Genomic DNA, 72,089 nt, shown 5'->3' on the forward strand with positions numbered 1-72,089 from the left:
AACTCCTAGATACCCCCTCCCCCCCACTGATCCACAAATGAGATTGGACCAACTGCTCTGAGCTTGCTATAAGCATGAAAGTAGCGCTATATAAAAAGCTATAATATATATATCTATAATATGTTTTATTTTTACAGTGGAATAAAAATTGAAATATATTTTATATTTTATAAACTCTACATCTGTATTAAATTATTAAATATTTCATTTTCTCTAATAAAATGTCATTTTATTTTTTTAAGTATATTAAAACTATTAGGCGATAATTAAAGATGAATTATATACCTGAAACCCATATCGCTATACAGTGAATCTTTAATGTTAGCATCTCCACATCAATTAGAATATAATCTAATACATATGTTTTAATACTATTAGAAATTTAATAAATGCCTGTCTGTAGGCCTACTTCAATGTACTATATTATGACTTATCTCAAGGGGAAGAACTCCGTCCTTAGGAAAATATCTACGTATAATATACAAACAAAATTATTAATTGACTTTTTTTTTTTTTAAATTGACTAATATTGAGTATTTTTTGTGTATTGATTCATGTATTGCTAGGTATTGCTAGGTACAATAAACAATACTTAAAAGTATCAACTTGTTTCTAGAATGCGTGTTGGAGAAATAGCTTTAACAATTATTTAAAGGGACTAAACTCAACAAATTTAGCCATATATGTGAATACTGGAGTATTAGTTTCCTTTGTTACTTTTAAACAAAATAATGATTATCAGTAACTAATTGTCTGATTGGTTACTTTTTTTTTATTGATTCATGTCTTGTCTATGTCAATGAATAAATGTACGAAAATTCAGTTTCATCTGTGAATGGGTGTGAGAGACATTATGTGTACACACTGTGTACCAGACAGACAAATTAAACTAAATTAAATACTAAACTCCTTAATTTTTGTTGAGCCTCCTATTTGGATATAGTTCACATTAGAAATCGACGTGTTGGGATTTGAAGTGTACAAGTAGACCCCATTCAGATAGGTTTTTATACCATTTGCTGTGACCAGTATGTGGACAACAAATTTAGTGTCCAGCTGTAGTGTGTAGGCGGTGAAGTTCTCATACGATATTGGGCTCCATGCGTTCATAAACTTGCTTTTTATCAGCACCCATTTCTTGTAGCACTTTAGGTCGTAACAACCAGCTCTGAAGTGGACTGCTTCGTTCTGAAGGTCTTTGTTCTGGTAGAGGATAACTCTGACATCGTCATGTGCTAACAGGACTCCTTGTAAACATAGCTTGGGAATGGAAAGATATATATATATTAAAACTTTTGTAAAAAAAAAAGTATGTTTAAGTCATTTAGTTAAGTCAAATTGAATGTTGATAGTGTTTTACAAGGGATTTGTCTGCTTGAAGATGAGCAAAATAATTAGGTCTCGGTTGGGTCGTAAGCAAGGACGATGTTTAAAAATATATAAGTTCGATTTGCTTCGTCTCGAACACATGGGCATCGAACGATCCCAAGACCTGGAAGAATGTTATGAAATGCGTACGTGTGTGTGTATGTTTCTATGGTGATGGTTAGAAGAAGTTTGCGATAGGTTGGTGGTTATGCACTATGACTCATGTGTTTTTGTAGTGAGTTTGTGTTCAAAGCCCCTTTTTTAGCTGCCCCCGAATAGGGAATAGACGCTATTAGTTTGTGTGGTCTGTCTGTCCGTCTGTCCTATTTAGATCTCACCTCATGAGAAATCTAGCCAAATGATACCCTCGAAAACCTTGGACCTCAGAAATAGATACATTTTACATTATTTGCACCTTACATCGCAAGAGGAACTTAACTTTATAGATAGACCACTTAATAGTGCATAGACTAAAACTCTAAATCTATATCACAAGGTTGCCATGGCTAGCAAAGACCTTCCTTAAGGGAACAGTACCATTAAAAAAGAAGAAGAGGCAGAGAAAGCGATAAGAATAAAATATAAAAGAATGGACTGGCCTGATATTGAAAGAGACAAATGACAGAAAGGAATGGAGAAAGTCGGTAGACAGATCACATGTGCTCCACCAACGGTTTAACACACTAAAGAATAGTGGAAGGAGAAGGTGAATAATACATAAAATGGCAATGTCAGTGTTTCACGTGACTTTGCAGACCCAGTTGCAACCTGCATGTTTTCCCGCATCTCGTGCGGACAAAGCCGTTGTCCACTAGCGGTCTATCTAAATTTTCTTTCTCTTTTCTGTCTTCAATAATGGCTTTTGCTTGGGTCTCAAATATTTGTCCCGAAGCCTTTGTGACAGCTCTCCAACTCTCTTATTCAGAGACCATCTCTTTCAGAGGCCATCTCTTTCAGAGGCCAGCTCTTTCAGAGGCCAGCTCTTTCAGAAGCCAGCTTTTCCTCTGTCAAAATATATAAGAGTACATCAACGAGAAAGAGTACTTACTATATCACCAATCTGTATTCTTGACACCAATGCCACAACGTAATAGGTTGACAGCGAGATGGGATCAACATCTAAGTTTTCCAACACAATTGGCCTTCTCACTAAAACGTTGTTTCCGGGTCGAGGGTTAAAGTCTAAGTTCGTGACCAGACGTCTATTCAAGTGGTAACACGCCGGGTCTAAGATCACGCCTGCGCAGTCGGCGCTGGAGTTACACAAAAGCGCGCAATGTAGTGGAGACTTTGAAGAAGTAATAGAATAGTCTTCGAAAGAAAAGTAAGAGTATCTTCTGAAATGCGTTAAAGTAAGTTCTGCTGAATCGCAGAGATGTGTCATAGTTAGATACTCCAGTGCCCATGCGATTGATATTAGTGATATGACTATCTTAAACATTTTCAAAGAAAATAAATAATAAAGTTAGTAAAAGAATTACTAAAAAATTGTCCATTAATTAGAAACATTTAACTTTTCCTAATTTCAAAGAAAATGTACAATAAAATACTCGTTTTTTAAATGACTTTCACAAGCGTCGAATAGTGTTTATTGCCATTATAGATTTATTTGTATATTTCACATTTAAAAGCTTATGTGTAAATAGAAATATAAACCCTTGACTAAACCTCAGGAATTACCCCACAAATCTAGATCCTTGACAGCGCCTCAGGTTTTACCCGAGACGTAATTACGATGTTGCAAATCCATTAATTGATTTGAAAATAAATAAAGACAGTTTAGCGCCAGAGAATTGACGAGAGTAGAAAGAACGCCAGTCGATGAAAGAATTTCCTAGTAGACAGTCACGTTTTCTAAGAGCTCTGATTTAAAGCCTTTGTAATATTACTTGTGCTTGTTGATCTGTAACTTGTACATAAGCTGTACTTACGTTTTATATTTAAATAAAGTTCTAGAGTTGTGTTTTAAAAAAGAATATTTTATTGTGAATCCTAGATCGTCATTTATTCAACTATTTTAATTCAAGTGAAATCCCCGGCACCACAACACACGTTGTGACATTTAGATACTACACCTAACCACAACTTTATTGTCTGTGTATCTTACATTTTTTCCAACATTCCTTTGAATAAATATCCAAAATGTATGTAACAAGGTAACTTTCGATCAGAATGCATATGAGAATAATACATGTAATTGATTTGACGTTGACAGTAGAATGACATAAATGTCATAGAACCCTGATAGCAGACGACATCTTTTAAATATTTATGATTATATGTTGGAGTCTGGGAATGATATTAATAATTTAACCTTTTTTTTCCTTATTGTTTGAGAATAACTGAAATTAGAAAATGTATGTTAATGTTTTTTATTGTAAGGACAGGGGAGAGAACGAGAGGGAGAAAAAGAGGGGGGGACAGCGGGAAACATATTGGCTTAAAGAGTGTGTGGAGTCACTGGAGTGGGGGAAGCTATTGTAATTTAATTAAAGAAAGATATGAAAAGAGATTGACAGAAAGTCATTTAAAGTGGAGGAGAAAGACACATATATATATAAAGAGACAGACAGACAGAAATGGTAGATTAGAGAATTGGATAAAAATGGCGCTAGACGAAGATGAAAAGAGTAAAAGTTGTAACAGCGACAGACAGAAAGACAATGAGAAAGAGAGAAAGATTGAGCCAGAAAGAGAAATATAGGGAGACAGAAATACGAAACTAAAAGAAAGAGAAAAAAAAAAGAGACAGAGATTTCGAGAGAGCAAAGAGAGAAAGAAGGGAGAGTGCACCAAGCATACAGAGATAGGAGTGAAGAGACAGAGAAAGAGACAGAGAGACAGAATGACAGAACCAGTGACCCACAGAGAGATCAAGATACATAATATTGAAAGGTAAGGTCGCTCTAACCTAGCGGGTTGAGCTGTGCAAAGCTTCCCCAGTGATGAGCTATTGCCTTACAAAAGCAGATCAATATTGATAAAAATCTATTACACATACCAAGAACAAACTGTGCATTTATGTGTCTAATAGAATAGCCTCATATACATTTGTGATATTGTCACAATGTTTTTTTAAATGTTTTGTTGTTAGTTTGTAGATTTACACAATACAAACGTAAATATTCCGTTTTTCCGCTTTTGTCTCTTGCAAACCCTGCCATCAATGATGCGGGTGAAGAAAGACTCAGCTGCAGAGGCGTAATGAGCGGGGGGGGGGGGGAGCAAAGGGGAACGATGCTTGGGGGGCACCACATACAGATTGAATTTTGATCTATGTCAATCTTAAAGAATGTTCCGTTCACATTTTTTTATTTAGCCACAAAAATAAAAGTAGAGTGTTAAAATGGGTTTACCCGTTTAGCCAACATATTCATATCCAATATAAAATACTGTTAAAGCGGGTTTACCCTATTTATTAAAAGGTTTCGTTCTTTAATTGAGCTACAATAAAGTACTTTTTGTCTACTTTCAGGACACCCCGGTTGTGGGAGAGGCATTAAACGTATACTATGGCACCCGTTGGCCCAGGTTCAAGAATATTTTGTAAAGCCCCCTCCTCTATAAGATGAATGTAAAGTGAGACAAAACAATTGAGTAATTTGAATGTATGTGTACGTTTACCAAAAGACATTCCCATGCAAGTATTGTACCTTTTTATAAGTAATTAGTAACAGTGTCATCACGTTTGATTCAGTTAGGACTCTGACAAGTAACAGCGTCTTAAAAGTCAATGTTTGTACAATTTCGTAACTAAATAAAACGACTTAAAGATGTTTCAAATGAATAAAGAAATGTTTTATGAATTCTACATTCTACACTTTTTGAATGGTTTCTCCGCCATGCAGTGTAGAACTTTTAGATACTGATATAAACAATGATCTAAGTCTACTTCTATCATTTAACAGTAAATAGTACAAATACTCCTTCTTCCCTTTTGATATTAGAACATGGAATGGGTTGCCTGAGCCAACAAGGGAAACCAGTGACTTGGCAGAATTTAAGTCATTGGTTAAGATGCATGACGTAAAGTCTGTATTATATAAGATAAGAAAATGTCTGGCTTTTTAAGTAGCAAAGTCAGTAACCAGTGCATCTACGTCAAATTTTTAGACTGTTTCTCGCTTAAAGGAAAAGAATACCAAGTGAAGCCAACCTGCTCAGCGTCACAGAAATTATTAAATAATTTTTTATCAATCGAAATTTTTAAAATGACCGCTATGCTGATACAGACAATGTGAGAGATAAAATGCATGCTGGGATATTGTTTGGAAAACATGATGATAAAATGAAGTTGTTTATGATAAGCCAAATCTCATGTAAAGTAAAGTGAAGTTCCCCTTTCAGACCTTGTGGTCTATAGGGGAGATGATGCAAAGGTCATCTGTTTCTGTGGCACACGGTTAACAAGGGTGTCATGTGGCTAGCACAACGACCAACAGCCTTTACTTAACTAATGTCAGGTACCCATTAGAGCTGGGTAGACTCAGAGGTGCCCGAAGATCCCGAAATAAAAAATCCCAGTCTTCACCAGGATTCGAACCCCAGTCCCCAGTTCGAAAGCCAAGCGCTTTACCGCTCAGCCACCGCGCCTCATGTAGCTGTTTAAAAAAAAAGAAAATAAACAGCGAAATCTCGTACACAGACTTGATATGTCGTTATGAAAGGTTTCTTTAAAGGATTGCATCCCTGAACAATATTGCAAGTTAATATCATCTAGGTCAGAAGCGACTGAAGAATGGAGGCATTATATTGCTCTTTACTTCTGAAATGAAACTGGGCATTATCGACTCAAACATTATGACAATGCCCATGAAATCTGTCAAGTAATAATGAAACCATGACAGTAATAGTTCAGTGAAATACGTTGAATTTGAAAGTCTTCACTTAAATCTTGAATTTTAATTATTTGTTCACAGCAATTAGTGATGAGCCCACCTAATTCCCTATTAATTTTTAGCAATGGTGTAATACTATTTTTAGAGCAACATTTTATAAATGTCTTATGATTCTATTGGACTCAAGATCCGCCCATCTTGAGATTCTGTGAACAAAAAAAAAAACAACATACTAAGTCATAGAAATCTGCAATTTTTTTTTTGAGACAGCTGACAGAATCATTTAAGACCAAGTTAAGTTTTGATTAGAACAGTGAACAATAATGCGCGAGCAGTTTATTATATAAGGCTAAAGGGGGATTATTCATTACTTGTTCTCTAAATTCTGCAGACGTCTGGTTCTCACTTAAGAAAAAAAAAAGATAATTTGATCAAATTTTTGATATGTTTTGAGTGCAATAAATGAGAAAAATGACGCAGATTAGACTTACTATAGTACCCGTATTTGTATCAACTTCATCGCCCAACATGTCTATTATCACGTTTTGAATTTGTGCGGATTTATTTTCCTGTCAGATTTCAATATTCATTTCAATTTTAAATAAAGCCTAATTGGATGTTTTTGTAATATATATGGTATTATCTTTCTTTTAGAGCTATGAACCATATAAATACTAATCATTGGTCAGGGGATGACACTATTCCATGATCAATTTTTACATTTCTCTTCTGAAACATTGTTATAAACCTGCTCTCCAATTCGGTTTCACCATTCATTGTAATAGCGCAAGCACGAGACCTATGTAACATACTCTGATGTTTCTTTTGATTGCTTAATATTTAATGATACTTTTTGTTTTGTTTATTCTGTTGTAAACACTTTTTAACACAATACAGAAGACAACAAAACAATGCACTCAGTATCTATTATGTCGGATCGGATATATTGTTTTATAACTTTTTTTAGCCAGTTACATCCAGAACAGATGTCCCAACAGCATATGAAATAAAACTAAATACTCATTTAAATATTTCCAATACAGAAAATGAAAGAAACAGAGTGTGCTTTGAAAAAAATGAATAATTAGTAGATGTGTCGAAATAATTAATTCGTCACCTTTAGGACTATCCCTATAGACCTTATTGGTATTGTTGTTTTTTTTCTGTACAGCACATCATTATTTTCTAAACCAACCCCCACGCCCTCCCCATTTGATACTAATACTATCAATGGTTTATGAACATACAGGGATAGAATGGGACGAACAGTCCCCTCAAACGTACAATTAGGGCTCGCCAATATGACAATAAACTTTATGGAGAACAGTTCTTTACATTTAAGTAATCCAAGCCCGCTTGTATAATAACTTTAGCTTTAAAACAAATGGTTAATGTTTTAAAACTAATATAAAGTTTTGTGCAAAGATTATAATGTTTTGTGGGACTTTTGTGGGACATTTTCAGATTCAATGTTGCACTACTTTCTACAATAGTGTTTTTTTTTTCCTTTATTGTTATCCCTATGTTCTGATGTAAGTCATAACTGATCAAGAGTTATGGGCCCAAGCGCAATCAACCCCTTTGCGCTATTGTTGCTAGGCCACAGGCTGTCAGCCCCTAATGGTCGTGGGCCCAGGTTCACTGAGTCCCTTAACACTATGGATGCTATGCCACAGCCGCCATGCTCTAGTAAAGTTCCCCTTTTAGACCTTGTGGTCTATAGGGCAGATGGTGTAAAGGTCATCTGTTTCTGTGGCCTACGGTTAACAAGGGTGTCATGTGGCCAGCACAACGATCAACCGCCTTTACTTTTCCCTAACTAATGTCAGGTACCCATTAGAGCTGGGTGGACTCAGAGGTGCCCGAAGATCCCGAAATTAAAAATCCCAGTTTTCACCAAGATTCGAACCCCGGTCCCCGCTCAGCCACCGCGCCTCTTCGCCATGCTCTAAGAAACATTTATGCCTCGTTTTATCAAGACTGGTCATACGGATTTTCATTAATAACATACATAATAAGGCTTGTCTTCGAGTCCGAAGATAAGTGAGGAATGCAGTATTTCCCGTGGCAGTGCAGACCCATCTGTGACCTACATATTTTGCCATAACCATTGTCTGCAGGTGGTCCATTAAGATTTTCTTTTCGCCGTCTGCGTCTGTCCTCGACAGCGGATTTTCTTTTGGTCTCAATTGTTTATCGCACGGTCTTTGTGAGTGACCTCTAGATGTCTCGTTCTGAGGCCGCATGTAACCAGGTGCTCTCTTCTATGTCAGCTAAGGCACGTTGGCGTCTAAGCTGGTCTTTGAAGCGTTTCCGTGGGGCGCCTGTGTAACATCGACCACCTTTTAGCTCAACAAAATAGACTGCCTTTGGCATACGTTCGTCTCCAACGCGGGATGCGTGCCCTGCCCAGCGCAACTGTCGGACCAAAAGAAGTCACTCTATACTGTCCGTGCCGGCTTTCGCACGGACATCACTATTTGTAGTGCGGTCTTGCCACCTTATGTCCATGATGGAGCGCAAAAGCATCTTTGGTGGAAATGCTCAAGTAGTCTTACTTGCATTCTGTATAGTATCAATATCTCAGATCAATATAGAAGTGTTGAGAGAACCACCTCCTCACATATCTGGGTAGTATAGTATCAAATGACGCCTCACTTTCAAGGGAAGTTGATAACCGTCTGGCCAGGGCCTGTAGCGCTTTTGGACGTCATAATGCGAGAGTTTGGCGGAATAAATCGCTCCGCCTGCCTACAAAAATCAATGTCTATCATAACATACATACATACATACATACTGTTGTAACCCTGTTCCTCCCTGACTAACCATTATTTGTTTCCACGTGCAAAGTAGGTTGATTTATGTTTATGCTGTTGGGCGTAAATGACCTTGACTAAGGTAAAATGTGTTAAGAGACTTTAGTTATGATCGCGGATTTTTTCAACGTAGGATTGTTTTTCTTAAATCGGTTTTCGTGGATAGTTGGATGTACATTTGATTAGGAGAACTGTGAAATTATTTCGATTACTTGGATTATTGACTGTTCGTAGTGGGTTGTGCTTCTGCAGCCAGAAAGATGTAGGCGACCTGACAATCGGTGAGTTAACTTTCTTTAGTCTACTTCAAAGTCGTAACAATACATACATAAATACATACATACACATACATACACACATACCTACACACAGATACATACATACATACGTACATACACATACATACATACACATACATACATACATACATACATACATACATACATACATACATACATACATACATACATACATGCATACATACATACATACATACATACATTCATACATACATACATACATACATACATACATACATACATACATACATACATACATACATGCATACATACATGCATACATACATACACACATACACACATACATACATGCATACATATATACACTCATATATACATGCATACATTACATACACACATACACACATACATACATACACACATACATACATACATACATACATACATACATACATACATACATACATACATACATGCTTTCATACATACATACATACATACATATATACATACATGCAAGCATACATACATACATACTCACATACATACACACATTCACACATACACACATAAACACATAAATACATACATACATACATACATACATACACATACATACATACATACACATACATACATACATACATACATGCATACATACATACATACATACATACATACATACATATTTACATACATACACACATACATACATACATACATACATACACATACATACATACATACATACACATACATACATACATACACATACATACATACATACTTACATACACATACATACATACATACACATACATACATACATACACATACATACATACACATACATACATACATACATACATACACTCATATATACATGCATACATTACATACACACATACACACATACATACATACACACATACATACATACATACATACATACATACATACATACATACATACATACATACATGCTTTCATACATACATACATACATACATATATACATACATGCATGCATACATACATACATACTCACATACATACACACATTCACACATACACACATAAACACATAAATACATACATACATACATACATACATACACATACATACATACATACACATACATACATACATACATACATGCATACATACATACATACATACATACATACATACATATTTACATACATACACACATACATACATACATACATACATACACATACATACATACATACATACACATACATACATACATACACATACATACATACATACTTACATACACATACATACATACATACACATACATACATACATACACATACATACATACACATACATACATACATACATACATACACATACATACATACATACATACACATACATACATACACATACATACATACATACATACATACATACATACATACATACATACACATACATACATACATACATACATACACATACATACATACATACATACATACATACATACATACACACACACATACATACATACATACATACAGTCATAAGGCTTTGTCCTGTTCCAAGACTTAGATCTAGCTTAACCTCTAACTATGCATACTTACATCCGAATTGAACAGTTCATTCCCGGTCACTTCAACCCCGGTCACTTATACCCCGGTCATTTCATCCTCGGTCACTTCATTCCCGGTCACTTCATCCCCGGTCACTTCATCCTCGTTCACTTCATCCCCAATTAAATATTTTTAAATTATTCATTGTTTAATTGTCCTTAATGGGCTTTGATTTTAAGCTCTTATTTTATCATATATATAAATATGATTGTGTAGAATGCTTTTTTTTTTACACTGTAACTTTACTTACTTTACATTACAGTACAGCTCCCCTTGGTGACCAGTCATTTCATCCCGGTCACTTCATCCCCGATCACTTCAACCCCGGTCACTTCATCCTCGGTCACTTCATCCCCGATCACTTCATCCCCGATCATTTCATCCTCGGTCACTTCATCCCCGGTCACTTCATCCCCGGTCACTTCATCCCCGGTCACTTCATACCCTGGTTATTTCATCCCCAATTAAAAATTTTTTAATTATTCATTGTTTAATTGTGCTGAATAGGGTTTGATTTTAAGCTCTTATTTTATCATATATATAAATATGATTGTGTAGAATGCTTTTTGATATTTTTTTGACATGTTAATAATGCGTTTATAGTGTTTCCCTTTTATTTTACATTCTTGATGAGAGATCTTATAATATATTGTAAATCTGAGTGTGTACTTAGCTATAGCGCTTCTATTAAATGGGGGGGGGGGGGAATGTAATATTATAATATTATCCTGCGCTTGACAGGGGATGAAATGACCGGGAACCGCTCTCCTTACAGACAATAAGATCTATAGGGCAGATAAAATAAAGGTCATCTGTTTCTGTGGCCCACGGTGTACGAGGGTGTCATGTGGCCAGCATACGACCAACGTCTTCTACTCAGGTACTTGGTGGACGCTAAAGGGAAGGCACTAAGATGTCCTGAAATTAAAAATCCCAAAGCTTTACCCAATTCAAACCCAGAACCCCCCATTTTGAAAGTCAAGTGCTTTACCACTCAACCACTCCTTACTTTTATGGACATATAGTACGTATCATATAATCTTTTTCATGGCATACAATTAAACATACACATTAGAACTAGTAATTAATCACACACACACACACAAAATTAATAACATATTATATAATATTATATACCAAATATTTTTTACTATTAGGCAATTTTTAAAACATATTTATATTTAATCATAGATTAAATCCAGAGAAATTTTAAATGCAATTTAACTGACTTAAATTAGTCTAATTGTATAAATCCCACTTCTAAAAAATTGCTTTCATCGATATAATATGAATGGTATTTATTGGTCACGTGTGGTTTATTTGTTGGTGAATAGTTACTTTCTATTATAATTTATAAAAATGTAACACTTTAAATGCTTACAACTATCGAATTCATGAGCATTATCATATTAAATTTCTAACACCATTTGAAATCACTGGTTTTCCACGTGCAGTTATATTCATGTTTGTAGATTTATAAAATTATTTTTGCATTTGTTCTTTTATATTTTATATTCTAAAATATGTTTACAGAAACAAATGGTGTTATCGCTACCATAAACAAAGGTCAAACCGTTGTAACAGCCATTCAAGAAGTTGGTTCTAATAGTGTTAAAGGTGAACTCTCTGACGAAAAATTACAAGAGTCATATCTTCATGTCACATGTAGAAATTTGAGATCCTCAGATTCCGGGAAGTACTTCTGTGGAGCTCATGTCATTGGTTCTGACGGAAGAGTTGAGAGACTGAACGAGATGGTAACAGTTAAAGTTAAACTCCCAACGTTTGAGGATTTGGTGAACGTGATACAAAAATTATTAATACAGGCTAATGATGACAGAGAAATTCAACAAGATAATACACAAAATATAAAGAGCATTCAAAATGAATTGAGAAATAATCAAGACAATGTTATAAAAATGTACAAAGATTTGGATAATCATGAACAAAACTTTATAAGAATAAAAAAAGATTTGGATTCAAATCAACAAAACATTAAAATCATTAACCAAGACTTGGATAATCAAAAACAAAATATCATCAGAATTAATACAAATATGGATAGCAAAGAGCAAGAATTTACAAAATTTAACAAAGATTTAGATTCTAAACAACAAAATATAAGAATTGACAAAGATTTGAATGCTACAAAACACAATATTACAAGAATTAATAAGGATATAGATTCTAAACAACAAGATATTATCAGCATAAAACAAGACTTGGAGAGCAGTAAAAAAGACTTCAATGAGCATAGACAAAATATAAGCATCTTCAAAGACATGCTGGATACAGTCATCTATAATTTATCATCTTCATTGACAGACGTCAAACAAGAGCTAACCAATGGTAACGCAAACAAAATTAGAAGTTTTTATATATTCTATTCTTCATACATATTTTAAACATATAGAGATTCACAGACAAGTCGACATGATATACAGATAATGCCAGAGAAAAGCTGACCAAACCAACCTCTCTCTTGATACTCTGCTAAGAACAGCTGCTAACTAGAAAAGTTGAGGGATTTGGTTACAGATAACCCCCTCCTCCCTTGCTACGAACCTCATGGGATAAATATGAATTTTTAATGGGGGGGGGGAGGCAAAGTAAAAAAATGGCTTGGCTTCTTATACTAGAGGTCCGGGTTCGAATCTCGGTAAAAGGCTGGGATTTTTTATTTCTGGATTTCATTTCTACTTAGCTCTAATTGGTACCTGACCTTTACATCATCTGCACTATAAATAGCAAGATTTGAAAAAGGAGCTTTACTACGTATGTAAATGACCTGTAAATGACGGATGGCTGCCTGGTCGTGCTGTTTGCGCGCTGGGCTGTCATTCAGATTTATCGATGTTCCCGAGTTCAAACCCTGCCCGCTCCCATCCCCCGTCGTCCTGCGGGAGGTTTTGACTTGGAAGTAGCTATCTTCAACTCTGAAAGAAAAATCCGAAACATGTAAAACATTAGACAAACAAACCTGCAACACACTGAGGAATGTGTGTTTTATACAGAATTTCAATTTGAATTTGGAGAAAATTGCGGATAAGGCATTGACGAACTGGGTGTCATAATCGGCCAGGGCATTTCTTTACAATCCGGCCCATAAATTGCATATCATCATAGTATAAGGTAAGATAAAACATACAATAACGAAAGTTGATTTTTAATTTTTGAAAGGATAAAACCTACAAGTATGTATGTAAGTAAATTGAGATCTATGGGGTTTGGGATGTCAAGCGTCCAGCAACGACCGACTTTAACTTCATCCCGAAATTGAAAACAACAATCTTGAACAGGATTTGGAAGCCAGGCGCTTAACCACTCAGCCACCGCAAATCTTGTCTACGGACGAAGGCTCTTACATTATGTCGGGAAAAATGTGTTCGATTACATTAGTATTAGACTATACATTTGTTTTTAAAACGACGCTCAAAAGAGTCAAAAGTCAATTTTATAAGATTATACCATGTAGAATATTCATGTTACACAATTAACAAAATATATAATACCAATATGTTACATCTATCCTCTTTAATATAGGAAATATATTTATCAGAATAACTAACAAACTACTCAAACATTAAAGTCAATTCAGGTAAGCAAAAATCAGGTCCTGTAGGTCTGTTAAAAAACAATTACTGCAAAAAAAGCTGATTATATCAACTAAAAAACAGGTAGCAAAGATTACGACTACTGAGAAAAATATTCTCGTTTAATGTTAGGGAAAAGATTTTGGCTGTTTTATCACGCTCACATTTGCATTATTTTAAGTTTTAACATGGCTGCTTGGTATGGCAATCTGAACTTTAAAAATAAATATAAACTTCACAAAATCATAAATGCGTCTGGTAAAGTCAGTGGGCAAAAAAAAAAAAAAAAACACCCTTTTGGGCATCTGTTTGAGACAAACATCCATAAAAAAGCTAAAAAGATTCTAGAAATAAAAAAGTCAACAGTTGGGTAAGGATTTTGTGATTGTAATAATACAAAAGAGTTACAGGACACCGATAGCAAAGACAAACAGAAATAAGAACTCTTTTATGATGCTGCTAATAAAATCATTAAATAGAAACATTCTGATATAAACTTTTCGCATGTAAATTATGAGTGAGTCATATGTGTATAAACTTGTTAGTTTTCTATAGTTATGATGTTTTGTTTGATGTAATGAACAAATTGTAAGAAAAATGTCCTTAATGAAAATAACGATTATTATTATTATTATAAAACCTTAATTTAGGTTACCCTAGCGTTTAATTTGAGTACCGGCCCCTCGGGCATTTTCCCAAATCCCAACTAGCCAGTCCGCCCCTGTAAAAGGACAAAATCAATAAAATATATGAGCTTAAACGTTTTTTAAGGGCACCATTCTTTTATATAGTGTATTTGAAAAAACAAAAATCAAACAAAGAAACAAAAAAATACAACCACCTGATTTACGTCTGTGTTGTTTAATGCAGATACGTAATCAGTAGAGATCAACATAACAGAAAATGTTTCAGCTGTCTTTTTGTTTAGTTTTAATAGTTATCTATGACACTTTCCCTTGCTTCTCATGTTGCAATCCTCATTATTGACAAATACATTACAAGGACTTAATAGAATAGGGTTAGGAACTTTATGCTGTCTCTAGACGCTAAACCAAAGCAAGTTACTTAAAGAGATGCAGACACAAATAATCCATCGCACATGAAATGTACGCAACTTTCATCGTATACAAAACTTTTTTTTTTCTCTGAATGTTAGTTTCATTCTTATAAACTATTGTTACATCATATTTTTATTTTATTTTTTTTTCCTAGAATTATCAGATGGTATTTAATGTATTTCAGCTCATATACACGCAGCGTCTTGCCGTAACGTGAGAAGCAGTGACACCTACGTGTTTGTGTTGTTACCTTCCGGGTTAAAGGTCATGTGTGACACCAAGACAGACGGCGGCGGATGGATCATCTTTCAAAGAAGAATCAACGGAAAAGTAGATTTCTATAGAGGCTGGAAGGAGTATCGTGACGGCTTTGGAGATTACGACATTCGGGAATTTTATCTGGGAAATGAAAATATTTTTAAGCTAACTTCTACTGGACGATACGATTTGAGAATAGACTTAGAATTTAACAACACAAAATATTTTGCGCAATACGAAAACTTTAAAGTATTGAGTGAGACTGAGAAATATAAACTAGAGATAGGGGAATATTCAGGAAATGCTGGAAATAGTTTATTAAATCATAACAACAAGTTTTTTACGACTTATGATAGTGATAATGACGACAAAAGTAGCTTTAACTGTGCAGTAGACAGATCAGGCGCCTGGTGGTACAATTTTTGTCATAACTCTAATCTTAACGGTAAATGGGGAAGTAAATTAGGCAATAAGGGAATGAACTGGTATGGTGTAACTGAATATTCTAACAGTGTCTCCTTTACAGAAATGAAGATAAGAGAAAGAGAATAAACGGCCATCTTATACAAATAAATAACTTTAAGCCTGGATTATTAAGGAGCATCCAGTGCATATATCGTTCTTCAGCAAAGAAAATGTAATTTTATATCTACAATTGTTACAGAAACTATACTGTTGTGTGTGTTGTGTGCATTATAGAATTATATATTTCAACATTGTCTCCCCCAGCTACCTAAATTCAATTCTCATCTCAAAGAATAAATAAAACCAATACTTTATTATTGTGTTTCTTATGAGCGTAGTTTTTGTTTGTTAATTTTTAAATATAGCAAGGAATTAGCAAAAAAAAAAAAAGGTAAAGAACATATTAACTCTTTCCAAGTTAGATTGTTGACTAGGCTAACTCGGGTCTTCCTTAAAAGAACCAGCGCAAATAGATCGAAGATAGATCTAGATCTAGAATCTAGATTAAATCAATATTAGATTTACGAAAAAAATTAAGCAGAACTTAGATAATTTTTCCATAAACCTGAAGAAAAACTTCAAAATTACTTAGTTATGGCATAATACGTCATGTTTTTTAGCGTTCCACGAAAGGAAAATAGACGCTATTAGTTTTGTGTGGTCTGTCTGTCTGTCCATCCGTCCGTCCGCCCCTCCGTCCCGTTTTGATATCGTAAACTAGAAAAGATATTAAAGATCTGACATCATAATATTTTAGACCATTTAATGCTCTGATGCAAAGGCTAATTTTTCTCTTTTCTAAAAGACAAAAATTTAATTTGTGAATCAAATATGCAAGCAGTTTTTTCATAAAAATACACCTTTTTACAAGTATTCACTGTTAATACTAACAAACACGGAATGCTATTTAATAAGGAAGATATCCATTTACCATATTTGTAACAAATTTAGGCAAAAATTTTTAGATTCTTTGTCACTTTTTTTTACAATTGCATTGCTAGTTATGTCATAGCCTACTAATTACTACATTTACACAAAACAACATTTACTTTTATTTTTAAATAGAACAAATCTATTTAGTATGCATATAAGTGGAATATAATATAGTTTCTAATATTCTTTCTGAAAATATTGAAACATCAGAGGCCAATTTCGAGCTTGTGTTTCTACACAAACTGTCTTTGTAACCTTGTTTATTTAGAAATTTGATTTCCACCCAACTCTAATTAGTGCCTGACTTTAGATGGGGAGAGTAAAAGCGGTTGCTTGCTTGCTGGCCACATGACAACCTTGCTAACTGTCATTGCTAGGAAAAAAAAAGACCTTAACATCATCTGCCTTATAACTCGAAAGATCTGAAAAGGGAACTTTACTACGTATGTAAATAACTGTATAACACACTGAGGCAACATGTGTTCGAAATAGAATTTCAATTTTATTATAACAAGACACTAAAACTTAGTTCATTAATTAGATGATTAGTTAAATAGATGATTAATAATTGTTTTACATAGAGACAATTAACAGGATTAAAGCACTGTGTAGATAATTAGTTCGTTCGCTAACATTTACGAACGACAATCGACTAATTAACCTTGTTTTAACTGGACAGATGGGCGGGGCGGCTAAAGAGTCAGCATTTCCTTGCTGGATGCTTCAGTTTGAATGCAGACTGAAACATCTGAAAAAATACATTTTAAAAGGACTGCATACATTCTTCAAGATACACCTACCCATCCCCACTTATCCGCCAAAGTGATTGTATCATGGGGATCTTAGCAATATGTAGCAATGAAAGTTGCGTCCAACGAAAATAATACCAATATTTCTAATCTCACAAATTCATTATTACTAGCTTAGAACTTTAGATCCACCAAAATTAAATTAATGATTGATTCAAAATATGTAATGCTATTTCACTGAATATAAGAATTGAAATGATATGTTAATATAAAGTAAATTTCCCCTTTTACACTTTGTCATCTATGGGGAAGATGATGTCATAGTATTGTGGCCCATTTATAACGAGGGTGTCATGTGACTTGCACAACGACAAACCGCCTTTACTTTATCCCAACGTATGCCAGGTACCCGAGAGTAAAACTCCCAGTTTTCACCAGGATTTGCATCCTGTGAGTACTGAAAGACTAATTTCTCTTGTTAGTATGAAATAAAGTAATTAATTGCCTTAATTGATTTTTCGTTATTAAATTGATTCACGTCTTGTCTATGCCGATGAATAATAGTGCCAAGCTTTTAACTTATTCAGAGAAATATCCTGTACAAACAGATAAACCGACAGAGTGAGCTGATATAAGCTTTGTAAAAAATGAACCTACAGTTCACCTACACCATGGCTGAATTGGTGACATGTAGTTCCACATGCGTTCCAGTATATCTCTAATCTTATATATCTTGTGGGGCTGGTCATACGTCAGGGGGTACTGATCGCTACACTACTGGATGTAAAGTCTCTAAAAGTGTTTTTATTAAAGTTACCTTGAGGGCTAATTATGTTGAAGCGTAAAAAAAACTTGTATCAGAGAATATTGTTATAATTGTAGTGGAACGCGGGTAGCTGTAGCTGTGAGTGTGACAAGTCGACATATGTAACACAGGTCAGCGTGCTGCTTAGCGGTCATCTGTGTCAAAGGACGAAGGACATCGTATGAGCTCTCCACAATCCTATGATCAGAATTGGCGTTTTCTGAGATTATTCTAGAAACCATTGATGGCCGAAATACAACGGTAGTTTGTAAGAGCCAAGACGATTCGATCCTGCCTACAGTGAAGTCAGTCGAGGCCAATCGTTATATTAAGTCTGAACACGGAACTGCGAACACGCCAACCAACGGTCAGGGGAGACCAATAGTTTGTTGCCACGTAACAGGTCTCTGACGTTGGGTCTTGTGTAGGTAAACCCTAAGGTCTAAACCAGGGCCGGATTTTAGTACGTGGAGGCCTCAGAGAAGGATTATTGTGGAGGTCCCTATAATTTTTCGAAATCATTAGTAATCATTCACTTATGAATTAAAATAGTTAAATCTATGTATGTTATCATCTTTTGCTCATTTTTTGATTTTTTAAAAAATATTTAATATCCATATTTTACTTTTAAAATAGGTGACAATTTTAATTTTGTTGAAGGAAAAGCCCTTGTTAGACGCACTGTGTAAATCTGGAGCATGCTAAAAACGGAGACAACATTGCGATAGTGCTGGCAGCATACGTAAGATTTGAAGTGTTAGCTTAAATATGCGAAAAAAATTGCTTAGAAGTTTTTGACACGTCAAAATGCCAATAAATAATAATTCCAAAATAGTTTATTCCGTTAACTGCAGAACTAAACTACCGCTTACTAAAGCCGTCAAATGCATTCTGTATTTCCTTTGGTTACACCGGAAATTCTTAAAATGTTTTCACAAAGCTTATACGTCTGTCTGTTTACTACACATGAAAATATCCTAGTTTGACAGTTCTATTTTTGTTATTAAAAAAAGAAGTTCGTTTAGATTTGATTAGAGAACGATAAAATATTTCGAAGCAGGACGTTTTGGCGCAAATGTCGTTTTGGCGCCACCGTTTTGGCGCGAATGTCGTTTTGGCGCCGCCTTTTTGACGCAAGGGACGCTTTGGCGCGAAATACATTATGTACGTTTATTGTATTATTTCGTTAAAAAGAATTATGCATATCTATGTTTTGCATGAGTGTTTGTGTTAAGACATATTTTTCACGTACAGAAAAAGAAATATTTCCCTTTGATGTGCACCCGCATTTCTTAAAGAGTTTAATAAATAAATGTTCAGAGAATTTGTGAGCGTCGTGTTCTAAGTCTAGATCTAAAGACCTATCACTGGAATATATTAACGTGTACTAGATCTATACATTCGCTTCATCAGAATTCTTTCTCGGATGGAAAGGCTGTTGGGGTAAAAAATTGTTCCGTTGTTTCTTTATCTAATTGTAAAAAAAGTTTTGTTTTTTATTTTTCTATTGTTTATTTTTTTTTAAACTCAGTGGATTCAGTCTCTTGCAAGTGTCTACCAAAACAGACGTCCTTTCGCGATGTCGTCAGTACAAAAGACCGCCTTGTCGTGACATTAGCTTCCGGGTTAAAAGTCATGTGTGACACAAAGCAGTACACATTTGTTTGATTCAGCAATGTTTTATATTTTAAGCAAAGCGGACAAAATGTGTTTTTATCCCCCGATGGCTGATTTGTCATTTACTGGCTTCGTCACCATCGTCTCGGATATAAAAGCAAACTTCTGCTGTCCTGTAGAGTTAGGGCCAGTGAATGTATCAATTAGTTTGGATCAGCCTCGTAATTATACATATAAATGACTTAGAAATAATAAACCTTTGCGATCGCAAAATATTCTTACCAATTGTTTTTTGTTTAGCTTTTAGCTTTCTCAGTTCGCTATGATCCAATCACATGTCTGGACCAGTTACGCCCAGGTACGCTATTCTGCCTCAAAGTGGCACTCGGGTGGAAACTATCATTTGAGGAAGTGATTAGGCTAAATGAATAGCAAAACAAAACTCCTGTGGGAGTGTCCAAGGGAATGCGAGAGCTTTCCCATTGCACGGTGTGGAGTTGAAAGAGAGCTTCCACGTCCCTGTCGATAATCCATGCGCCGTTCCTCAAGGGACCGTTACACTAGTAGGGTTCCACCTGCATGCTTAGCTTGGTACAACATAGGGAAATGGCGGAGGTTCCCGGTGTACTCGGCCTTCTGCCATGCATTCTAGTCCATGCGCCCGGAGTGCCCGATACATCGGAAATAGCAATGCTTTACATAGGCATGGACTTGGACCTCTTCCAGACAGAACGGTTTGTTCAGGCAGGCTTACATGCCTAGAGCTCGAAGAGCCTTCGGCTCAACTCTTTTGACAATCAAACGGACCAGTTACGAAAGGGGAGAGAAGAAAGTGTTTTTTTTTTTTAAGTCTACATGATCGTTTTTGTTTTAATACATAAGAAAAAAATGTTCACTCAGGGTTCGAGTCTTCAAGGTGACTAATTCAATTCATACCACCACATCTATCAAGTAGGATTTCTTTCCGTGGTTCAAGAAACCAAACAAAATATATTATTTACCATTAGTTAATTAACTAATTGATATTTTTATTTGTATTGGTTCTCGTGTTGTCAAGTAAAAGAAATAATTGGCGAAAATTTCAGCTTGATCTGATAATGACAAATATCGTATACAAAATTTTTACCATACAGGCAGATGGACTTATATTTTAAGAAACATGTGAACAATTAAAAACAAAATACAAGCAAACAAAGAGGTTAGGTAGTTCGTGTATATTATTTTTTTAACAATACCTCTATAGTAGTTAAATATTCAATTCTTTCCTTCGTGGAGCGCGGCCGCTGATCTCGAATGCTGCTCTAACGATTTCCCTATGAATTTAGCAGTTGATGCATATCGCTGAGAAAAACATTAGTGGCACGTTGGTCACAGAGAGAAAACTCTAGTTTGACAGTTATTTTTTTTCACATTAAAAAGAAAAAAAAAATTTGTCTAGAATCTTACAAATCTAGATCTAGAGCAAACATTGCGTAGTTAGCTGTATTTCCGTAATTATGCGATAACTGTATATTTAAAAGTTATTCCATTTTATTGACGTTTATAAACGTTGTTTATATTTTTTAAAGACCAGCTTGACCTAGCTGTCATAGTAGAGAGCACCCAGCTGCATGCGGCCTTAGATCGAGACAGCTGGATGTTACTCACCAAGGTCGCGAGATACGCACTTGAGACCAAAAGAACATCCGCTGTCAAGGACAGACGCAGTCGGCAAAATGAAAATCTTAATCGACCACCGGCAGACAATGGCTATGCTTGCGCTTGTTGTGGCTAAATATGTAGGGACAGCCGGGGCTTCATAGCCACGGAAAATACTGCATTCCTCATTAATTTTCGGACTTAAAGATAAGCCTTATTGTTGTGAAAGGATCTTGGTGTGTGTGTGTGCGTGTATGTCGTGGAGCATGAGTGTCACCCTTAAGTTACGCCCCTGTTCTGTACCTGTCCAGCGGTTAAATGGGTCAGCCAAGCGGGGTAACGAGAGGTCAGGAATGCAGAAGCTCATTGGAAGCGGCTAGGCCTGTGGGTGTTGTGAGATAGAAACTAGAGAGGAAAAAAAGTGATGTATCCATAGACAAGAAAGCGAGGCGAGTTTGTTACTTCCATGTTTTGTGGTTCATTTAAATTAGGAAGTCGTCACACTTATCATGTTCTAATTTGTTAATATTTAAATAAAGCCACAACTTTGTGAAAAAAAAAACTGGAAACCTATTTGCTGTGTCCTGTGTTGACAAGGCTGACGTTAATACAACTTCAACCAATGTGAGTAAGATAGAACACAAGTGAAATCCAACAGCATGGGTTAATAAAATATTTAGATAATTCAGAACATTTATTGTAGTACTAAACGGAATTCGTGCACTTTTGTTGATTTCAATATGCACAAATAAATAACTCGAAAAGAACTTGATGGAAAAAGTATCTGTATTCTTTTCATTCGATTCGTTTATGATAGGAGATCTGTATATGTTATTACACATTCAAGCCCTTTAAAAAAAGCTATTCCAAAATTGTTTGTATTAGCAAAATATATTCTGTAACATAATAAAACAAAAAAATTAATTTAAAATATACAAAATGCTTAAAAAATAGCTTAATCGAAGTGTCATTGTTTCAATTAGTTTTGTCAATCATGTAACTAGAATTTTAGTAAATCTAGACCAAAAACTAATAAATGTGTGGAATTAAGAATATTTTTTAACAGTTGTTTTTGCTTATTTCATGCTTTTTTTTTAATTTTTTTAAATACGCTATGATCTTATCACTTATCTGGACAAGTTTGGAAAATTGGGGGGGGGGGGAGGGGGGGGGAATGAAAGAAAGGGATATCTGGATGGATTCTGCATAATTTGTTTTTAACAGCATTAAAAGAAATTTTTTAAAAAATTGTTCATTTTAGAACTACACAGAAAGTTATCGTGGAAACACAAACTCAAAAAAGTTTTCCACTCAGGCTGGTAAAAAGGCAGGTTTCAATATTTTGAACATAAATACCGGAAACTATTAACTACAAACTACCAACAACAACAACACCAACTCTCAACTTCAAAGATTAGACTCCAAGATGACCTGCGTACTATCGTTAAAAAACGCAAGCTAAAAATCTATGGCCACAAAGTTTGTATCTATAGAAAGTAATGAATATGACTAAAGAAAATGGCCTACTGCAGTGGTTCTCAAACTTTTTTGACCCGGGGACACCTTTATATTTTTAAAACTTGGCAAGGACACCTAAGTGAAAAGGTTATATGATTGATATCCGGTCGGAAAACTGGCTTTGAGAAATGAAGTTATTTTAATAGTATATAATTTTCATCTTTCTGCATATCACCGACGGTCATCTCACGGACTCTGAGAATCCGCGGACTACAGTTTGAAAACCATTGTTCTACTGGAATAAGGATTCGTGCCACGCTTTATGCGTGTAGGTGGAAAACAAGTTCAAGGTTTGTCGCAAAAATGTGACGTCGCATGATCACCTGACCGTGAGTGCAATGTCAATGTGCGTGAGTTAGGTGAGGTCACAAAAAGGAGGAAAAAGAATATTGAAGGCCAAGATAGAGTCAGCTTAAAAGGAAGGTATCAGAGGAACTGTAGCGGTTACATTATAGAAATATAAGACAAGCTGCCTATGGTTACGCTGCCCTCGGCCATTTGTAGCGAGTGGGTCCAGGACCGGGAACAATGCGCTGTGTACGTGGTACGGTCTACTTTCTAGCCCAGCCTATGGCTGCTACTACTGGGAGCCCTCAGATAGGACAGGGGTGAAGAGCCTCATGTCCGGGGATGTTCGTTGGATAAAAGCATTTCTAACGCCATCAGCGCCGATTCCAACAGGACTTCATTGAAGGCTTTAGAGGAACGAGATTATAAAGGATATTTTTTTTCTTTTTAGTTGGAGTCAGCAGAGTTAGTTAGAGTTAGTTAGAGTCAGAGTCAGAGTCTTTTAAAGTCAGTTAGAGTAAGTCATAGTCAGTTAGAGTTAGCTATAGCCAGTTAGTCAGTTAGAGTTAGAGTTAGTTAGAGTCAGTTAGAGTCTGTTAGAGCCAGTTAAAATCAGAGTTAGAGACATTTAGAGACAGTTAGAGTCAGAGTCAGTTAGAGTCAGAGTTAGGACTGATAAAGTGAGAGATAGATGTCACTAGTTACGTACTAAACTGGTTTGTACTTTCAGGATGATTATTAACATTCGAATATCCTGTATTTGTGTATATATTTTGTGTTTTAAATTCGAGTTTGAAAGAATTTAACTCAAGAAAATTCTCTAATAAACTGTGTCATTTATTGCATCTCAGTAGCATTTGTTTTACATCAGCGGCACCTTCTAATCCTTATGTCCGATAATTTAAACAAGATAGGGCCTACACTAAATACATGATGAGAAAAACTGAACCGTAAGATCTATATGTGTACTATATACAGCACAGAATCAGAAAAGAATGGAAAAATCAACCGAGAAATAGGATATATTAACAAGTATTTTATACATGACAAGAGTACAATGTAAAAGAGTTGTGTAAAGCAAAATAACTCGAAAATCAAACAAATTTTAAAAAATCTGTTTTATTCTTTTTTTTTTTTTTTCCTTTTTTTTTTTTTTTTATTTTTTTTTTTTTTCATACTTTTTTTTTTTTTTTTTTTTAAATTCTTTTATTTATTTATTTAATTTAATTTTTTTTTATTATTATTATTATTTTTTTTTTCAAAAACAACATATGATGAATAACAAAATGAAATAGTAGGCATATTCACATGACTAGGAATAATGATAAATTACAACAATAAAATATGGCAGGGCTTTTTATACAAAGGTATATTTACATTACTAGAAATAAAAATATGGTGATTAAGGAAAAAAATGAAATAATAGTGCTGCTTACACAAACTCATCCGGGAGTCTTCCTTCTTGCAGTATGGTCAGAAATAGAAGTCCTGATGCGCCCCGTTTGGTCGTCACATTAGCTAGTTGTGCTCTTCTTGGACACCAGCGAATTTCAATTCTTCCAGTCCTGTGCGTCTCATTGATGGAAGCAATGTCAATACTCTGCCTTTTGTCTTCCACTAGCTTGGTGATCTGAAGCGCTTCAATGAAAACTGTGATAGGCAACGACTGTTTTCTCAACACCACAGAGTTCTTCTATTACAGCTCTGTAAAAGATGACAGATTCTAGGCCTTCTTGCAAGCCTAATTCCTCAGAAGCTATGGTAGATCTCACTACCCTTTTGATCTTCAAGGCTAGCCAAAAAATTGGACAATAATGCCCGTCTTTGTCTTTAATCCATACAATATGTGCACTTGTACTTCCTGTACCACCACTAAGATTACCCAAAGCGGCATCGAAGAACAGAAGCAGCTCCCAGTCTTCTTCAGGTTTTCCATTTAGACCTCTATACAATTGTATGGGTCTTAAGTCCTTTAGCTTTCCGATGACTTTTATTAATCGCATTAGGTCTCTAACCTCGGTTTTGTTTAACTTTGTGCTGAGATCAACTAACTTAAAAGTCATATCAGGTCTGGGGCCTTGAACGACCCAATTTAACTGGCCAATGAGTTTTCTATACAAGGACTGTTCTGTATCATTCAACTGCAACTCCTTTAGCAAACATCTTGCTGGGTCTAACTTTGGGCGATCAAGTTTTTCGATGTACGCTGTGTGGTCCAGCATGATCCCATCTGTGTCTGATGTCGAATCCGATGTAATAAAAAATTCGCTCTTCTGTCTTTCCTGTCACAAATCGGTGACACACAAAGTCTTCTCAAAAACGCCATTGCCAGCACGAAAAAAATCGTCGACGTGGCAACAAATGATGCCATATACAACTCCATCAGTCATTAATGTGAACAGTGCTGGATCAAGGCTTGACTGTTTGCAACCAAGTTCAATAAGCTCTTCTTTGACACTTAAATAAAACTGTCTTGCACCATCCTTGAGTCCATACTTAAGTTTCCAAATAACATTACTTGGAGTATTACTCTCTTTTGGAAGTATAATATGTACCTCTCTATCCATGGGCTTTCCATGTAAAAATGCAGATTTGATGTCTGTTGTTTTAATCAGCCACTGTTTACTAGACACAATTGACAAAAAAATTCTCATGGAACTCTTAGCAACAGTTGGACTATCTTTTGGTATTAAGTCTTGCTCTTCAAATCCTCTTACAACTAGACATGCTTTTGGTGAACCATTTTTCTTTGTTATAATCCAACGTGTAGAACTAGCATTTTGTCCACAGTCTTCAACCTCTTCATATGTTTCAAACTGTTTTAATTTTAATAACTCCAATTGTTTGGCTTCATCTATCTCTTTGCTTGATTCAACCATTGATAAACATACATTGTCGCTGTTGCCTCCCTTGAATATTTCCACTCAATTCGTTCAAGGTCAACACTTTTTCTTTCTTTGTCCACATGATTGTCTATGTTATACCAATACTTATACTTTCCTGTGGCTTTGCCTGCTCTTTCGAGAATGGTCCATTGTTCTGATTCGTCCATTCTGTATTCTATTTGTTCATTTGGTTTCAAACAAGTTACAGAATGAATGTCTGTCCTTGTGTTACTTTCATCTCTAATAAGTTCACGATCTCCATCAAAAATTTCGCTTACACCACTCTTGACGACGTCATGAATCATTTTTGTGTCCTCATTATCTTCTGTACTCTCTTCCTCATCCACGCTCGCTTTATAAAGCCTGTTAGGTGCCACTCTGACAAATACACCGCCATGTCTCACAAAAACAACTTTTCCATCTTAAAATATCACCTTTCCGGGTCCTAACCATCTCTCTTTGCCTTCCCGCTTGTAAAAAACTTTGTCACCATTTTGAAACACCTGCTTTGATGCTCGAACTTTAGAACGCAGGGCTCGTATTCTTTCACTTGACTCTAATTGGATGTAAGCTTTACGTGCCTCGCGGAGAGTGGGCAGTTGCTTATAAAAGGCTTCACTTGTTGTGCTACTCTCTAAAGCTGGTAGTTTTGCGTGAAGAATGCTTGGTAAATTAGGGTTTCTACCAAACACAAGCTGATGGCTACTATAACCATTTCTCATTTGCAAAGAGTTTTTAGCAATATTTGCCCAGAATAGAGTTTCCAGATCTACGTCTGAAATTTCAGTCTCAAGTTTCATTAGCAAGTGCAGTATCCATTGACCTTTGTATTGTTTGAGATCCATTGCAACTTTTTTATTAAAGTCTCTGGCCATAGGGAAAGCCACTACAGATTGAGATGGTGTCTTAGCAATTACTTTGCATAGTTCACAGCTTCTTTCTATATCTGTTAATTCCTCTTCAAAACCCTCACCCCGAATGTTAGCATCTTGAAGTGAAGTTATAAATCTATCCCTTGGATGGTAAGCTAACTGCCTATGTAGTTTTCTAATAGTAACCTTGCGTTTTTCTGGGGATTCGTCGAATGCTTTTACTGTGTTGACCTTTTCAATATGAATTGTTTCTGTCTTGTCAATGGGAATACAATAATGGCCAGATGATGTTAAGTTTAAGGCAACCTCTCTCCTAAATATAACAGCTGTATCATTTTCTAAATCCATTTTTACTCCTGCTGACTTCATAGCAGATCTGGAGAGTAATAATGGTATGTCTGTTTCTACAGCATCAGTCACAAGCTTAACCTTCTTTCCAGCCACTGTGACAGGTAACACATATTCACCTTTTGATTTTATTATTGTCCCACCACCAAACTTAAACATTCTGTGACCTTCTCTTAACTTCACTTTGTTGCGGTCCTCTTCATCTAAAGAGCTCAAAAATGCCTCCAACCATGTCATTCCACACACTGTACTACTGCATGCGCTGTCCAATACGGCACAGTTAAAAGCTTCGACACCTAATTGGGAAGTTTCATCTTTGTGATTTCCTGTGAACAAACAGGCTTCTTCTTCCTGGTCAACGATATTGACCCTCTTAGACATGTTTTCCCAACTGTCAGGGCATTGGGACAAAAGATGTCTGTATGATCCACATGATTTACATGTTAAGACATTTCCGTCGGGACCAACTGGGTTTATATTTTTCAAACTTCGTTGAGCTTTTGGGAATCCAAAACCTCGGGTGCCGCCCCTTCCTTGTCCTCCACCTCTTACTTGATGTCCGACTTTAGGCTTATAGTTACATTTTGTCTGATTTTCTCGTCTTCCAAAGCTACTGAAGTTCTCACGTCTTTGGTATCCCGCTGCCCATAAAGCTTCTTCATTATCAGCCAAAAACTTTGGCTCAAGTTTGATACATGCTTCTTGGTCCTTCAGCTTACTTTCTTCTCCCTTAAACTTTTTCAAAGATGACTTAGCTTCCTCATACAAGGTCTCTCGTTCGGCGAAATTCATTCCAGTCAAAACAAGCAACTTTTCGTTTCGAGTTATTCTTGCATTCCTTAGTAACTTGAAGGCCAGAATCTCAGGTGGCAGTTTCATCTTTTTCTTCTCTATTCTACTATATTTTGTATCAAATTCTGCTATGAAATCATGTATTGTCTGGTTTTCCCCCTGTTTCAAATCTTCAAACTCGTCAAATTTGTGAATACTATCTGCGAGGTCGTCTTTGGCCAAGTTCTTGTCAAGAAACTGCAAAAGTCTCTCAAAGCCTTCCCGACACTTGAGCTCTGATAGGTCTAATTGTTCGAACACTTTGTCTCTTATCCCAGGTGCACTGCTTTGTGGTAGTGAAAGGGCTATGGCTATAGCTCTTTTTTCTTCTTTCAGGTCAGTTATTTCATTCCATGCGAGTAACTCTTGTTTATACAATTCGTATGGCTTTTCTTTAATAAATGATGGAATCTCTATCCTAGTAGCCATTATTACTCCAAATTGGATCAATAAAGTAAATAATTTTACTTACAGCTCTGCTACCATTTGTTAAACTAGGAACGCTACACTTAATAAACAACGCCAACACTCTAGTACCAGATTCATGAGTGAATTTATTTACACACTATGATAACACACATGACACATAACATTCCAACATTCAGTCCCTTAGTCAAGGGGAATCATTCAAGCTACTCATATAAACAATGTCAACATAACTAGTTCAGGGGTCTCAAACTCATATCAGCACGTGGGCCACAGTGGAAAGTAATAACCATTCAGTGGGCCGCACCACAAAAAGATAATGTTTTTTCATTAAATTTTACGAACACTACTGTCACTGCAGTTAAATGCTAAAATAAGGATATTATAATTATTAATTAGATTTAGTGTAGTTTAGTACATGCACAGGCAGTTTAGTTTACTAAAATAAGTTGGCGTTGTCTCTGTCACTAATAAAAAAGCAGAAACCGTGGTTCCAAAAACTAAAATTGCTAGGCCTACTGCAGAAGGTTCGTTACTCATGTTTCTGTCCACTCAACTGAGAGCGTTTGGCAGAGACCAGACCATCGACGTTAGGCCTGAAGTCGCGTGTAGTGGCAACCCGCAAGGTTGCTCTCAGATGCTTATCAGTCAGTCTTGATCGTAATGCTGGTTTGTTGATCTTTATTCTGGAAAAAAACTGTTCGCAATCGTACGTGCGCTGAATAAGTTTGGAAACTTCTCTCTGGGAAGAAACTGGTAGAAATCTGGAACACCAACATCAGCGTATTTTTGCTTCAGAACAGTGTCACACTGAAAGGTCCAGTAGTTCCATCTCGACTTCCTCTGGAACGTTTTTCACGTCAACTGCGGAGTGGCAACAAGGAAAAACTGTGGTTCGAGAGCAGTGAATTGCTGAAAGCGGTGTTCAAAATCTTCCAATAGTCTGGAGAGGATGTCTACGTAGGCGCTGTACTTCAACTGTAATGCTCTGTATAAAAGAGAAATGAGTCAGGTTTCCATCTGCCAGCTGAGTGGCCCACAAAATAAGCTTGTATCTGAATGATTTGATGTGGTCAAACATCACTGTAATCAGCTGCTTTGTGCCCTGTAGTTGTGAATTGAGTGCATTAAGATGTTGCGTAATGTCAGTAAGAAAAGCAAGATCCGACAAAAACATTGGATCACTGAGCTATGTCTCTGTCTTTCATTGCCATGAGCAATGCTATTTCCCGTCTCAGCTCAAAAAATCTCTGCAGCACTTTTCCTCGACTCAACCATCTGACTTTCGTTAGATACAGCAACTCTCCGTATTCCGTTTCTAAATCAGCTAGACATGACACAAACTGTCTGTGGTTGAGACCCCGTGCACGTATGAAGTTCACCGTCTTCACGACAACATCCATCACGTTCTTCATTTGTAGACTTTTGCCACAGAGTGCTTCTTGGTGCAGAATGCAGTGTATGGCTGCAAAAGGTCCCGCCAAGCTGAGCTGATACCGTTTCTCTACCATTAATCCAACAACACCAACCTTCTCTGAACACATTGCTGGTGCACCGTCCGTAGCCACTGAAACACGTTTTTCCCACGGTTGAACCCGAAACCTTCCCCCCCCCCCTGGCTACGCCCATCTTTGGATTGATTCGTATATGGTTATCGACTGTTAAAATAAAAATAGTAAATTTTAGCCTGATCCGAGAATGGGAAGTGGGAAAAAAAACTGTCACAACATAATATATAAAAATATATCCACATCACTCTATCAAACAAACAAATCAAACAAACAATAACATAATAATTCTTGGTCTAGATTTTTTTTTTCTATTTATGCAGTTATCTTAGGCTATAGTATTTTAACTGATTGGTTAGAATAGTATTTCTTACATTAGCAAATTATAATCTTATTGATGTATGGTTATGTGAAAAAAAAATATAGCCTAATAATAATTATTATAAATATTTATATTATTTTTTTAGCGTCGGAAGAAAATATCAACAGTTCACAAAGTCATCATTAAGAATCAAAATGAGAACCAGATTTCTGATAGTAAATAAATAAATTAGACAAAAACATGTTTGAGCTTCAGTGACATTAGAATCATACAATTTGCTATTAGGTTCAAGTATTATATAGCATATTATGTTTACCAGTAAGATACCACTATTTATTATGTATAATAATTTTTATAATTTATTCACTTACATAAGGATTATTATAACAAGGGAATTGAGTCTATAGACTTTATCAAAGCTAACAAACTTGAAATATGTCAAAGGATGACTGCGACCCAATGAAAAGAACTAGGAAAAAGTGGAATTTATGATTATTACATAACTATATAAGCATATGAATATACAGTGGATGCTCAGTGTGTTTGGTTCAACTGCACCTCAAATATTAAAATATTTTTTTATGGACATGATCTTTGAATATCTCACTACCCTATTATTATTTGTTGTTGTAAAAAATATACCTGGATAGTACTGGCTAGTACCAGATAGTGTTATACATATCATGCTTTTCTTTTACTATATTGTTATAATAATATAGTAAAAAAAATTAAAGCCTATGCTATTTCGGTTGTCAGTGCTTAGTTTTGTGTTTTTTTTTCAATGTTAAAACTAATCTATTGTAACTTATAGATTGTAAGGGAACATTTTTTTAATAGTTTTTCTCACGGGGTCACTTCCTGCTACGTACACTGCCAGTGTACATCTCACAGAATCTTTACTATATGGAATTTTTCAAACATTCTTTTTGCAATGTCTTAGTTTCACCAATAAAAAAAAAATTTAATGCTGTATTAAAGTTTTGGGGGTTAATGGGTTAAATAGCATTTATTTTCCTCATTCGGAAATCAAAATAATTAACTGATGTTGTTTCTTAAATTGTTTCATGTTTTTTTTTAGGTTCAATGAATAATTATGCAAATTTTTTAGCTGAAACGGAGAACGAGAAATGGCTAAAAAAAACTGTGTATATACTCATATAGTTTTTATATAGTGCTACTTTCATGCTTATAGCATGCTCAGAGCTCTATGGTCCAATCTTATTTGTGGACCAGTGTAGGGGGTATCTGGGAAAAGGTTTTCCGTGCTGCCTTAAGGCGCTCAGTAAGCATAACTCTTCCCCAGCCGGGTGTCGAACCTCGAGCCCCCTTCATAGGTAGCCGATACAAGCCAAGTTCAAGCGTTTGTACGTGAAATTCAAACATAGTTTTACGAAATTAAAAAAATAATACTTTTTAATACGTGCAAAACAAGTATCCAAACGTACAACTATGTAATATTTACACGTATTTAAAGAAAAATGTTCCGTTTCCATTTCTGTCGTTCAAGTAATTATCTCAACCAATTACATTAGAGACTATTATATTTCTTGATTATTGTTCAAGTCACACTGGTCAAGGATTTCTCTCTGGTCACGCTTGTCCTATTAACTACCAGGACGTTATGTTGACTTAGAGATGTTGTTGTAATTTGAGTTGATAAGAAAGTTTTCTGCAGTCTGAGACATGAGCTTATCACGTGTCTTTCAAATATATAAACTAGTATTTTCTCCTCTGTTTTGACTGGTACCACAATGGCTTTATTATTACATCTCGCTCTCTGGGCGTCTCTAGTTTCTTTGTCGACTTCAAGTCAGTGGATTTTTTCCTTACTAATCTGTATATTGTATTTTTTTTTATGACACTTAATTCAGAATATTATTATTTAGAGCTTGATGGGAATCCGAGCCTATTGTCATTGGTGACTTGTTGATATATATATACAGAGCGAGAAACAGAGAGACACACAGACACAGACAGAGAAAGAGAGAGAAATGGAGAGACAGAGAACGAGAAAGAGAGACAGAGAGAGAAACAGAGATACACACGGACAGAGAGAGACAGAGAAAGGGAGAGACAGAGAGACAGACAAAGAGAGACAGAGAAAGACAGAGAATCAGATATAGAGACAGAGAGAGACAGAGAGAGAGAAAAAGAAAGAGAGAGACAGAGAGATAGAAAGAGAGAGACAGAGAGAGACACACAGACAGAGAGAGAAAGTGAGAGAGAGACATAGAGACGACACCCTTCTCGTTAACCGTTAGATCGCAAGGTCTGAAAGGGGAACTTAACTTACTGAAACCGTTCAGGCGATTGCCAAAAACAGTAAGTACAATGCCTTCTTGAGAGAATTAAAGTGAAAAAAGAAAAAAACAACAAATAAGTAAAACCTAAAAAAAAATATTTTCTTATAAAAAAAACACCTTTATACGAAGTGTAATTGTATCAATTAGTTTGGATCAGTCAAGTGATTAAATGTGTAATAGATCTAGACTAACAACAATAAATCTGTGCGATTAATAATACTTTTACCAATTGTTTTTGTGCTATTTCATGCTTTTAGCGTTCTCAATACGCTATGATCCTATCACTTATCTGGAACCAGTTGGGGAAATGGGGGGGGGGGAGAGAAAGGAAGAAATACTTGGATGGATTTTGCAGTAATTTGTAAAACAATAGGGCATACAATGACTTAGAACTCGTGTCTCAAGCCTCCTGGGGGCCGATGTGCCAACCACTCTACTAGTGTGGTACTAGAGTAGATTGTAGAGATATATATTGTTTAATTCAGTTTTAGAGCGGCGACCTATAAAGATGAAAAATGTATCTTATACCATCCCTTCAGTCAAGTAGAATTTCTTTCCTTGTTTGAGATATCAAACTAAATATTTTTTTTACCAATAGTAAATTAAATAATTAGTGGGTTATTTTTTTAAATTTTTCTGTTGCCAGGTAAAAGAAATAATTGTGCAAAATTTCAGCTTGATCCGAGATTGGATGTCAGTTAAATAACGTTTACAAACTTTACCAGACACACAGATGGACAGACAGACAGAAAGACCGAGAAATTAAGTTGATATAAGAGTTGTAAACAAAAAACACTAACAAGGTCTGATTTTATTTGCACATGGCGTCAATGATGAAAGAAACACAGTGGAACCTTATGCAGTGCAATCCTCACATGCCTATTTTATCCAACACAGTATGAGGACGACATATGTAAACAGAACCTTACAAACATGCAGCTTAAGTCTGACTTCACAACGTGGCCTTTGTGGCTTAGAAATGCAGCGGCGTGTTGAATATTGACCTAGGTAGCTTTTAAAAGTAGAGTGCCTGGCATCAAAAGCTACCGGTCATTGACAAAGTCAAAAAACTTTAATACGGCATAATCCCAAAAGAAGACTGACCAACTATAAATGAGGAAAGTGACACATAAAGATATTTCTACATCTCGCTCTCTGGGCGTCTAAGAATAGCTTTTTGTTGTCTTTTTGCCCTCATCGATCAACCCCCCCCCCCCACCCTCACTGACAAACCTTAACGGTTATGTCATAAATCTGTATCTCTTGGAATGGGCATCTTTAAAGAGGTGAAATGTAATATATATGTTACGTCTTTATATTGGATGAGACTCTTTAGACATGTAAACGACAAATCACAGTTTATAAATACTTTAATCTTTATTAACACTGAAAACACTTTCTTGTTCATAGTCCTCCATTTCGGTTCTTCCTCTTACTTTCAACACGCATTCGCACCATTTCACATTCACACTAAGATGCGCACGTAACACCCCCCCTGTTTAACAAGTTCGATGCACATCGAACGTCCAAAATACAAATCACTGAATATATTATCAGACTATTCCAAGTTAAAAAAATCGGTAACATATAAAACCATAATGTAATAACTAAACAAACTCAAACACAATGTCATGTTAATACCAATACAATTCCAAAATGGAATAACAATTATATTCATCACAATAAGAACTGTTATTATGAGCAATTGAAACCACTTCTGTTAACATATATCTATAAGTAATCATATTTCTATTAATACAACTCCCCACTCATAATTGTATGCCTGTACAAAACACCATCATTCCATTCGCAATCAAATAGTTAACAAACAAAGTCTATCTTGCTCCATGCATATTGTAACAACAATATTCAATTCATTGCACATATATTTATTCATTGTAGAATAGAACAATAATTAGTGTCCATCATTCCTACCTTTTCTAATCATATCTATATAATTCTAACATTATTGACATGCCATCCTTTCGGCTTCCCTCCTTTGCAATGATGTCCCATTGTGATCCTACTACCGAATGATCTAGCTGTACTGTTTTCTAGGCTGCTAATATCCCTCTCTTTTCTCGTATACGCCTCTTCATTATTGTACCTTGAATCCTTAATTCTAATTAACTGTTGACACTGTCTTCTAATATGCCCCCTTCTCCCACAATTAAAGCATAAGATGTATGGACTTGTATGTCTATATGTGGGTTTAAATCGCTTTCCCTGTACCACTGATTGCCTTACTTTACTTTGATTTGGACCCATTCCTATTGCATTGCTTTCTACCTTATCTGTTAATTCTTTCTTCTCGTGCTCTCTACTACCCATGTCATCTGGTGTATGAGATCTTATGTCTTCTTCCACATCCCCATTTCTACCTCGCGTAGACTTTATCCCATAATATTTCTTCCAATTCTCAATCTCCCTTACTGAACATATTTTCACCCCATGAATATTCCCAATAATTAAATCTATCTCACCCTGATCTACAACACAAGCTTCCACTGTCCCCTTAACATACGGTGTGTCTTTACTAACTTTAGCAATCGGTAATTGTACAATATTCCCATTAAACATAACACACTTCCTAGATTCGCCTGTATATTCATGGTCTTCCACTAAATTCTTATTCACTCCAATAATAGTGCTTCCTGTATCCCTGATGGTCTTGGCTGCCTTGTTCCCTACGAATGTCTGAAAAATCTCCCATGTTCCAGTATCAGATGACAATGATAAGCCTTGCTCTATTCTACCTTTCTCCCAGTCCTTTCATTCCTGTCTGTTTCCTTGATATCTTCCGTTGCGGTTATCATTTTCTCTTTCATATGTACCACTTCTATACTGTCTATCCTGTGTCTCCCTTGTTCTGTGAGAGTTATTCTGTGTCTCACATGTTCTGTTAAAGGCAACTATTTCTTCTATATCACTGCCTCTAGATAATTTCTTCTCGGGATGTGCCACTTTATAAGCTCTTATGAGTCTTACTATGTCTTCTATGGATTTCGGTTTCCTCTTCAACAGAAATATTTTTAATTCCTCCTGACACTCGTACATCACTTTGTCCAGCATGAGAAATGTCTTAAGACTGTCAAAGGTTTTTTCTACCTCAGCGGTTTCTATCCAGTTATCGAAATGGCTGCTCATTTTGTCCAAGAAGGTCTGCGGGTCATCCTCTGGTTCTATCTCACAATTAACAAACTGTTGGCGATAGAAAGCTTCTGTTTTCCCGAAAGTTCGAAGTAGTTGTTCTTTCACAATGCTGTAGTTACCCTGGTTCATACATATTTTTGAAGGCACCTCCGCTGTAAATGATCTCGACAATAAGAATGTCCATTTGTTTTCAGGGTACTCCAGTTCTCTCATTTCTATTTCGAACTTCTTCAAAAAAATGTCTATGTCCATTTTGTCTTCGTTGAATATCAAACCTTTATATTTTGCCAGTTTATTCCCTGTAGAGTCACTCTTTCTTTTATCATTCTCTTTTCCTTGGTCTGTTTTTAACTTTTTCTCTGCTGTCTCTTTTTCAAACGCTAATCTTTCTCTTTCAATGGCGACTAATTCATTTTTCTTTTCCCTTTCAATTGCTACTATCTCCTTATCCTTTTCTCTTTCTCTTTTGTCCTCCTTATCTAATCTCTCCTTTTCTTTTTCTCTTTCTCTTTTGTCCTCCTTATCTAATCTCTCCTTTTCTTTGTCTCTTTCCATCGCTAATGTCTCCCTCTCCATCAACCTTTCTTGTACGTATTTTCTTAGTTCTGCCCCTTCAAGCTCCAACAACCTTCCCTCTTCCTTCAACGCTGCTACCTCAGCCTTGTCCGCCATAGTTGATTACTAATAATATCGAATCGAATGTTCTCCTGTCTCTAGATCTAGACTATACTATCTCTACTGTCTGCTGACAGATCCACTGTGTATAGAGGGATACGTAGGTTTTTACCTTTGCGTTGGGCGCCACTTGTTACGTCTTTATATTGGATGAGACTCTTTAGACATGTAAACGACAAATCACAGTTTATAAATACTTTAATCTTTATTAACACTGAAAACACTTTCTTGTTCATAGTCCTCCATTTCGGTTCTTCCTCTTACTTTCAACACGCATTCGCACCATTTCACATTCACACTAAGATGCGCACGTAACAATATATAACTCTTCACCGAAACTGGCTATTTAACATTGGATAGAAGAAACATCTTTCACAATGCTGTAGTTACCCTGGTTCATACATATTTTTGAAGGCACCTCCGCTGTAAATGATCTCGACAATAAGAATGTCCATTTGTTTTCAGGGTACTCCAGTTCTCTCATTTCTATTTCGAACTTCTTCAAAAAAATGTCTATGTCCATTTTGTCTTCGTTGAATATCAAACCTTTATATTTTGCCAGTTTATTCCCTGTAGAGTCACTCTTTCTTTTATCATTCTCTTTTCCTTGGTCTGTTTTTAACTTTTTCTCTGCTGTCTCTTTTTCAAACGCTAATCTTTCTCTTTCAATGGCGACTAATTCATTTTTCTTTTCCCTTTCAATTGCTACTATCTCCTTATCCTTTTCTCTTTCTCTTTTGTCCTCCTTATCTAATCTCTCCTTTTCTTTTTCTCTTTCTCTTTTGTCCTCCTTATCTAATCTCTCCTTTTCTTTGTCTCTTTCCATCGCTAATGTCTCCCTCTCCATCAACCTTTCTTGTACGTATTTTCTTAGTTCTGCCCCTTCAAGCTCCAACAACCTTCCCTCTTCCTTCAACGCTGCTACCTCAGCCTTGTCCGCCATAGTTGATTACTAATAATATCGAATCGAATGTTCTCCTGTCTCTAGATCTAGACTATACTATCTCTACTGTCTGCTGACAGATCCACTGTGTATAGAGGGATACGTAGGTTTTTACCTTTGCGTTGGGCGCCACTTGTTACGTCTTTATATTGGATGAGACTCTTTAGACATGTAAACGACAAATCACAGTTTATAAATACTTTAATCTTTATTAACACTGAAAACACTTTCTTGTTCATAGTCCTCCATTTCGGTTCTTCCTCTTACTTTCAACACGCATTCGCACCATTTCACATTCACACTAAGATGCGCACGTAACAATATATAACTCTTCACCGAAGCTGGCTATTTAACATTGGATAGAAGAAACATTCAGCCTAAAAGCGAGAAGAAGCAATGATAGAGTTTTAAGATTACTGACATAAAAAAAAAAAAAAGAACCGTCCTTTGTGCTTTCCGAGAACTGGATTATGGACCAGAAGCATTACTGAAAAGCGTGTCTTTGATCTACAAGAGATAGGGCAGAATGACAATCGAAACTAAACACAATATAAAGTTTGATATTTAAAGTCTATGATTTTTGTTGTTGCTAACTCTCGCAATGTTGCCGCTCCCCTATATATTATTTAGACGTGGGATGAAACAAACAAACAAAAATAGAACTCATTGATTCCCCGGCCGATATCACTCTGATTAAAGTCTTCTCGCCGAAACAAAATCCAGTGAAATACTTTACAATACTTCAAATGGAAATTACATCCACTGATCTACAAACAGAAAGAGAAAACAAAAAAATCTTCAATATCTCAATCGAAAAAATCCAAAACTAATAACCCGTAACACATTGTGTCCCATGCTATAAGTAATTTTACTTTCTCCAGTATATACACAAATCACAAAATCTTCGTGCTGACCGTATGATAACATTTTAAAGTTAATTTTCCCTTTTAGGCCTTGCGATCTATTGGTCAGACGATATTAAGTTCCTCTATTTCTTTGACCCACGCTCCATTTAAACAACCAGTTGCCTTTACATTCCTAAGTAAAATCAAGTAGCCACTTGAATAGTGTGAACTTAAGGGTGCCCTAAAAAACCCGAAATTCCAAAACCTAGTCTTCATCGAGATTCGAATCCAGGACCCTAGTTTCGGAAGCCAGGCGCTTAACCACTCAGTCAAATCCTCACATGATAACATTATAGCGTTTGGTATTTTTTTAACTTCTCGTAACTAGAACAGTTTTATTGAAATGGTTATCATTTTTTTTTTAAAATATAATGTTTCTGTTTTCAGAACTTCTAATTGATGTCCAGCCCAATGTTATTTCAGAAGAGCTGACACCAAAACTTGTCATCAACTGTTCTATAAGTAACAATCAAGTACAACAAATTGATACTATCAAATTTCTTTCACTTGGTCGATACAATGAAAACAGTAAAGAGTTTGTAGTGCTATTGGCCTTAGAAGCCGCAACTTTAAATCTCACACAACATGTGCAATTTCAACGTTCTCAAATTGGTTTTGGAAATATGTATATAAGTTTAACATTTCAAGAGCCAACTCAGTCTGATGCTAGGGTATACAGATGTAATGTTATTGGAGACAATGCTAAGGTAACGAATATTTCAGTGGTCAGTAAAAAGGAAGTCAAATATGAAACTATCTCGACACCGTTGATTGATGAAATAAGGCGTTTAAAGAAACAGGCTGATAAAAACCAATGCTCTAGTACAAAGGAAGAAATTACGGACAACAAAACAGAAAGTAAGTTTTTTGATATTTCGAAAATGATAAAAAATTCTGAAATTTTATTTTTTGTTTTTCCTTTTATTATTTCATAACTAAAACGATGCGAAGTTTGACAACGTTGTCCAACCAATATATTATGTTTTCTGTATGAGTTAGATTACAGACATTATACATAATGTATATGCGATCAATGCATTTTTTTAAAAAAATAATACTCATAACACAACGCGTAGAAATTTGTATTATAAACTCGGCTATCGTTAAAATCGTAAATATGTTTATTAGGTTAATATTATTCTATATCTCAGGATCAAAACTTTCTTTCGTTGGAAGCTCTGAAGTTATCAACGAACTTATTGAGCCATTCACCTTAACATGCTCATGTCAGGTAGAGTGGACTACTTTTCTCTGTTACAAATTCTGCCCACTGCATATATCTAAATATTTAATCTAAAATGTTGTCATATGTTTTTAATTCAATTAAAACAATTAATAGTTATATTTAATCCATGTAACGACCTAGAATACAAAAAAACTTCTCAATGGTTAGTTCAGTTTTTATTTTTTTATTTTTAAAATCTAAATAGTGACAATATATGTAGCCAATCTTGTCATTGATAAGCCTACTACACCCGATGATCGGGTAGATTTGATCAATTTCCATATTGCTTCTTATTTTGGTCCTATTTTTAAATCCTCTTAGATTTTTAGTGATGGCGAAGTCTCGTAGCTTAAAACTGTGATACATAGTACTCAGAGCTAGGATGAGCGATCCTGGGCTAATATTTCCCAGTCATAAGTGTGGAATTCGCAGTTTTTTTAAGGTGCTATTGATCGGGTAGATTTGATCAATTTCCATATTGGTTCTTATTTGGTCCTATTTTTAAATCCTCTTAGATTTTTAGTGATGGCGAAGTCTCGTAGCTTAAAACAGTGATACATAGTACTCAGAGCTAGGATGAGCGATCCTGGGCTAATATTTCCCAGTCATGGGTGTGGAATTCGCAGTTTTTTAAAGGTGCTATTGAGCGTCTCTTTTCAGAGTTCTCGTTCCAAAGCACATCCCATCCATCTCTTTCATAGAAAAGTCTTTTTAGAATTGATTATCAATCAATCGCACTACATGTCTTTTTGATTTCTATGAAGTGGCATTATTGTGTGATGTATTTGAAGTATTGAGTATTACAACGCCGAACAAAACTGTAAATGATAATTTTATATCACTTGTAATAATGTTAACATTTTAAATACATTTTGATTAAAATCCTACTTTGAACATTACAAAAATGAAGCATAGCTCATAACAAACAAACATTAATGAAAGTTAGTCATTTCAAACAGGAATACATGAAATGCATTTCCGCATATTAACTTAACTTTATTAATTTCTTGAATTGTTATTGTAAAGCATTTTTTTATAATACAAAACATAAACAATATAATCTCACTCTATATTTAAAGAGAATAATAATTTTATCTACAGGTTTCGAATCTTCATCCAGATACAAATTATACAGTTGAATTCATGTATATATTACACGGTAACTATACTTACTTTACAATACAGTACAATTCTCCTTTCAGACCTTGCGATCTATAGGGTAGATGAAGTAAATGCCATCTGTTTCTATGGCTCACGGTTAACGAGGGTTTCATGTGGCCATCATACTGACCAACCTCCTTTACTTTTCCTCAATTAACATCAGGTACTGGGTGGACTTAGAGGTCCTGAAAATAAAAAGCCAAGTGTACACCAGAATTCGAGCCCCGACCCTTTATTTTGAGATCCAAGTGGTTTACCATTCAACCACCTCGCCTCCTTACTTATTTAGACGTTTAGCAGTAACATATAATACAAAAAATAAATAAAATGTGTTTTTTTTTGTGTATTTTATTATATATGAAAACTTTTTACTTTAAGACAATTTTTTAAAATATTTTATTTTATTATAGATCATATTCTCCTCCACCGCAATTTAGTCAAGTTAAATTAGTCTAATTGTATATATGCCACTTTTAACCTTTCGTTTACATTGATGTAATACGATACGTATGCTTACATGTGGTTTATAAGTTTGTAAATAATTACTTTCAATTATAATATATAGGAGGTGCGGTGGCTGAGTGGTAAGGCGCTTTGCTTCCAAACTGAAGTCCCTAGTTTGAATCCTGGTGAAGGCTGGAATTTTTACTTCCGGGACCTTAGGCGCGTCGTAGTCCACCCAGCTCTAATGGGTACCTTACAGTAGTTGGTGGGAAAGTAAAGGTGGTTGGTCTTTGTGCTGGGCACATGAGACCCTCGTAAAGACGTGGGCCACAGAATCTGACGACCTTAGCAACATCTGCCCTATATCCATATTAAAATAGAATAAATATAAAAATAGAATACTAGAAAGGCAACGACAATCGAAAGATTTAATGGAGACAAAAGCAGCGTAAAAAAAGATAAAGATAATTTGGTTTGCTGGGCTAGAGAACAAATTTAGATGTCAGTAATATTGAGGACTTTAAGGACAATGCGCACAGGAAATTGTACATTAAGTCACAGGAACTAATGTGGAAACTATCAATTCAAATTAGTTGTATTTTTGTCATTGCAAATGAATAAAAAAATTGCTTCCAGACATAAAGCTACTTATGAATGAGTCCGTCATGACTGCAGCCACTGTTTAAACCTTCTAAAAACAATCGAGATTAATATTTCATTTTTTAAATTAGCAATGTAAAAAATATATTGTCTCGTCGACTGACAGACATATTTGGCGCTTTTATTTATTTCTTTTTAATTGTATAGTCTTTTTATTGGAATTCCTTTATACACATGTATAAACCCTTCTTCTAGATGTATACTTACAACCATTGAATTTATAAACATTATTACAATATTAAATTTAGAGCACAAATTGAAATTAGTGGTTTTCAACATGTATTGATATTCATATTTCTACCAATGTTTGCATGTCTTATTTTATATTTTATATTCTAAAATATGTTTACAGAAACAAATGGTGTTATCGCTACTATAAACAAAGGTCAACTCGTTGTTACAGCCATTCAAGACTTTGGTAATAAGAATGTTAAAGGTGAACTCTCTGACACAAAATTACAAGATTCATATCTTCGTGTCACATGGAGAGATTTGAAATCCTCAGATTCTGGAAAGTACTTCTGTGGAGCTCATGTCATTGATCCTGAAGGAAGGTCTGAGAGACTGAACGAGATGGTAACAGTTAAAGTTAAACTCCCAACGTTTGAGGATTTGGTCAACGTAATGCACACATTATTAATACAAGTTAATGATGACAGAGAAATTCTACAAGATAATACACAAAATATAAAAAGCATTCAAAAGGACTTGAGTACCAATGTCCTAAGAATTAACAAAGATTTGGATAATTATAAAGAAAACTTTATAAGAATAAATACAGATTTGGATTCGAAACAACAAAACATCATAAACATTAAACAAGACTTGGATAATCAAAAACTGAACATCATCAGAATTAATAAAGATTTGGATACCAAGGAACAACAGTTTACACAATTTAACATAGATCTGGATTCTAAGCAACAAACTATTATAAGAATTGACAAAGATTTGAACGCTACAGAACACAGTATTATAAGAATTGACAAAGATTTGAACGCTACAGAACACAGTATTATAAGAATTGACAAAGATTTGAATGCTACAGAACACAGTATTATACGAATTAACAAAGATTTGAACGCTACAGAACACAGTATTATAAGAATTGACAAAGATTTGAATGCTACAGAACACAGTATTATACGAATTACTAAAGATTTAGACTCTAAACAACAAACTATTTTCAGCATACAACAAGACTGTAAGAGCACTAAAAAAGACTTCAATGAGTATAAACAAAATATGAGCATCTTCAAAGAAACTCAGGAGACAGTCTTTTTAAATGTGTCATCTTCATTGACAGAAGTCAAACAAGAAGTGGAGAAAGGTATTGTATACAGCCAAAAAAAAATGTTTTATAAATATTTTAAACTTGTAGATATTCACAGACAAGTAGACATAATATATAGCTAATTTAATTTTTCAATGCCAGTGAAAAGCTGACTAAACCGACCTCACTCTTGATATCTTACTAAGAACAGCTACTCCTGACCGAGTCAAGTAGAGGGATTTGGTTAAGCGAACTGTCATAGCACCCCCATCCCGGCGACGAACGTCAAGGTACTGAGGAGACGTTTGTAAGGGGGGGGGGGTGCGTGATGGCTAAAAAAAAAAAAGGCATATAGTGTATTTGAAAAAAAGTTAATTCTGCAGGAGTTCAAGAGGCAGCCTTCTTTGTTATTGTTTAGACTGTAATCTAGTATCTTGGGTTTTCTCCTCTGATTTGGGTTTTTGTTGTTTTTATTTTTGAAGCTAAATAATATGCTAGATCTAGCTATACCGGTATCATCTAGTCCTAATAAGTCTATTAATTAGACTCACAATCTAATTGCTAGAACTAGTCTAATTACTAGAATATATATTAATATGACAAGGTTCTTAAAGGCAATAAAGGTCAATTAATTTTTGGTAATAAACTGTGCTGATATTTATTGTAGGCCTAGTTAAATTTAGATTCTCTATTATCAGAATAATTTAGAATAGATTCAGACAATATTTAACAATTAAAAAGAAGACAGAACAATGAGAAACATATGGTATTGACACCAAGTCAAAATTAAAAGAAACAAGGTTACAAAGACAGTTTGTATGGAAACACAAACTCAAAATCGGCCCCCGAAGTGGTCCACCCAGGCAGGCTTCAATATTTTCAGAAAGAACATCCAAATGAAATTATATCAAAGACAAATGAGAGATAAGAATGGAGAAAGAAGGTTAACAGATCTTGTGTAGTGCCCCAACGGTCCCGCAGATCAAAGGATAGGTGTAGTTGAATGTAAAGTTAGATGTGAACCTGGCATTACTAGTTCCCCTTTCAGACCTTGTGGTCTATAGGGCAGATGATGTCAAGTTCATCTGTTTTTGTGGCCTACGGTTAACGAGGGTGTCATGTAGCCAGCACAATGACCAACCGCCTATACTTTTCCCCAACTAATGTCAGGTACCCATTAGAGCTGAGTGGACTCAGAGGCGCCCAAAGATTCCAAAGTTGAAAATCCCAGTCTTAACCAGGATTCGAACCCGGCACCCCCGGTTCGAAAGCCAAGCGCTTTACCGCTCAGCCACCGCGCCTCCCCTGGCCTAACTGATGTCTTATAATTGATCTAATTGTTTTGAAAAGGCTCAATCTCTTATTCAAATCGTCTAAGTATAATAATAATAGATTCCACAAAAAAAATATTCAGAAACATAAAGTTAGTAAGATCACTATCCATTGTAAAGTAGGTCTAACTTATAATGCTTACTAATTAGCTTTTTCTCTTTAAAAAACTGCTTGCATAACTGATTTTAAAAATTAGATTTTTCGCTTTCAGAAAAAAAAGTAGCCGTTGCATCAGAACTTTGAATGGTCTAAAATATTGTGATGTCGGATTTTCAATATCTTTTCTAGTTTACGAGATCTAAACGGGACGGACGGACAGACGGTCAGACAGTCAGACGGACAGACATTTCGCACAAAACTAATAGCGTCTTTTCCCCTTTCGGGGGCCGCTAAAAATAGCATTGCTTTGAAAACACAGAAGTAATGTTCATTCTTGGTATTTTTTAAGACACTATCTTGGGATTTCTTTGGAACATAAACAATAACAAAATAGTAACAAAGATGGCTGCCCCTTGAAATCCTGCAGAATTACCGAAAAAAAAAAAACCCAACATAAAACAAATAAAATCATGTTATTTACGTCTGCGTTGTTTAATTGTAAATAAAACATTTAAAGAGATTAACATATCAGAATATGTTTTCATTTTTCTCTTATTTTTAATTTTAATGGTTATCAATGGCACTCTCCCTTGCTTCTCAAGTACTCTTTTTCAATATGATCGAGAGACGATCTTTTCCCTTTGCAACTTCTTGTGTGAGGCCAATCCTTGATACACAGCTGCGATCGCAGGTTGGGCATATATAATCACCAGGCGCCGTTGCATTTTCACCCTTCTTTCTGCTTCTGTTGTGTATGACATCTGCAATCTGTGACCCTTCCTTTATGCTCTCTCTCCATGTGGATCTGTCCAGTACCACCTCTTCCCAGTTGCCAGTGTCGATTTTGAAGATCTTCATGTCGCGTTTGTATACATCCGTATAAAGTAAAAGTGGGCGACCAGCGGCTCTCCTGCCTTCTTTTAGATAGCAATACAGGATGTCCTGTGGAAGTCGACCTACTGGCATTCTACGAACGTGGCCAAGCCAGCCAAGGCGTCTGCTGCTGATAACTGAGCGGATGTCCTGGCACCCTGCTCTTTGTAGCAATTCCTCATTGGTTATCTTATCTTGCCACCTAATTTTAAAGATCCGTCTTAGGTATCGGAGGTGGAAGACATTCAGCTTTTTTTCCTGCCATGAGTAGGTTTTCCAATAAAGACATATAAATTACAGGCTGAAGAGAATATGACTAATGTCTATGTGCTGTCTCTAGACGCTAAACTTACTTAAAAGAGTCAAAGACACACATAATCCATCGCACTTTAAATCATCGCAACCATCTTCATACATAGACTTAGTTAACTTTTTTTTTGTGAATGTTAGTTTAATTCTTATAGACAATTTTAACATTATGGTTTCTTTTTTTTTTTAATTTAGTTTCCCTAGAATTGTCAGATGGCGCACAAAGTACCACAGGTTATAAACACATAGCGTCTTGTCAAGTCAGAAGTATTGACTCCCGCGTGATTGTGCTGTTAATTTCCGGGTTAAAGGTCATGTGTGACACCAAGACAGACGGCGGTGGATGGATCATCTTTCAGAGAAGAATCAACGGAAAAGTAGATTTCTATAGAGGCTGGAAGGAGTATCGTGACGGCTTTGGAGATTACAACATTGGCGAATTTTATCTGGGAAATGAAATCATTTTTAATTTAACTTCTACTGGAAAATATGATTTAAGAATAGATTTAGAATTTGAAAACACAAAATATTTTGCGCAGTATAAAGACTTTAAAGTATTGAGTGAGACTGAGAAATATAAACTACAGATAGGAAACTATTTAGGAAATGCTAGTAATCAGTTATTTTATCATAACAACAAGTTCTTTACCACTTATGATAGTGATAATGACGAGCATCGGAGTGTTAACTGTGCAGTAGACAGATCAGGCGCCTGATGGTACCATAGTTGTCATGACTCTAATCTGAACGGTAAATGGGGAAGTACATTAGGGAATAAGGGAATGAACTGGTATGGTGTAACTCAATATTCTAACAGTGTCTCCTTTACAGAAATGAAGATAAGAGAAAGAGAATAAACGAACATCTTATACAAATAAATAACGTTAAGTCTGGATTATTAAGGAACATCAAGAATGTAGAATTTATTCTCAAAAGCAAATGTAATTTTATATCTAATATTGTAACAGAAACTATACAGTTGTATGTTTATGTGTATCAAAGAATAAACGAAACCAATAACTTACAATTACTGTCTTTTTTTATGAGCGTAGTTTTTGTTTGTTAAAGTTTAAATATAGCGAGGACTTTGAAACAAAATTAAAACCAATAAGCTTTTTCCAGTGTAAATTATTGACTAGCCTAACGCAGGTGTACATTAAACGAAGCAATATAAGTAGAACGACGCATTTGAATCTAGGACTAGAACATAGATTACATCTATATTTGATTTACGTAAACATTTAAGCCAAACTTTGATAATCTTTACAAAAACTTGAAGCAACTTTAAATTTACTCAGTTATCGCATAATACCGGTTCACTACCGCATAATATGAAATGTTTTTAAGGCCCCCGAAAGGGGATTAGACGCTATTAGTTTTGTGTAATCTGTCTGTCCGTCTTCCGTCCGCTATCCCGTCCAGTTTAGATCACGTAAACTAGAAAAGGTCTTGAAAATTTGACATCAAAATATTTACTAAGCGAGATGACTATTTACCATACTTTTAAAACATTTATGCAATCGGTTTTAGATTTTTTTGTCATTTTGTTTTTAAAATTACTACTAGTCATACTAATTGCTACATTTACACACACACAAAATAATTACTTTTTTTTTAAACAGAAAAATTTATTTAGTATGTTAATAAGTGGAACATATATTAAAATTAGCTTCGACATCATAATATGTATGACCATTTATAGTTTTACTGCAAAGTATATCCTTTACATTCTTAAAAGCTAAAAATATAATCCTACCCAGCAATGAAAACAAGACACCACGACTCAAAAACAATGTACACTATACTCGGAGACAAGTTGAAAGAAAAGCTAGAAGTTAGAATAAAGTGGGTCAGGGAGTTAGGGGTTAAACCAACCAACTGGACAGACACATTCAAGCATTTACACAACAAATACATAACACCCAAAACACGAGAAGTGGCCTACAGAATATTCTTCGGGTTGACCCCAATAAAAGGAAGACTCTCAACTACAACAGTGTCCAAATATACCTGTGTAATTTGTAAAAAAGAAAACCAAAACCCAGAGAAACACTTATTTAGTGAATGTGAGTTGGTTGAGGAAGCAAAAAAAAAACAACCTTAGAAGATATTATTGACGCAAACAGTCAAACCTGTGCATATGTAAATACTGATATTTTCTTTAACAAAGTACCTAAAGCCATAAATAAAAAAAAAAAACAAAGAGACATCAATGTAATTATTTTATCTGAATATAGAAACCTTATTTGGAATTTACCTACCAATTGTCTACCATAATAAACTACACAGTGAAGTATTATTAGATCACATTTTTAAGAAAAATAGTAGATGGTAGAAATACAAGCTGTAAACTGAGTAGTAGTAAAGTCATTTTCGATTTGGATTTATGAGAACAGCTTACAGAAATTCGATGTTTTATAAGCAGGAGTACCGGAAAGTCTGATCTTAAAGAATTCCTTTTCGTATCAGCACACAGATGTTATCAATTCCTTGTAGCTTACATTTAAGTCCGTTAAATTTTGTCTTCAAGTTTGTGGTTATATACCTCATGTATAAAAGTTGTTCAACAATTTTGTTTTCTTCCTGGCTCATTGTTCATATTTAATAAGTGCATCCGTGTCTCCTATATCTATAATATAAAGCAGAAAGTAAGGCGTATGTATGTGTGTATGTATGTGTGTATGTAATGTATGTATGTGTGTATGTATGTATGTATGTATGTATGTATGTATGTATGTATGCATGTATGTATGTATGTATGTGTGTGTGTATGTTTGTATGTATGTATGTATGTATGTATGTTTGTATAAGTCTATGTTTGTATATATGTATGTATTTATGTATACATGATTGTCGTATGTTGATAAAACTTGGCATAAATTTTCCTTGGATACTACCACTTCAGTCTAGTACTATTTCTTTTCCAAAAAAAAAATAATTTATTACCAATTTTGTTTAAATTAAATCATGTTTTGTCAGGTAAAAGAAATACTTGTGCAATATTTCAGCTTGTCGGAAATAATATGTGTATATTCTCTGTGGTATTTTACGTCTCGAGAGACGATCTTTTACCTAATCAACTTCTTGTGTGACTAAAGAGTCAAATCCTTGATACACAGCTGCGATCGCAGGTTGGGCATATGTAATCACCAGGCGCCGTTGCATTTTCACCCTTCTTTCTGCTTCTGTAGTGTATGGCATCTGCAATCCGAGACCCTTCCTTTATGCTCTCTTTCCATGTAGATCTATCCAGTGCTACTTTTCCCCATCTGCTAGTATCGAGTTTTATGGTAATCAGTCATTAGTATTTAACCGTTATTATTTTTCATCATTTATTGATAGTGTCTAATGTTAATCCTAGTTTCTATCAATTAGTCAAAATGGTATTATCCTTACAAATTGTGTAAGGTATTTTTGGTTAATGTGAATTATATTCATAGATGGAATATTTGTTTTATTGATTTGTTTGAATGTGTTAAACTCAAAGAAATTTGATTGAATACTATGTGTCTATAGTGCGTAATAACTGAAGCACTTCTGAAACTGCAAATGCTTAGTTATTAGACGACACAAAATATGAATGAAAATATAAACACTTCAAACAAAGTTGTGATACAGATGATAATAAAAAGTGAAAAAAAAATCAATAAAAATCTAAAAACAAATTTCTTCCCAGAAAGATTATGAACACACATTTTCGCAAAATAGGTAACGGATGGTAACGGATGTAATGCTAGATTCCTCTAATGGATCAGATTGATGCAGCCTCTTTATTCAGAATCTTTGTCAGCACATTTTGTATCCGGATTTCATGTGTATAAAAGACAGTCTAATTCTCTCCCGTCTCATCATTCCAATCGGATGAAAATGAAGAATTTACTTCTTTGCTTGAGTCTTGTGTCTCTAGTATCTGCAACTCTAGGTAAGTCAACATTTTTTTGAATCTCTTCCTTTCTGTACATCGTTCACCTTCCCCTAACCCATAGTCTGTAGACTGTCTTTCTCCATTCATCTCTGTCCTTTACCTGTAGTAGAATTTTTTAAAAATGTTTATGTTTTTATATGTTGTCTTCCCATCAATGTATCTTTCTGCCTCCTCTTCTTTTTTCTGGTACTGTTCCCTGACAGAAGATTTTTGGAACCGTGAGGACTTTGTGAAATGGTCATACAATTTTATTTTGCGTTTTCTTCGACTGTGATCAGCAGGTCATCTCGGGGCCCAATTCCGTTGTGGTTTTGTCTCCTTTATAATGCAGTCTTAATAGGTGATAGAAAATACGAAAAACATGCATATATGTGACCCTGCCGGACCAAGTAAAACAAAGGACGTTTGGGCCACGAGGCCTTCCTCAGCTACAAAACAAACAAAAAATAAAAAACAATTAACACAAAATAGTCTTAAGTTAACTTATCTGTCCGATGTTGTTCTCTATCGAGGCAGAAAAGTTAACTTAAGACTATTTTGTGTTAATTGTTTTTTATTTTTTGTTTGTTTTGTAGCTGAGGAAGGCCTCGTGGCCCAAACGTCCTTTGTTTTACTTGGTCCGGCAGGGTCACATATATGCATGTTTTTCGTATTTTCTATACAGTCGTTTACCCCATGCAGCAGTAAATCTTTGTTTTTTTTGAGTCTTTGAACTTAATAGGTGATGTAATCGATTACCAGCAGACAATGGTTAAGCTGCCCTGGATGTGGCAAAATATGTAGGTCACAGCTGGGGCTGCGTTGCCACGTGAAATACTGCATGTCAAAGACAAGCCAAATTATTACAGGTGGTATCATGGCATCTCAATTACATTCAAGGATCCTCTATACTCTATAGTTTTGCAGTCAGATTCCAACATTCGCAAGCACAAAAGAAATATGGCCATGACCAAGGTGTCCTTCTGTCTGACTTGTGCGCCTAGAGCTGTGCCCTTTTCTTTACAGATCTTTTTTATGCATATGGAGCAATGCCAATAGGTACATGGATGATGACGATGAGTGTTTTGAAATTATTTGCGGTAATTAAAATCCCATCAATGGGCTCAGATACTGGGTCAAAGAGGGGGCGAAGGCGTATAACTGGTGCTTAAATCTATACGCAAATTACAAGGTGTCCACACTTTGTCATCAGTGTATATATAATAATTAGATGCCCTTGTACCTTAGCGAACTAATCAGTCTATATGTTCCTCAGAGAGCCCTGCGCTAAATGGACTTATCGCATCTAGTGGTGCCACGTTTCTCCCTCAAAAGCTACGGTCTGCGGGCTTTTTCAGTGCAAGGCCCAAAGGTTTGAAACTCACTTCCCATTGATCTCAGATAGACAATATGCTACACTACTTTAAAGACAAACATTAAGACCTACCAGTTTAATTAAAACTTTTGTAGATTAGTTTAGCTCTATTATAGCGCCTTGAGCTTACATTTTGTTTATTAACAGCGCTTTATAAAAAAAAATTATTATAATAATTATTATTAAGCATCGGACAAAAAGATCGTTAGCCTTCGCACGCTAGCCACTTAGGAGAAGACAATTCTGAGTTCGAACATCCCTTAGCTATAATAATAATGATAAGACTTGTAAGATTAGTGAGGAATGCAGTAACCCGTGGCTGCGCAAGACCAGCCGTGAACTACATATTTTGCCACATCCAGGGCAAGCATAACCATAGTCAGTAGGTGGTAGTTTTGATTTTTTTCTTTTTCGCCTTCTGCGTTTGTCTAAGGCAGAGAATTTTCTGTTGGTCTCAAATATGTATCCCGCGGCCATCGTGAGTGACCTCCAGCTGTCTCGTTCTGAGGTCGCATGCAACCAGGTCCTCTCTTCTATGTCAGCCAAGGAATGTTGACGCCTAAGCTGGACTTTGAAGCGTTTACGCGGGGGCCCTCAGCTATAACTTAACACGAAAAAGGAATGGAGAGATAACCATGAGGAAAAAGTAGGAGCCGGCGTCACTAAGAAGGTTTGCAGCACTCAGTGCTTCACCCTGGTAGAACCTGCGATTCCGCTGATGCCAAACTGTATCGGCACTTGACATTTCTTTGCGTGGAGAGTGGAAGTGTCATTGTGGACAACACAATTCCGACCAGACATTCAAACATTTATATGATATGATTCATGGTCTCTTCTCTGCTGAATGAGACCAGAGACTAAGAGAGACTTTATAGTAAATAACAAAATATTTAATTACATGCCTATAATTAAAATATTTTTCAATCAGACTTGTTTAAATTTCGATTTCACCTTATGAATAATTAACAAGATTACAAAGACAGTTTGTGTGGAAACACAAACTCAAAATCGGCCCCCGAAGTGGTCCACCCAGGCAGGCTTCAATATTTTCAGAAGGAACATCCAAATAAAATTATATCAAAGACAAATGAGAGATAAGAATGGAGAAAGAAGGTTGACAGATTTTGTGTAGTGCCCCAACGGTACAGCAGATCAAAGGATAGGTGCAAGTGAATGCAAAGTTAGATGTGAACCTTGCCTAACTAGTTCCCCTTTCAGACCTTGTGGTCTATAGGGCAGATGATGTAAGGTTCATCTGTTTTTGTGGCCTACGGTTAACGAGGGTGTCATGTAGCCAGCCCGAATGACCCAAAGCATAACTGGTGCCACTACTGTGGTACTAGTCACCGATTCTCGCTCCAGTCTCCAAGCTATGGGTGGCGGCGGGGGAGGGTCGCCAGTAATAGAAGAGGCAATCGGCGCCGCAGTTAACATCCGCCGAGCTATTGGAGCTGTCGTTTTCATGCAGTGGGCGCCTTCCCATTGCGGCGTGAGGGGCAATGAAACGGCAGACGCCCTCGCAAGAGAGGGTGCTTTGGCATACACCTCGAAGAACCAAGCACGTACAAATCCGAGCACTCATTCATGAGAAGTGGTTAAAGTCCTGGGAGGAATCCGACAGAGCACGTGGTGTCTGGCAGCACATGCGTCATCCAGATCGCGACGATTCATGGTGGCGACTGAGGAGGTCAATAGCAGTCAATAGTTGCGCAGTGCAGAACGGAACACTGTCCTAGTGGGGCATACTTTGCCCGGTTCTGCACGAACTTTGACTCCCGATGCCGTCATTGTGGAGAGAGCGTCGTCGAAACAATGTCGCACGTCTTGTACGAGTGTCCCCAGCTCCGCGAGCTAAGGGGGTTAGGGTTGGTGATATTAGTTGGTCTAGGACGTAAACTATCTTCCACTCTGAAGGAACATCCAAAACATGTAAAACATAAGCACCAGTTAAACTAGGTTCCACAGATAATTATTAATAAATATTGAGACAATGTTTGAAGTAAATTATGTAGGTTTGATATTTCAATCGAGAATAACAATAAGGCTTGTCTTCGAGTCCGAAGATTAATCAGGAATGCATTACTCCACGTGGCTACGCAGTCTCAGCTGCGACCTACAAGTTATGCCACATCCAGCGCAGGCTTAACCTTCATCCGCCGGTGGTCGATTTTCGGGTGGGAAGCGTAGTCGAGAGGCCAAGTGCGCTTGCATTTGGCTTGGCTTGGTTACTCGACACTGGCAGAGTTGTGTGTACTGAGCGCCTAAAGGCAGCACGGAAAACCAACTCCTAGATACCCCCTCCCCCCCACTGGTCCACAAATGAAATCGGACCAAAAGCGCTCTGAGCATGCTATAAGCATGAAAGTAGCGCTATATAAAAGCTATAATAATAATAAAATATTATAGAAACCTTTAAAAAACGAAGCTAATTTTTTTTAAAGTATAAAAAATTAATTTCTTATGCTAATTTTAATGCTAATTTTGTTTTTCTTTTATTAACAGAAACAGTCAAGACACATAAAAAAAAACAGGATCGAGAAGCCAACGAAACAGTACAGTATGAGAACACTTCAAATACAGTTAATGAGACAATTGGATAGGTCTCAAATTTTTAAGTTCAAACTTTACTTCATTACTTGTAATTTTATTTTTTTAGTTTGTCATTTTCACTGTCGTGTTTATGTTTCTAATGTTATCACTGAGTCTTGAGTCTACATCATGTTTTTTTTAACAGTGCTTTAGAAATTAAATTAAACTATTAGTATTATTCCTTTCTTTTTTAATGCGTACTATTATATTAAATGTGGATTACTAAATTAATGTGTGTCACAACATGAATTGTAATAGGATGATAGACTTAGGTCCTCCCGCGCCGTTCGGCGCATTGGGCGGCAAGCATCTCCATAAAGATCTGTCATTGGCAATGTCTGAAGCCTCCTAGAATGATAATCATGTTAATATAACAGACATGTGTACAAAGCCTTAGAACATAGTTGTGCACGTATGATTTAGATAAGCGTGTGTAAATAAAACGTAACTATATCGGATATATTCCACTTAAATACAGGATTGTACGCAAAATAATAGTTGTATAAATAGGCATGTAGAATACTTGTACTAAGAGGCATGCAGAATACTTGTACAAAGAGGCATGTAAATACTTGTACAAAGAGGCAAGTAGAATACTTGTACAAAGTGTTTGCAGAATACTTGTACAAAGAGACTTGTAGAATACTTGTACAAAGAGACATGTAGAATACCTGTAAAATAATGTATGTAAATTACTTATGTCTTAGCATTTACAAGATTTGGCGGTTAATAGATTGACCACTTAATTGACCAATGGTACCTGCTTAATGCATGAACTATGTTTTATAACTATACCATGGCATTCAGGTACAGCATTAGAGGCGGGCAAGCCCTGAATCCTGTCTGACTCGCAAATAGCACTTTGTCTTGGGCGCCGCGTAATTCGAAGACCTCATTTGCGTACAAGTAAAGAAAGAGCTGGTGGGCAGTACTTTTTTTACTACATACACTCATGTACACATTGATACTGACCATTGGGAAGACATAACTCTAGACCGCACTATTTGGAGAAAGACGGTGACCAAGAAAGCTATGGACATTGAAACCTCGGCTATGGAAGAAAAGCGTGCTGTACGAAAAATGGCTGGCTCCTCTACAACCAAAGCGAAAGCCATCTTAACCTGCGATATATGTATACGGGTGTGTCTCACCATAATAGGGCTCCACAGTCACATGAAAAAAGTGCTCCGAGATGAACCATAGTCGTTTTACTACTGACGGAGGTTAACTAAACATTCTTGTACTCAACACACACAATCAACTTACATAATTCGAATAAAAATGTATTTTAAGCGAATCAGAACTATTATGTTTGTTCGTAAAATGTGTTACATGTTTAGGATGTTCCTACGGCGTTGGAGATTATCAACATCCTAGTCCAAACCTCTCGCAGGACGACGGGAATGGCAGCGGTCTTACTGTCATTTCCAGTGATAGGGTCATTCCGAACTCGCGGACTAGAGTCTCGGCCATTTTCATATTGTCCTTTAAACTCGAAGATGGCTACAAAGTCCAATCCTCAATTTATAATTTAAAAAAAAATCAAAATATACCTCAATAAAATAAACAGTGTAAAAACAAAACAAATGTACATTTTAACTCTGGATTGTGTGGAAGACAAAAAAAAAGAACCAAATAAAAAAATAGAACTTGAAGTTGAGATACACCTTCCTATATCTACCCCTAAAGCGCTGAAAGTGGCATCATAGCAGTGACAATCAAACAAAACAATAGTTCATTCAAACATAAGTCGTAACTTCAAAAGGCAGATTAATCTTGTCCACAACCCGCTATAATTATTATGATAGCATTTTATTCCTGCTGAAATTTTGAATACTATTGTGCTCTGTTTAAAATGGGGGTCGGTGGGTGGGAAGAGAATGACCCGCTGGGTCAGACGTGTCAGTTCATGAGTGCCGTCGGCACGTCTCTGTTTCCGTGTGCAGCAGACGTGTCTAGAGTGAAATGGTGCGTGTCAAATGTGCTGCCTTCAAATTAAGGGGAAATAAAAATAAGTTTCATAGGAACAAGGAGAAAAATAATTATTATTATTATAAACCTAAGTAGTTTCATAAATTATACTAGCATGCAAGCTGCTTACAGTCCTTTTTTTTTTTTAATCAAAGACTTAGATGATTCTTACCAAGTTTAAATATATAGTAGGAAAGAATAAATTCCGGAATAAAATCAGCTTTTTTTTCAGCCGTAATTAGATGCCGGACTTGTACATTTTTGAATGTGAGTGGGTGCCATTTGTATGGTTTCCATTAATTTTTTAAAAGTCTGTGATACCTAGGATGATTCTTACCAATTTTAAAAATATTATGGGAAGTATCACAACAGAGAGAGAGACCGTTTTTGTGTATTAAATACCAGTAATATCCAAACATTTTTAGAACAAGGGTCAAAAAGAAAACAATAGACTCTTTGGTCACTATCACCCTCACCCCCCCAACCAAAAAAAATGTCGAAACCAATGTTAGCGAGCTTCTGCTGACTCATGCACTGTGGGTTAATGTTTCGTTGGGTTGGACAGAATGGCAAAAGGGGGAAGAAAAAAGCCCACGTGCCGTCTGTTGGAAATTGCTGGCCTTCACAGTATAGCATTGTGTCATTACACTTAGATCAGGACCTAGACGAACAGCACAAGTCTATAATGACATTGTGTGAAGTAATCACACTTAGGTCGAGACAGAAGTACACCACAACGTGATAGCATGTCATCTATATATTGTCAACTCATCACACTTAGGTCAGGACCTAGACGAACAGCACAAGTCTATAATGACATTGTGTGAAGTAATCACACTTAGGTCGAGACAGAAGTACATTACAATGTGATAGCATGTCATCTATATATTGTCAACTCATCACACTTAGGTCAGGACCTAGAAACACACCACAAGAATATTGTGTCAAGTCATCATACTTAGGTCAGGACCTTCACGTACACCACTTAATTTATACCATAAATTTATACAGTTATCACGTAATAAATTTTATTTTACCAATAATAACAAAATTTAATTTTCTAAAAATTAAAATATATTCAGAAGCAAAGTTATATTGCAAATTTGTGTTGTCCTTTCTTAAACATTCGTCCATAGAAAATGAGACAAATATTGACCTTTTAGGTCAAGACCTTATCTAAAGAGTAAGAGTTGCTCAAGTCATAACCTTAATTATCTGTAATCTATATAAAAATGTAAGTTATAATCTAAAAAAGAAGAGCTGATTAAATCATAATCTAAATAAAAGAGTTTTTAAAGTCGTAACGTTAATGACAACATTAGCTTAATTTACAATCAAATCAAAGAGAGAATATAAATTCATAATCTAAATAAAAAGAGTTGAAGACATATTTTCGTTGATAATGTTATAAATTATAATCTAAATAAAAATAATCTAAGAAAGAAATAAGTTTACTAATCAGGCAGAAATCTAAAGGATTCTTAAGAAGCTGAGTTGACAACTATACTTATTAGTCATGGCTTGGCCATATTATAGATTTAAATAGCTGGGAGGGGGGTATTATTATACAGAAAAAAATATAATACAAGTTTTTAACTATGTCTACGTAATAGAACTTAAAAAGACGTTGAAGAAATGAAATGTAACATTCAAACTAATAATGTAACACAATAATATAATGAAATGAAAGTAAAAACATGAGAATTTGATTTTAAAAAAGAGAGAAAAAAAAAAGAAACATGCAAAAGAGAACATACAAATCAGGGCAAGGTTATTAGAGATACATGGGCCTTAAAAGTGGGGTGGGGGTGGGGGGTTATATTGTGGTGTCGTACGTGCAGTCATTGATTAATACGATGCAACAAAAACTGTTGTGAATGCCTGAGAGTGTCACTTACCTTACGGCTTATTAGACTGCTCTCTCCAAGCTTACAATGGCAGACGTCTATTGCAGCAGGAGATAGAAAATAGCATCATAGAGTGTGTGTGTGTGTTTGCGTGCGTGCGTTATATGTGTGTGCGTGAGAGTGTCCAGGACCGGCCTTAGATAATTGGAGACCCTAAGCAAAGTGAATTTGATAGCCCCAAATGAAATATAAAAATATAAAATAAAAAGCGGGAAAAAATGTAAGCAATTTATTTAAAACCTAGTCAGTAACTTTGGGCACAAGTTTTGCTATTTTTCTTTTTAAAAAATTGCTGTAATTGTTGTAAGTCCTTTGCGATGCCCCGAATAATTGGAGTCCCGAGGTATAAGTTGCTGCATGTTTTCCTATGCCTAAGACCGGCCCTGATGTGTGTTTTAAGTGCGTGCGTATAATAAAATAAATAATAAAAAGGTTCTTGGGGCGGGTAAGATCTCTTAGATTTGGGGCCTATGTGTTAAAAAAAAAAAGAAGAAAAATAGAAGAAAAAAATATTCTGCAAGAACTTTGCATTTTAGTTAAAAATTAGATCTAGAGAACGAAGAAGATCTAGATTCTAGTAGATAGACTAAAAAAATATAGAATAGATCTACATATCATTGAGGATCGATCGAAGACCTGACAATGCTAATATATCTAGTGCCTAGACTCATTGTTTATAGATTTGATCACATTCTAGATATACAAACAGTTATAATGACAAATAGACTAGAGTCTATAAATCTAGATCTATATTTCTCCATTATTTGTAATATTTCATCAATACTTTGTGTTATAAGAAGTTAGATCTATATATCAAGCCTAGTCTACATTTATATCTAGATTATAATCTAGTTCTCGAATCTCCTTGCCTATGCTACAAGCTATCCCGACAATTCAGTAGCCATACAAATCTGCAAATAAAATCATACGAGATTTAATGTTGGTTTTTCTTCTATTTTGCTTCTAAGAAAAGAGTCCTACCTTTTGCGTAATAAATTATCCAACCTGCTTCAATAATCCGTGCTGTCTCAATAATCCAAGGTAAAGGAATATCCAATAGTTGAATTACATTAAATTATCAAAAAAAGTAGATGATTGAAAAAGACATAGAATCTAGACTCCATGTGTAAACAAGAATAACACGTCTGCTTGCACTCAAGGTCTAGGTCAAACTTTTTTTTTCCGTGTCTCAAACAACAAGTTATCAAAAAAAAAACTTCCGGTCAATGCAATGCTATAATGCTTCGCTTGAATGAATTAGGTTATGTGTAAAGCGTTTATAGCAGTTGGGATTCGTTCAATATAATGATAATAAGGCTTGTCTTCGAGTCCGAAGATTAATTAGGCATGCAGTATTTCCTTTGGTTACGCAGTCCCAGGTTCGACCTTCATATTATGCCAAAAACAACGTAGACATTACCATTTTCCATTTCAGTAGATTTAGATTTTCTTTTCGCCGTCGACGTCTGTCCTCTTCAATATTACAGAAATAATAGAGCAGTCGTGTTCGTAAAGAAGTGAGGGCTGCGAAAAAATTCGTTTGAGACCTATTGCTTTTTTTTTTTAATTACAATTGTCACACTGGTCAAGGATGTCTTTCTGGTCACGCTGGTCATATTAACTACCAGGACTTTATGTTGACTTACATATATTTCGTCCATCGTGGTTCGATTATGACCACTTTGTCATCCAGGGGGCTGAGGGCTTTGCACTGGGGTTTTATGCCTCCTCGTGTGGCTGGTGAGACCTATGTGGGCCCGGAATTTTATACCGCACACTGGGCAGGTTATTTCAGGGTCTCCATTTCTGTCGCATTTGGCTTAATCTCAACCCATTACGGTACAGACTATTCCATTTCTTGATAATTGTTCAAGTCACACTGGTCAAGGATTTCTCTCTGGTCACGCTTGTCCTATTAACTACCTGGACGTTATGTTGACTTAGAGATGTTGTTGTAACTTGAAATGATTAGAAAGTTTCCTGCAGTCAGAGACATGAGCTTATCACTTGTCTTTTAACTATATAAACCGGTATTCTTTCCCTTGTTGTCACTGGTACCACAATGGCTTTATCTCGCTATCTGGGCGTCTGTAAATTCTTAGTCGACTCAGGTCTGAGGATTTTTTTTTCTTACTAATCTGTATATTGTATTTATATCAACATAGCATTTTATAGAGCCTTTTTGGAATCCCAGCCTATTATCATATGTGATTTGTTGAGAGAGATAGAGAGAAGATAGAGACAATGGACAAAGCGATGTCAGCCTGCGCTCTAACTGTTGATCTACACGGCCTAAAGATCGCAAGGTGTGAAAGAGGAATGTGGTCAAACGGCTACTATATGTGGTCAACCGTGACACACTGTCAAGTGTTGGGTACCGGTGAGTTAGGGGACTTGCAGAAAGTCATGAGTGTGGTGTAAACAAGAAGATAGGAAAACAGCGAGTGGAGTTGGTTGTTTGTAGATAATGTTAGTCTTGTAAATATGTTACGTTTGAATATTTTACAATTTAAGACACTTTATAATTAAATTGACTTGTTTCTTTACAGCTGGCAACCACGACGAGATACGACGAAGTTCAAGAAAGTGAAAATGCCGATGTACAAAATGTTTAGAGAAGCGGGCAAAGAAAATGGCCTGCAAGGCGAAAAACTTGAAAAGTTCATAGCACTAAAAATAACACAGGAGGAAGAAAGGGAAGAAAGGAGATTTAATAGGGAAGAAGCCAAAAAGAAAGAAGAAGATATTAGAAGGAAGTAAATCTTACATCTAAAAGAATCCAAAAAAGAAAGAAGAAGATAGTTGAAGGAAGGAAATCTTACAACTAGAACTAAAACTTAAAGAGAAGAAAGACCAAAATGAAAAGGAGGAACACTTTAACAAATACAAACAATTAAACAGAATGGCCCCATTTGACGAGAGCCAGAATAAGTGCATTAAAGTCATATCTACTGAGATTTGAGGACATAGCAACAGCCTGCAACCTCCGACAGTCAGAATGGGCAAGAAGCCTCATGGGGCATTTGAAAGAAAGAGCCATGAACATCTTCATACAAATGAGAGAAGAAGAAAGAAAAGATTACGTGGCCGTGAAGAAGGCGTTGCTGAGACAATCTGGCTCCACAAGTTACGAATACCAAAGGAGATTGAAAGAGTCGACACCTCTGGCAAACGACGATCTACTAATATTCGTCACCAACATGTCAATTTACTTCGATCGATGGGTAGACCTGTCAAAAGTGGATCACAAATATGAAACCCTCAGAGAACACATCATAATGGACGCTGTGATGGAAGCATACAATAATAATGTGAAAACATGCGTCACGGAGCGAGAGCCAAAGACCATCAGCAGCCTGATAGCACAACTAAGGCAGTATAAGGCCGCACACCCAAATGAAGTGTTAGCTAGAGGGAACCCAAATGCGACATCAGCTTTTATGGTAAACAACGCTGTAAGAATGCGGACTCCAAGCCCTCTATATATATCAGAGAACGATGACAAGAGCCCAACATATACAGGAAGAAGAGAGGAATGAAAAAATGAGCTCAACATATGGATATCGAAGAGAGAACGCAAATAAGAGCCCAACATATAAATATAAGAAAGACACAGCTAAGAGCCCAACATATACCTACAAGAAAAGACAATATCAACGTAATCAGCAAAGAGTTCGTTTCCAATGTCAAATTTGTGGTAGAACAAACCACACAACAGAGACTTGCTTCTACAACAGACCAAGAGATTGAGCATTTGATGCCAAACATGCTGATAAACTGCAGGTATACTCAGGCTTTGTGTGAGAACAGATGACCAACGTACTGTACGATACAGGCGCAACCGCAATTTTAGTCGCAAAAGAATACGTCAACCCACAAGAGTACACCGGAAGAAGACAAGACTGTGTTGGTTACACTGGTCAAGTAACTACACATCTGGTAGCACGTATCAACATACACACACCGTTCATCAGTGGTTGGCATGAGACTTTAGTGCTAGAAAATAAGCCTGACAACATTGGCCTTATCATTGGCTGTATCAAAGTCTTTAAACCTTGCACAGTAGAAGAATTGAACAAGTGGAAAGAAAAATACACACAGAAATGTTCCATGGTTACTACAAGAGCTCAGAAGAAAGCAGAAGAAGTGCAGAAAGCAGAAGAAGTGCTAAATACAAATGATAAGATACAATTTTCTTATAACAATGAAAATGAATATACAGAAACCGAAAATAGCGATATGAGAAGCCATAATCAAGTGAACAACCCGAATGAAATCTCCACAGAAAGTCAAGACCCACTACAGATTAAAACAGAACAATTTGTCAGTGAACAGAAAAAGGATCCAGATCTAATAAAACTCATAGAAAGTGAAGCTCCACCAAGACGAGGGTTAATCAAGATAGGCGAAGATGGTGTCTATGTGAGAGAAATTCATCTGAGAGCAGGCAAGACACAACGATTGCTAATTCCAAAGAAATATAGAGCAATTATTTTAAAGATTGCACACGACACCTTGTTTGCCGGACATATGAAAAAAAAACAACAAACATTGAATATAATTTTGAATGAATTTTTTTGTCCTAGAATTACGCAAGAAGTCATGGCCTATATAAAATCTTGGCATACTTGCCAAATGCAGGGAACAAAGAAAAAATATATATGCAAACTCCAATACAAGCAAGAAACCTATCAGAAATGCCATATACGATAAATGTTGATATTATTGGACCCATGCCAGTAATATCCGATAGAGGCCATCGCTGCATATTGACTGTTGTAGACACGTGTACACAGTTTCCAGAAGCTATACCATTGAAAAGAATTTCTTCCGAAGATGTGGAAGACGCACTTACAACAATATTTTCAAGAACAGGTTATCCTCGTAGAGTACTGAGCGATGAAGGCAGGGCCGGTCCTAGCGATTGCTGGGCCCTATGCGAAACTAATTGCGCGGGACCTAGTCTGGGTGGGAATAAGGATAATAAGTGAAAATTAGGATTTTGTATTAGAAAATAAATTCAGCTTTGCATTTTATTCATTCTTTTCTAAGTACAAAATTGCTATCAAGTTAGTTTTATTTTACCAATCTTGCAACCTATGGCATATTTAAATGCCCGTGACTATAAAAGTAAATACGGAATTGGAACTTCTGGTTATGGGGAAAATTCGTCCGATTATTATTACATTTTATTGAATGAAAACTGACACTATGCTACCGCATAGGCTGCAGTGGCCTAAGACCGGCCCTGGATGAAGGCACTTAGTTCAAATCAAATGAATTCGGGCAGTTTTGCAAGACTGAATATTAAACAACAATTTGCTACTCGAGCCCTCCCTCAAATAGATGTAATGTGCGAACGCCTGAACTCAACTCTGAATACAATGCTGAACAAAGTAGCACAGCATAACCTAACAGACTGGGACAAGCTGATCAACTCCATACTGTTTGCCTACAGAGAAGTACCATACACAACAACGGGCTTCTCTACATTCGAGATGCTCTATGGCTCACCTGTCAGAGGACCCATGTCACTAGTTAATAGGAACATAGAACACGACGAACTTACAGGATTCGATCTTGTCATAAAAACAAGACAACATATAATCGAAGCATGCGAAACTGTCCAAAAGCAAGCTATTAAAGAGAAATCAGAACTATTGAGAAAGCTAAATCAGGGTCGAAAGTTGAGTTCACTTCAAGTTAGTGATAATGTCATGGTTCTGCTGCCTTGTCAGAAATAACCAAATGCCCTATAGATCATAAATAACTTTTCTAAATATAGCCTACCCTAATTTTTTAAAAATAATTATTATTTAACTTTAACTAATAGTAAATAGTTTTAAAAAATGTATTTAAAATTTCCTTTTTTATACATGTATATAAAATGGTAAATTGACCACAGCGACCAAAATCCTAGTCTACAACGCCTGTGTTGTGAGCACTCTCCTTTATGGCAGTGAAAGCTGGTCAACATACATGTACCAAGAGCACAGATTGAATAGTTTCCACTTGCGCTGCCTGAGACGCATAATGGACATCTCTTGGAGATTGGCCAATATGAACAGCATGTATGCTCTCCTGACACAAAGAAGATTACGCTGGCTCGGACATGTCACCCGCATGCCAGATGGTAGAATCCCGAAAGATATCTTATATGCTGAGCTTGTGGAAGGAGTCAGACCCAAGGGCCGCCCAAGACTAACATATAGAGATGTCTGCAAGCGAGACATGAGAGCCTCAGGCATCAGCGAAAGTATGTGGGAAAACATAGCCAAAGACCGGAGTGCATGGAGACAGACTGTGCGTGCTGGGACAACCTTGCTGAGAACAAAAGAATTGAAGCGGAATTAATCAAGAGGGATAAAAAGAAAGCTACCCTGTCCTCTAGCCCTAAATCAGAGGCATATACATGCACGAATTGTGGCAAAGTCTGCCGTTCTAGAATTGGCTTGATTAGCCACACCAGATTCTGCCCCGTCTCAAGATTAAGCCAAAACCAGTGACTCATTTGGGCGCATCCATTGCCTTTCGAGACAAAAGGAGCCATATATATTATTGGAAAATTGTGTTAGAAGTATCCATACATCCCAGTGGCACTACAGGTCATGGAGGGCCCTTGTCTGCTCTAGCGTATCTTTCCAATCTGGGAAGCGTGGCCGAGAGGCCAAGTGCGCTTGAACTTGGCTTGGCTTGGCTACAAAGAAGGGGGGGGGCTCGAGGTTCGACACCCGATTCCTGAGCGCACGGAAAACCAACTCCTAGATACTCCTTCCCCCCACTGGTCCACAAATGAGATTGGACCAAAAACGCTCTGAGCATGCTATAAACATGAAAGTAGCGCTATATAAAAGCTATAATAATAATAATAATAATAAAAATCTATCGTGTGCTTTCCGTCGCCATGCCCTGACTATTAGCTATTATAGTGGTCGTGGTCTGTGATGTTTTATACCCATGAACAATTTTTGCTACTCTGTTCTCTGACATTCTTTCGAGGTGACCTGCCCCCAACATAATATGTTCCTTTTTATTCCCGTCACTATGGAGGGTCTTCATATAGCTGCAATATTTCTTGGTTGGTGCGAGTCCTCCATTCAGTTTCCTAAACATTTTTCTGAGGATTTTACTTTCTTAAGTATTTAGCAGATTTTCTGTTGTTGTTGTCAGCCTCCACGTTTTGTTCACAATAGAAAGAGACCACCAAAGAATGATATACCATTGAAAGAGATCTTAGTCAATCAGAAAGATAGAGAGAAATGGAGAAAGATGTTCTGCAAATCATCTGCAGTGCCCTAATGGTTCAACAAAGGTGAAGGTAGTATGAAGGTGTAAAACTAAATAGTTCATAATGTTTTTAAAAAAAAATTTACATTACCACAAACCTATTGGTATACTAGTCTGACTATGGCAATAATAAAGGCCATACTGACATAAAGATTTAACTAGGCGATAATGATTTAAGATCAACTTAAGCCAGGGGTGGGCAAATTACGACCCACGGGCCACATGCAGCCCGCCAGAATTTTTTATGCGGCCCGCGGACACCTACAGAAATAAGGTGTACCTACAGTATAAACTTATAAAAATGCAAATATTTTTTTTAAATAATTCAAATATCTATATAAAGTATTGCAACTCAAGTAAACGACAACTATTCCTATAGGCTATACTTCAACACACTAAGAAACAATCTCATGCCAGTATTAATTCAATGCTATGAAACACTGTGCTGAGTTTTGGGTATGCTTGAAACAATACAGCAAGTGTAACAAATGATGGAGCGGGATCTTTGTTATCCCAACCATAAACCCTTAACAGGAAAGTTTGCACATATATGCATAAGAAAGCTATATATTAATTAATAGTCCAACGATGAAAGCTAGAGATTCTTAACTACGGGCAGCCTCGAAAAATTCTTGAAGATTTAAAAACAAAATATTCCGATGCATCCACTGGCTTAGCATGGGCAAGTTAATGAGAAGAATATAAAATCTCAAGGAAGAAATTTTTATGTCCCGTGAAGGACATTGAACTGTGACTTTATTACTAATATTTCTAATGAAGAGTGGTAGACAGATCTCATGTTTTTAATGATTGTAATTACAATGGAGTGTTTTCACATGTATGTGCATGTCGAATCTTTTCAAGCAAACATTTCCCATTTCTCCAGCCATGCGATTGAAAACATTTTTCTTTGCTGAAATATGAAATTGTTTCAAGATAAATGGATGAAAAGTACATGTCTTAATTGGAAATGTTATATTATGGAAAAACAATAGCAATTTTTTAAATAGTAAAATTGGTTTCAGAAATGGCTAATTCTTGTTGCAATCCCTCATATATATGTATATATGTATATATGTATATATATAAATATATATATATATATATATATATATGTATATATATATATATATAAATATATATATATATATATATATATATATATATATATACAATGCGGCCCCCTCTTCACCCCAAAAAAATTTATGCGGCCCAAGATACAAAAAAGTCGCCAACCTCTGACTTAGACTACACTAATCTAAAGATTTACTTAGGTTATAATGATATAAGATCTACTTAGGATATACTGATAAAAAGATTCAAATTAGGGAGCATCAAAACCATATATGTATGCATATATCTATAAATCTACTTTCTTTAAAAATTAAATTTAAAAATATGAATAATTTCCATTTTCTCATTGAACACCATGTTACTAAGATCGACTACTGAGAATACGTAATTAATAAATGTATTACTAGAGTTATGGCCCGTTGTCTAAGTAGTCTACTTTTATGTTATGTACCGATGTGTAGCTTAACTTGTGAGTCATTCTAGTGGCATAGCACTGCACAGGTGTGTCGTTCTATTAGATCCTCTACCTCTTTGTCACTGTTCTGGTATGTTATTCTCCTGATATGACACTCTACTACTGGTATGTCACTCTACATGTGTTATTTACCATTATGCCAGTCTACTAATGTGTCATTATACCGCTGTATCACTCAACTGATGTGTCATTATACCGCTATGCCACTCAACTGATGTGTCATTATACCGCTATGTCACTCAACTAATGTGCCATTATACCGCTGTGTCACTCAACTAATGTGTCATTATACCGCTATGTCACTCAACTGATGTGTCATTATATCGCTGTGTCACTCAACTGATGTGTCATTATACCACTGTGTCACTCAACTGATGGGTCATTATATCGCTGTGTCACTCAACTGATGTGTCATTATACCACTGTGCCACTCAACTGATGTGTCATTATACCGCTATGTCACTCAACTGATGTGTCATTATACCACTGTGTCTTTCAACTGATGTGTCATTATGCCGCTATGTCACTCAACTGATGTGTCATTATACCGCTGTGTCACTCAACAGATGTGTCATTATACCACTGTGCCACTCAACTGATGTGTCATTATACCACTGTGCCACTCAACTGATGTGTTATTATACCACTGTGTCACTCTCTTTTACTTGTATAGATTCGTAAAATATTTGACATGTCTATGTCGTCACTTTAATTAAGAGAATCTACTTTCTAGTCAAAACCTCCCGACGGGAGAAGGCAGCAGGCAGGGTATGATCACGAGACCATAGTGACGATCGAACGACCAAGCAGCCATCGGTTAATGCAAGAATGACCGAAAGTTGAAAGTTTTGTGTGACAACTGTTGACAATGAAGTTAAATATGTGAATTTTTTATACAACCTATTTCTTTTGTTAAAAAAAAGTAAAGTTCACCTGTTAGACTTACGGTCTATAGGGCAGATGATGTTTAGGTCATATTTAGTTTTTTTTAGCCAACGTATAACGGGCAGGGTGTTATGTGGCCAGCACAATGATTAACCGCCACTCAACTACCGTGTTGCTTTTTTATGTAAGTTTTCAGCAGAATCAAGCTAAGGGATTAATTCAATAAAGTGTAACTAAGTAAAGTCTCTTATCCTTAGCTAACTAAGAAAAAATATTTTCTGCTTTTAAAATTTGAAATAGAGAAGGATCAAACAACATGATTGGCTGAGAAATTCGACGAGAATTGCATCCTGTGTGAATGTTTTACTCAATAGCCTCAAACGACGAAGCTTTTGTTGTTTTTTTTTTGGTGGCGCTTTTATTTTGTCAGAAAAATAACAGCTGCATGATATTTTGGTATGGGCTTCAGATAGATTTAGTTGTTAGTATGGTTTCGAGTTGGCGCTTACTTCTTGGTATTTATTTTAAAAGCTACGTCCAAAACTTATACCGAAATATTTTTTTTTTTTTTAGTTTTGGAGAAAGTCAGATAAAATAAATGATAAAAAAAACGGTATATACGAATTAAGGAAGTTAAGTGGATTAATTGCGCATAACATTACATCTAAGAAACTTGTTGAAAATTTGTTGAAATCTTCCCCAATGTAGAACTAATAAACTGTTTAATTGGCTGGGTAGATTTTTCAGGATGTAAAGACGATTTGTCTACAAGACTCTTTAACTCTTTCTCTCCGTAATTATTTACCACATTCTGGTGGAATCAACGCTGGTATTGTCAGTTAGGAGAGAAGGAGTTAACTGCCTTTCGTTAAGCCATCATTGACTGACCCACTTTACCTGGATATTAAACAATAGCCCAATTATATCTTCTATTTTAATCCATCAGTTGATTGCAATGAGGGAAGGGGGGTGCTGTGCGTCAAAACCATGCCATTTGAAGGGTGGTCGAGAGGCCAAGTGCGCTTGAACTTGGCTTGGCTTGGCTACCTAGAAGGGGGCTCGAGGTTCGCCACCCGACTCGGGCAGAGTTGTGTTTCCTGAGCGCCTAAAGGAACACCAACTACTGGATACCCCTCCCCCCCCCACTGGTCCACAAAAGAGAAAGGACCAAAAGCGCTCTGAACATGCTATAAGCATGAAAGTGGCGCTATATAAAAGCTATAATAATAATAATATGATGGGTCTCCATTTCTAAGTATCTTAAAGTGTACCTTTGATAAGGCATCAAAAATTTATCGCGTAAACTATTCTATTGTATTTCTGTTTGATGGTAGGCTAAAAGTAATCCATGGGTTCAATCCATTTGATATCGAATTCAACAGAGAGTTACATAAAAACAAACTCTCTTCAGTTGGTCTTTAATTGGTTAAAATCAAATAGTTTTATACAGATCCGAGCATAATAACACTAAACGAATTCTATGTGAGTTAACGGAATATTAGTCGTAAGTTAAATTACTTGTATTTGTAAAGGGATAAAGGTTCATTAGGGTTTGAAGCTCACCAGAAGCAATGTATAGGGATCTAGCCTATTACAATATTAAAGAAAATCTATTAAACTTGTATTTCACTGTAAATTTAGTCCGTAAAAGATGTTTTTATAAACAGCAATGCGAGGGTTAAACGCGAAGCTCTATAGACCCTTTTCATAAAAGACTATTTTCAAAATCTTAAAGTTGGATACTATATATACTGCAATTCCAAGCGATCCATTCGCTATATATATTCTATATCTCAGTGTTATAGTTTAAAAGTAGTATGGGTATTGTGATACACGGGTGGGTTTGTTGAGATCTTTTATTTTCAAACAAGCACTAAAGCTGTGGGATGTATCGCTAGTGTACCTATGTGTTGAGTTCGAATCCCAACTTAAGCAGAGTTGTGTTGAACGAGTTCCTAAAGGCAGCACGGAAACCTCCCAGATACCCCCCCCCCACCCACTGGTCCACAAAAGAAACTGAACTGGTCAGCTATAAGCATGAATGATGCGCTTTATAAATGTATATAACACCTATTGTACTTGATCTTGGAAATGGTCCAAAACAGAACTTTCCCACCCCCACCATCAGGCAACGAAACCATTACAGAAACAAAGTCAGATTACCTTACACTGCATTGAACCGCAACAAACTCTGGTGATTAGAGTGTGTGTGTGTGTGTGACGTTTTACACCATGAAATGTTACATGTCGAAACCTCTAACCAACCATTTTATTTCGTTGTAGAACTTAAAAACAACAAATTTCCACTGTTATAGCTATTCTTCGAATGTATGTGTTTGCAGTGTGGGAAGGCTGTTGAGAGTCTATAAATTCCAAATGAGTGCAGGCCAATCCATCAAAAAAACACAAGGCCCCACCTTTCCTGACATGTAATAATAAGCTAGAAGTCTAAATGCTTGTTGTAGTTAAACTAGAAGACAAAATGCTTGTTGTAGTTAAACTAGAAGTCAAAATGCTTGTTGTAGTTAAACTAGAAGTAAAAATGCTTGTTGTAGTTAAACTAGAAGTCACAATGCTTGTTGTAGTTAAACTAGAAGTTTAAATGCTTGTTGTAGTTAAACTAGAAGTAAAAATGCTTGTTGTAGCTAAACTAGAAGTCAAAATGCTTGTTGTAGTTAAACTAGAAGTAAAAATGCTTGTTGTAGTTAAACTGGAAGTCAAAATGCTTGTTGTAGTTAAACTAGAAGTCAAAATGCTTGTTGTAGTTAAACTAGAACTCAAAATGCTTGTTGTAGTTAAACTAGAAGTCAAAATGCTTGTTGTAGTTAAACTAGAACTCAAAATGCTTGTTGTAGTTAAACTGGAAGTCAAAATGCTTGTTGTGGTTAAACTAGAAGTCTAAATGCTTGTTGTAGTTAAACTAGAAGTCAAAATGCTTGTTGTAGTTAAACTAGAAGTCAAAATACTTGTTGTAGTTAAACTAGAAGTCAAAATGCTTGTTGTAGTTAAACTAGAACTCAAAATGCTTGTTGTAGTTAAACTGGAAGTCAAAATGCTTGTTGTAGTTGAACTAGAAGTCTAAATGCTTGTTGTAGTTAAACTAGAAGTCAAAATGCTTGTTGTAGTTAAACTAGAAGTCTAAATGCTTGTTGTAGTTAAACTAGAAGTCTAAATGCTTGTTGTAGTTAAACTAGAACTCAAAATGCTTGTTGTTATTCTGTGACGCTGCTATAGTTAAGCTTCGTTAAAGAGAAAATAAAATGTATTGCAGTCCTCTGAACAGTGTCCACGGAGACATTTTCTGATGATGTGTTAGTTCTGCGACAGCACTACCCTCTAACAGAAAAAGAGAATCTTATTAGTGATATTTAATATCTCGAATGGGTATGGTTGATATAACAGAAGGGTGTATTGAGGAAACGTCAATAGTCGCTTAGACTCTAAGCTTAGGTTATCATATCTTGTTCTGTTTCACGTTCACTTTATATTATTATGTTAGAAATGAACGAGTAGTCATTCTCTGGCGCTGCCAGGGTCGAGTTTCGCTAAAGAGAAACAAAATTCATCGTAGTCCCTTTAACAGTTTCCACTGAGGAATTTTCTGGTGATGTGGCAGGTCTGCAGCAGTACCGCCCTCTGACAGGCAACGAAGATGTTCCTAGGAATGTTAAGGGCCTTGAAGGTGTCTGTGAGGTCAGTTGTTATTATCCCCTTGGTTTATATAACAATGGGGTATATTGTAATTTTGGACAATTTCCATAGACGCTTAATCTCCAAGCCTAGGTTCCCATATTATCTTTGTTTTTCTATCTCAGTTTTTCTTAAATTATGAGACAGTGGTACGGCGATATCGATAATGGTAGCGGTTTTTTTCTTTTTTATCGATGAACAGCAGATCCGGGCGATTATTATTATTATTATTATTATCATGAGCGTAGCTAGGATTTTTTTTCTGGGAAGGTTTTTTTTTTTTGTTCTCCCCCCATCTCTCAAAAAAAAAAATAATTCGTTCAGAAAACATTTGTTGTACCCTAGATTAGGTTCCTCCTGGAGTTAGAGGTAAAAATTGTAGATTCACCGCAATTGTTAGCAAGGGGGGTCTGGGGGAGCACTATGAGCTCCCCCAGCACTGGGCTTCGCCCCGCCGCCAAGCACTATTTCCAGTATTAAAAGCCAACAAAATGCATATTCTGAGGTATCTACCCTGCATTATCCTGCTATTACAAAGTTTTATTTCAAAAACCA

General features: G+C 36.0%; 2 protein-coding genes and 1 long non-coding RNA gene across 3 annotated transcripts; 2 read left to right on the forward strand and 1 right to left on the reverse strand.

Annotated features, from left to right (window-relative positions):
• The first annotated feature begins 12,416 nt into the window (after positions 1–12,416).
• LOC129922564 (uncharacterized) lies at positions 12,417–13,313 on the forward strand. The gene has a single exon (XM_056009208.1). The coding sequence runs from the start codon at positions 12,432–12,434 to the stop codon at positions 13,311–13,313; it is 882 nt and encodes a 293-aa protein (XP_055865183.1). The 5' UTR covers positions 12,417–12,431.
• A 19,431-nt stretch (positions 13,314–32,744) lies between these two features.
• On the forward strand, positions 32,745–47,404 carry LOC106057350 (angiopoietin-1). Its single transcript, XM_056007889.1, is given in 6 exon segments — positions 32,745–32,831; positions 39,389–39,859; positions 40,153–40,232; positions 41,328–41,385; positions 42,844–43,821; positions 46,573–47,404. Coding segments are annotated over 6 exon segments (2,307 nt in total). The 5' UTR covers positions 32,745–32,773; the 3' UTR covers positions 47,235–47,404.
• Positions 40,441–48,820, reverse strand: LOC129922323 (uncharacterized). Its single transcript, XR_008774299.1, has 3 exons — positions 48,639–48,820; positions 41,400–41,572; positions 40,441–41,044 (listed from the first exon to the last, which is right to left on the reverse strand). It is a non-coding gene; the product is annotated as an uncharacterized LOC129922323 (long non-coding RNA).
• Between the last annotated feature and the right edge of the window lie 23,269 nt (positions 48,821–72,089).

This window comes from Biomphalaria glabrata, chromosome 13, assembly GCF_947242115.1.
Source record: "Biomphalaria glabrata chromosome 13, xgBioGlab47.1, whole genome shotgun sequence".
In the NCBI taxonomy this organism is placed as follows: Eukaryota; Metazoa; Mollusca; class Gastropoda; family Planorbidae; genus Biomphalaria; species Biomphalaria glabrata.

Bases quoted from the DNA above. Each gene is read 5' to 3' on its own strand.
- LOC129922564 (XM_056009208.1), top strand. From the start codon at position 12,432: ATGTTTACAGAAACAAATGGTGTTATCGCTACCATAAACAAAGGTCAA.